At 39.8% G+C, this 72,089-nt stretch overlaps 2 protein-coding genes across 4 annotated transcripts in view; both read left to right on the plus strand.

Annotated features, from left to right (window-relative positions):
- LOC120791915 (solute carrier family 25 member 36-A-like) overlaps positions 1-12,362 on the plus strand; it is a 14,910-nt gene extending 2,548 nt beyond the window's left edge. The window contains exons 2-7 of the mRNA XM_040130768.1: positions 1,337-1,501; positions 3,373-3,450; positions 5,664-5,764; positions 7,849-7,915; positions 8,518-8,807; positions 8,899-12,362. Coding sequence (XP_039986702.1) covers positions 1,337-1,501; positions 3,373-3,450; positions 5,664-5,764; positions 7,849-7,915; positions 8,518-8,807; positions 8,899-9,092 — 895 coding nt within the window. The 3' untranslated portion in view covers positions 9,093-12,362. The remainder of the gene's footprint in view (positions 1-1,336; positions 1,502-3,372; positions 3,451-5,663; positions 5,765-7,848; positions 7,916-8,517; positions 8,808-8,898) is intronic.
- A 6,240-nt stretch (positions 12,363-18,602) lies between these two features.
- On the plus strand, positions 18,603-58,763 carry LOC120791484 (SPRY domain-containing SOCS box protein 4-like). Of its 3 annotated transcripts, XM_040129867.1 has the most exons (4): positions 18,603-18,914; positions 32,920-33,013; positions 46,045-46,931; positions 57,629-58,763. In XM_040129867.1, exons 3-4 carry the CDS (start codon positions 46,223-46,225, stop codon positions 57,754-57,756), a joined length of 837 nt encoding a protein of 278 aa, XP_039985801.1. In that variant the 5' UTR covers positions 18,603-18,914; positions 32,920-33,013; positions 46,045-46,222; the 3' UTR covers positions 57,757-58,763. The 3 variants fall into 3 exon arrangements, with proteins under 3 accessions (XP_039985801.1, XP_039985800.1, XP_039985802.1); XM_040129866.1 differs by lacking the exon at positions 32,920-33,013; XM_040129868.1 differs by lacking the exons at positions 18,603-18,914; positions 32,920-33,013 and adding an exon at positions 38,917-39,100.
- The last annotated feature ends 13,326 nt before the right edge of the window (positions 58,764-72,089 follow it).

Genomic DNA, 72,089 nt, shown 5'->3' on the forward strand with positions numbered 1-72,089 from the left:
AGGTCAGGACTCACTGGTGGCCAGTTTAAAACAGTCCATCTTTTCCTTCTTCAATCATTCTTTTGTGCTGTTCAAAGTGTGCTTTGGGTCGTTGTCCTGCTGAAAGACCCAAGACCTTCACCTCAAACCTAGTTTTCTGACACGGAGTAACACATTTCGCTGTAAAATGCCTTGTTTATCTTCTGATTTCATCATTCCTTTGATACATCAAATGCCTCTAGTACCAGAGGCAGCGAAGCAGCACCACAGCATGATAGAGCCTCCACCATGTTTTACTGTAAGTAGTTTGTTCATATCCTTATGGACTTCATTTTGTCGCCTATAAACAAACTGATGCACTGCATTCCCAGAGAGCTCTACTTTGGTTTCATCTGTCCATAGAACTTTATCCCAGAAAGACTGTGGCTTCTCTATGAAGGTTTTTGCAAATATTTCTCTTGTCTTTTCGTGCCTTTCTTTTTAATAGTGGTGTCCTCCTTGGCCTTCACCCATGGAGTCCTACTTGGTTTAGTGTGCAGTGTATGGTACAGGCTGAAACCGCCACTCCAGATTGGCTCTAGGTCAGCCTGAGGCTCTTCAGATGTCTTGTGTGGGGGTTTTCCACAATCCGCAACAACCTTTGCAGACTTCTGTCATTGAGATTCTTCTTAGCACCACATCCTCGAAGCATCTTAACAGTCTTATGACTGGGAAACTTCTTGATAACAGTACAAACTGTTTAAACAGGGATTTCAAGATCTCTGGAGATTGTCTTGTAGCCTTTGAAATTGTTATGATTTTTGATAATAGCATTTCAGATGCTCTCAGACAGCTCTTCACCATTGTGAAAAACAAACTGGAAGAACTAATTTAAATTCATCAAAAGAGTGCCAATAATTGTCTAGATCGTACATTTCAATCTGTCTTTTATTTCAATATATAACGCTTTTTTTTTTTTTAATTCAGTGACTTTTGACATTTTATTAAATATTCTGATTATACAAAGCTGGTTAATTTGACTCTATTTCCGGAGATATTTTACATTATATACTTGAAATTCTATACATCTGTGAGTTTGGAATGTGGATTGGCACTGTATTCTCCAAGAAACACAAAGCATTCCTGACTCTCACTGTTCACACACTATGTTATTTCTTGTCTATATGCCAGGGAGCTTTAGAATTGAAGTAACTACACTATTGGCTAATTTATTTATACAAGAAAATAACACTTTGCACACCTGTGAGCATACAGACTGTTGTCGCCATCAAAGAACACGTAATATCAGTCTGTCGGCTGATAGCGGAGATTGTTTGCTATCTCACCGACACCTTTTCTATCCCTGTCTTTCTGCCAGTTGTGGGGGCACGGTAGGAGCCATATTGACTTGTCCACTGGAAGTAGTGAAGACCCGTCTGCAGTCATCCTCCATCACCCTCTATGTATCTGAGGTTCAGCTCAGTACCGTCAGTGGGGCCAGTGTGGCCCGCATGTCCCCGCCAGGCCCCCTGCACTGTCTCAAGTGGGTACTCAACATTTATCACTGTCAAACTCATACAACTACCATGTCTTACATACAGTATGTGTTTTATATATATAATACAAAGTTTTGCTAAAACATAAACCTCAGGAAACCTTACTAGCTTATAGTTGTTATTATATGAACTTTAACCAAAATGATTGGAGCCGTTTATGTCATGTATGTAGCTAATGGTTCCTTCTCCCTGCTCTCCCAGAGAAGTTTCGCTGCAGAGTTATGGTTCCTTCTTCAACAGGCACCATGTTGTTACTGTTGTTATTTGGTATGGCTGATGTCCCCCAGGCAAGGCAAACAACTCCCTGAAACCCTACTTCAAAACCTCCCCCTTTGGGAAAACTAAACACAAGAGCAAACATCAGTTGCTTTAGCCAAACAGGAAATTTTATAACAAATCCAACTGTTATTACTTTTTATTCTTGTGAGATTTTCATAAATGTTTGAGTTCTCATGACAGGCTTTTCCGACATTAGGAGGCTTCTCTGAGTCTGTTGGAAAAGTGTGTTTGATGGACCTGTGCCACCCCTAAAATTTACTGAACTAAGTTGCTTTTAAATAAGGGGCCAGTCACAATTGTAGTTTTAATTTTTTTGTGGCAGTATAATCCTAGCTAAATAATTTTAGCACTGTATTAGCAATATAAAACTGTAGTTTAATATAGTTCTGTCAACAGATGCAATGCAATTTCAGATCTGTTCATTTAGTGGCTTCATCACTAGATTATACAGCTTGCAAGAAACAGTGAGGGTAGACATGTCTTGTGTTTTTCTCAAGCCAAAAATTAAGCATGGAGTTACGTTGAAACTAGTATAGGTCTATTGAAGTACCTTGAAACCAGTCACACAACATTGTTGACATGTTGTAGGATACGGTGGACAGGGTGCAGTTAGTGAGCTGCGTGAAAATTTCAAAATGTTCACCTGGCCAGCCTCTGCACACTGAAGCCATATGAGCCAAATGTGAAACACCACAATTTAGACTGAGGAGATTGGAGCACATCTGTCTTTTGTGAGCGCTACACAAACTCTAATAAATGAACAAATGCATCTATGTTACATTGTTCTGCCTTTAGGTTAAATGTTACTGATTTTTTTTTTTTTTGTAAAGCAGCTAATGTGTTTTTGAAGCAAAAACATGCAGCTTAACATATGCTGCAACTTGTTAAACTGGATTTTTTCCCCCTGTATTTATGTGTGTGTTGTATGTGTCCCTGAGACCCTGTAGTGTTCATTACCCCCGACAATACAAAAGTGTTAAACGGGGAAAAGAACTGACAACTGACTACTGACAATTTTTCTATTCTTAGATCCCTAGTATTTTGGGGCTTTGAATGTAGGCTAAAGTTCCTGCTGAGGGTGGAAGGAGAGGAAAGGCCAGACAGTCTTTAAAATCTGAAAGGGTTATCCTGTTGGGAGAATAAATGTGTTCAGTAGATTTAACGACAAGTTAGACCCTAAATTCTAATATTATTCATTTAGATATTTAGACTTTTGCTTGATGGTGGTGCTAGAGGAACAAACAGGGGCCACCAAAAACATAATTCCTACTATTACGACATGAAATATCAATGCCAAACCACGAGATAATTGGGGTAGTAGTTTTAAAAGTACACTTATGCGTAATTGTTGAAAGAACTGACCAACTGACATCACCATCTTTGTGGGTCAAAGGAAAACAATACATTGAAATGTTACTACATAAACTTTGAATTTTAAGTGTACTTTAGAACATCCTAAATTGGAAAACACCGGTAGAGAGTGTTCATCTGCCAGTAATAACTAATATCCTAGAGCATGCAAATGATGGTGGTGGTGGTAGAATCTTAATATATATTTGTCTGTGTGTTTCGTGTTCAGATTGATATTGGAGAAAGAAGGACCTCGTTCACTCTTCAGGGGCTTGGGACCAAACTTGGTGGGCGTGGCCCCTTCCAGGTAAACTGACTCTTCTCAACTTCATCTTCATCATATTCTTAATAGTGTGTACCTCTTTGGAGTATGATGTGAAAGGCTGTGAAGCTATTAGTGCTGTCATTCAGTGAAGACATTCTTAGTCAAGTAATAGTCATTGGATTTCTTTGAATAATTGATTCTTTGATTGAATTGAAAATCTGACAGATTCTTATTCCTCTACAGATTAATACAGTAAGTAAATGGATTAATCAGTATGTTGATTGACGGGAAATTAATTGGCAACTACTTTCGTAATTAATTGTTTGTTTAAGTAATTTTCAAGCAAAAATGCCAAACATTCTATAGTACCAGCTGCACAGGTGTGAGGATTTTGTGTTTTTATTTATTTAATGCAGTAGTAAACTGAAACATCTTTGGGTGTTTGAGCCTTTGTCAGACAACACAAGTGATTGGAAGATGTCATGTAGGGCTTTGGGATATTGAGAATGTGTTTATCATTTTATAGATAGATAGTTTTTATTGTCCCAGAGGGAATATTTATTCTCACTGCCTGTACATATCCCAGACAGAAACATACAGATATGCATAATATATGAAATAAGCTGAATGATTAATCGACTAATCGATCAAATATTCAACAGATTATTGATTATGAAAATAACTCTGTTGTAGCCTTTCTACTGTTCTCCCTATATTGTAAAGCATATGTCTGAATATTGTTTTGATACTAGAGATGTTACTATTATTTTGTATGATGACTAATGGCTCATTCCCCATTAAATACACAAAAAACAAGACTAAAAGTCTTAGCCATGCTAAGCTATACCTCATCAGCCTCAGCTGTACTTTGTTGCAGCTGTGTTTCAAGCTGAATGCTACCATTATGTTAACATGCCTACAATTACCGTGTTACCATGTATGTTAACTTTTGAAAATCAACATGCTGACATTTGACATGTGACATTTAGCAGGAAAGCAGACACAGGTTATGCACTGACAGCAGTTTTTCATGGGACACCTCTGCCCCTCACTACCATTTAGTGACCGAACCAACCAACCAGTGGCTGCTGTGAATGGGCCTTTTTCACAGCAGATATTTTAACATGTCGTAGCAAGAAAAGCACAGGTGTAAACAATAGCATTACGAATGGCTGCACTCCATTTGGGTGAACTATTTCCAGTGTCCTGCTATTGTGCATATTCTCTGATTGACATGGCTTAAGGCATGGTCACGTCACGTTTCTGTTCAATGACATTTATCCGCACTTGGATAAAAAAGGACGTGATTTCACATTTCTGATGTAAGTTCTAAAAACACATTTATGGGCACGAATGCTGTTTTACGGGGAGGAATGGCTGTGAAGAACATTGGTATTATGTAACCACTACAGTGATCCTTGAGGTTACTTGGTGACAAAAAAGCATTAGGGATCTGCAAACATATAGGTCCTATTCATCTTCATTGCTTTTTCAGCAGTTTTTGTGTTGCTTACTGCCAGTGATGTACTCCTTTGGAAAAATGGCAACGGCAGCAGCATTTTAAGAACAGTATTGAGTCTGTGTCTGAGAAATGCTTTAATTACCGTCAGTGGTAATGATAGGAGCAAACTGGTGGCTAATGTCAGTGAGCAGTGATTAATGCTGCAGAAAGCAGGTGCCAGTGCTACGCATTTGCAGAGTGTTTGGTTAGCATCTTAGATGAATGAATGCCGGTGCAGATCAGTGGAGATGAAGACAACAAAGGCCTCCTGAGCTCTGACGCAGATGTAAAGATGACTGCACAGACAAACACTTTTATAATGTGATTGATGAGCTTTGAGCACCATTAACAGTTTAACTGAGCACATTTCACTAATGATTGTAGAAATTAACCTTACAGCAGTGTATACAGTGTTGTTAGTGCTTAAGGGGAAAAGCAAAAGCAGCTTGTATTTAGGTACAAGTATGAACATGATCATTCTGACCTTCTTAATTAGTTAAATCAAATAAAGATATACTTGTATACTGAGTAGCCACTTTGTCTAAGTAAGCTGATGTGCTGAGACAGCTCATTAAGCTGAACCTGACACGGGGACGGTTTACTTGTTAATATATCGTAATTAATAATGCTGCTGGAGGTACATAGTAGACTGAGACTAATTAGCTTCACTAAAACACAACTTACAGTATATAACTTGTTTGGCTTTGTACAGGTGCAACATGCACTGACCTTTCTTTTCTTTTACTTCCAACAGAGCAATCTACTTTGCTGCTTACTCCACTGCCAAAGAGAAACTGAACGGTGTGTTGGAACCTGACTCCACACAGGTACACATGGTGTCTGCTGGAATGGCAGGTAACTATATATCTGAGGTGACAGATTGATATGCAACACCATGCAGTGCTTTTGAACATACTATAACCTACTGAACATTCCGGCACGTGTATCAAAAATGCTGAGTAAATGGACCGGTCTCGTTCGGTGCTGGTAAGCTTGATAGTGGTGTTACATATAGAAACAGCATTTGTAATGTAGGTGCTGAATTGCTGCTTTCAGTCTTTATAATTACTTGCTGTAGAGAGCATGGAGTGGTAGAACTAGTTTGTGCTATGTTGGATTCAAAGGATTTGCCTTTTGAAATACTACAAAGTTTCACAGTCTAAGTACACCAGCCCTAATGCGCCCAAAGACCCTGTGTATGCACAAACAAGTTTATCCTGTTTCCATCACCTTTTCCCAAGACGTACTGCTACCAGAGCAATCTTAAAAATGTTTAATTTAAAATGTAGCATGTTAAGAGGCCAGATTTAAATATTCTCATTCAGTATTCTCTGATGCTTTGTATGTCAAGGGTAGTTCATCTGCTCAGTTGGGAATGCTGAACAATTACAATGTTGGCCAGACAGGCAGCTTCATCTAGTGTGTCTGTGTGTGTCTGTGTGTGTCTGTGTGTGTCTGTGTGTGTCTGTGTGTGTCTGTGTGTGTCTGTGTGTGTCCGTGTGTGTCCGTGTGTGTCCGTGTGTGTCTGTGTGTGTGTGAGGGAGAGAGAGAGAGTGTGAGAGAGAGACCTCAGTCAAGGTCAGCATTTGTCACCATGTCTCTGTCCAGTGGCAACCTGACTGGGCTGAACTGGGTGATGGGATGTCATCAGCCCACTGATTAATCTAGTCTGATACCTACAGCAGAGGTTAGAGCTGGCCTCTGCCAAGGTTAACAACGGCTGTACACTTGGTATTAAGATGACCCCAAGATAGAAGAGGGTATAGATACAGTATTGGTTTTAGAGCCTTACCTAAATGTTGAAAGGCCAGTTTTGTTCTCACAGCCCCCAAATTACCAAATATGTTTGGTCTTTGCCCAAAATGTTTGTCCAGTATCTGATTTTTTATTTATTTATTTTTTTTTTAAATCTCAAATGTCAATATAGATAGCCTAGTAAAAGTACCAATACATTAATTAAAAATACCCTGTTTAAACAAAAGTACAGATGTATTAACAGAAATATGTGCCTTTGTGCCCTGTGACTAACAAATATATTATTAAATACAGCTTTATCGGACTGTTAATAGAGAGCTGAAGTCATGACATCACAACTGGTTTTAATTATTTTATATATAGTGGGCTAGTTTAGCCCAATGGTTCCCAACCTAGGGATCGGGCTGCTCTAAATGCTCACATGATAAATCTGAGGGGTCATGAGATGACGTTGATCATCACTTTTAGCTCAATAGCAGTTAATTATAAATGTATTAATTATTGTTTTTTAGCTGCAGTCTTCTAACATGTCTCTTCTGCTGTCTTGGTTGCGGGATGATCATTTTACATGAATATGGTGGGTTAATTCTTGGGGGATAATTGGGGGGATTTGGGTTTAAGTTCATTGGTTGCATGCCGGTCATTTTGCTACACACAAGCCTGTGTCTGTTTTAGGCTTTTACTCTACTGTAGCTCTCCTTTCGCAAGGGCATGAGACCCCCACACCACCAGGGGTCTCTAGCTGCATCTGTGAGGAGTTACTTGGGTCTGCGTGAGTACTCACCACAGATCTGTGCTTTTTTTTTTTAGTATTTCTGGTTGTTCTCTTTCTCTCTACGCATTTCTATCCTGTTCTCCCTCATCATCTAGGTCATTGGATAAAAGGCGTTTTTTTAACAGCTGTTTGCATGAGACATACAATTTTTATGACATTCAGTTGCTCCCCTACTAGCACACATAGCGTAGTCTATAGAGGGGCTAGCTTTCTCTCTCTTAAGCTGCCCTTGTGGCTTTATATTTTATTCAGAGAACATGTTTACACTGTTTTAATTCAACCAACATGAATGCAGCTTTGTATGTAGAGTGTTAGTTTAAGGGAAGTTTTCTGTGCCACAGACAGCTTGTCACATTTTTAGATTTTGAGCAAAATGTAATCCTGTTGTGTTTTTTTTTTTCCTCCACAGGTTTTACAGCCATCACAGCAACCAATCCAATATGGCTCATAAAGACACGTCTACAGCTGGATGCAAGGTAAACATGACACGAGGCTGTGAGCCTTATAAGTTTCACATTTCAGTTTCCAAATGGAGGCACTACCAGTCAATGTTCTATTATAAGCCCTGTGATGTTTTTCTGTCATGGAATTTTTTATTACCACACCACGACTTCCACAGATATCTATTTTGTGACTTTAAGGGGACACTCAGTAATTTTTATTCCAGAATTACTCTTCCTTTTTAAAGCAAGCCGTACAACAACTGCTGCCTTGCTGTTTTGGTGTGGAATTCTTGGAGACACTTTCACATCTGTATACTGCTTGTGAGCCAAGTGACGTTCCGTGCACTGCAACCATAAAGTTTCTTGCTAACCAGTAACCTTTTTATACACGTTCTGCAGCTTTATAAAGACCCTGTTTGTAGGACTTGAAATTGTGTGGCTTTTCAGACTCCTAGTGGTAGTGTAATCAAGGAGTCTACCTTGACTTCACTTTCTTAATCTGTAAACAAATATCAGAATTGTCGTTATTGTGTAATATTTAGCTACACCGGTCCATGTGAAAATGTAGAAATGGACAAAGTTGGTCCTTGTAATTGTGGCTTTTCAAGACTCGTCGTTGTCCTGTTTGTTGTCAGGAATCGAGGTGAGCGCAGGATGAGTGCTTTTGAGTGTGTGCGGCGGGTGTATCAGACAGACGGCCTCCGAGGCTTCTACAGGGGAATGTCGGCATCCTATGCTGGCATCTCAGAGACTGTGATCCACTTTGTGATCTATGAAAACATCAAACGGCGCCTGTCGGAGGCCAAGGCACCGCAGAACATGGATGAGGAAGAGGAGGCGTCCAAAGATGCTTCTGACTTTGTAGGGATGATGCTTGCTGCCGCCACCTCCAAGACCTGTGCCACAAGTATTGCTTATCCTCATGGTGAGAGTCAGATTAGCGATAAGCTAATATAGGCTGCTTCACTGGTCGTTATTGCTTTAACCTTTTCTCTCTTCCTTTTTTGCCTTTGCAGAAGTGATCCGCACCAGGCTACGCGAGGAGGGCACCAAGTATCGCTCTTTCTTCCAGACTCTAATGACAGTGCCCAAAGAGGAGGGCTATCGCGCCCTATACCGCGGCCTCACCACCCACCTGGTACGACAGATCCCCAACACCGCCATCATGATGTGCACCTACGAGCTGGTGGTCTATCTGCTGAACGGTTAAAGTCTTCCCCCCCTTTTAGACAGTACATGTAACCCTGCCCCTGTTCGGAGATGAAGAGAAGAAAATGAGAGCAACTGCACACCAGTTAGCACAACAGCCTGCTCACCAGAAGAGGACGGAGTTGGCACGATGACCTTTGTCTCAGTGACGCAAGCGGTTGTTAAAAATAAGTTGGGAGTTATGTTTTATAACCAAAGGGTCTGGCACAATGAGGAGGATAGTAAAGATCCTTGCATTGGTTTGGGGATCTGGGTTTAGCCTTGGCAAAGAAACAGTTTCCCTATTTTTATTTTTATTCCATCCTTTTCTCCCTTTGGTTTTATACATTGCTTATGCAAGCTCAGATTCATAGTGCTGAAGAAAGAACCAGAGTTACAGTATATTCTGCCTCTAACAATACTAATAATGAAAGAGAAATACAGTAATTCCCATGCATACTACATAGTGGAAACAAGACCCTCTTCAGCAGTAGGCCTTGTTCTCATGTTGATGATGAGTTTTTAAAATATTTTATTAACGTCATACAGTATTCCCCTAGAGGCCCAGAATACAGAGATGCCCAGACTCAGTAAGCTGAAGTATCTGACAAAGGTTCAGAAGTTAGTGGGAACAAGGAGAAATCAGTGCTTTGGCTTTTTGAGGAAGGATAAACAGGAAAAAAGGTTGAAGAGGGAGGGAGGGGAATGGGTGACGTACCTTGTGTGGAGATATGACATAGACTATGATGCACAATGGCTGTAAGAGGAGGTGGAGCTCTGGTTGAGTTGTTACAACAAAGGATGTAGAAATGTAGTTGTACACTGGTATTTTGTGATTTCCGGTGCCCTTAGCGAACCTTTTACATATCGTGAGCATAGACACACTCACCTAAGGGTTTTTACTAGCCTACTACTGGTTGTGATATCCTCATAAAGCAGAAACTTACATGCATTTACTGCTCGTTACACTACGCATTTACGTGACGGATATCCGCTTGTCTATTACAAGTGAAGTCTGCATAATGACATCGACCTATGAACCTGTACATGTTTGTGTTAACTATGTGTGGAAGACGAGTGGTCACAAAGGTTCGATAGAGGGTAAAAAGTCACCAAACTAAACCAGAATATAATCCACTATTCTAACTACTGGAATGTAAATAAACAGGAGGAATAACTTTACTAAAAGCAAGGAAATAAAACACTGACCCATATTGTGAATTAAAAATAAATGGTTAAAAAAATTTTAACAAATTGTAATATTGATAGTTATATAAAATACTTACTTTAGTGATTGTGTAGCATTTGTTACCCAGTTATGGCAAAATGCAGACATTTAGTGCATTTTCTTCAGAGGAGAGGGAATTTTCCTCTTTGTTGCTACCGTCTTCTCAAACAAGGTTGTTGTTCTTATAGCACTTTTCAGTGCTATAAGAACGAGTTTCTATGAGATGAGAATCCCCATCTCATTTTGGGTTTTTTTTTTTTGTTTTTTTTTTGGAGAATTCGGGCTAGTTTTACAGGCGAGGACAATCCTCTTGAGTTTACTCTGGAAAACCTTGAGCAGTTTAAACCAGTGTGTGGAGGAAGTGGCCAGGAATATGCTCTTCATAAGCGCACATTAGTTAAATGTAGACCATTATTTGAAAAAAGGAGGAAAAAAAGGTCATTGTTTTCTTGATGCTTTCCCATTTTTCAGGTGCCATTTAAGAAAAAAATTCCCTGCAATTTATTTCAACTGGTTGAAAAAATGAAACAGCTTTTTTTTTTTTTTGCCCATTTAATGTAATTTTTGATGTCCTTCTCGTGAAATGGAAAAGTGCTTGCTCTCTGCTTTAGATACGTTTTTTTTTTTCTTAATTTAAAAAAAAAAAATCTTTTTTTTTTTAGCAGTTTCATGTCACGTTTCAAACTGTACAAGTGACAAAAACAGTGTTTTGCTGTGACCTCATTTATTCTAGCAACCGTAGAAGTAACTTTCCTTCAGTAAACAAATGACACAAGAACCTAGCCTGTTGATAACTGTGTGCAATTTCACGCAAACTTAAAAGGATCTGGCTTCGCCCACAGTGCTGTGGTTATCTTCCAGTGTATTTCAACTCATGCTGATAACTTATCCAAACACTTCACTGCTTCATAGGTCAGAGTGCTGGTGTGCAGCAGTAAACAGCAAGGGCATTTTTGGCATAATATGCAGCTAGACTATGCTCACGTTCTCAGTGCCATTGGACTTGAGACTGCAGAAGCAGCTTCAGTGTGTGTCTCCATATGCTTTTCTCAACTGCTATTACTGACATGATCCTCAATGTGAACAGTGAACAGTTTTACAGCACATGTGAAGGATGCATTAGATTAGCCTCATTGTACGAATCTTATTACAGATGTATCAATGTTTGCAGACAGTGCCATCAACGCACACTATTGATGTAGTGAGATGTGACTCCACGACTGACTCCGTTGCTGCAAGTAGTGATTGGAAGTTTGTGTATCAACGTGCAGGCGACACTCCTATGGGTTTACAACGGGACGGATAGTGTGAGTCGATTGTACTTAATGTGATTTAAAGAGTCAGTTTACCCAAACAACAATAACAAAAAAACACCTGTCTCACCTTTCTCTCACCTTTAGTGGCATTTAGCTTTGGTTTTGTTTTTCCATGTTATGAGATATCTGCGCTTCAACTTGTTGCAGAGTGAATGGAATAGTGTTTCTGGTGCTCATACAGTTGAGTTTTCCAGTGCAAAATTCCATTCAACTCTTTTGCATTGAGGTGGTGGCTGATATTTCAAGACCTGGAGTAAAAAATGCCGGAGGTAAGTGGGAAAATCAGATTTTTTTTTTTCCTTATTTGGGTGAACTGGCTCTTTTAACTGTAAATTTCTATGCATCTCTTTCACTTGTGTCAGTGTATGTTAATTGTCAGATGATGCATTCTTCCCTGCATTCTGTGGTTATTCATTTGCACCCACACGTTTGCATTGTGTGCCTGTGTGTGTGTGTGTGTGTGTGTGTGTGTGCGTTGTGCGTGTGTTGGCTTAAGTGAAAATTGTATGTCAGTTCTGTGGTGTCTTGTGTGTAAGAGACCATAAGCGTATGTATGCACTCAGAAGAATAGCTGCAAACAGTGTTGTTTTTATCTCTTTAAATAAATTGTTGCCTTTTCCTGACGCCCTTTGTTTTTTTTCCATGTTGTCATTGATGAGCCGACTGCGAGCGTGGCTCAGTCTATGCATTCTCTCATATCTGTTTTTGTAAAACAAAAAGTCAATAAAATGGAAAGAGTGCAAGTATATTTCAGTGTCAAAACTCTTTGTTTGCTTTTGCACGGTCCTTGAGTGAAAATCATGATTCTCAAAACGGTGAAATTCTAAAAGGCGTAGTTTTATTTTCTCACTATATGCCTTTCTTGTTGCTTTCACACCGACTTCAAATGTACAGTATGAGTGCAAATATCTTCAACTGACCCAGTGGTGCATTGAGCTAGTCACTACCTTTGTCTGTTGTTTGGTGCTGTTCAAGTAGTTTACAACTGGTTTATCACAGTTTTTTTTTGTTTTGTTTTTTTTGCTGAAAACAGCTGCAGGCTGCTGCCAAAAACAATGCTGAGAATGAATCCGTAAAGCTGAAAGTGACTAAAGCCCCGTAGAGCTGACAGGAACTATATAGTTGGTGATAATTCTCTGCGGGTTCATCGCCACGATCCGGTGGCCCCTTTCACACACAAGTAGTCGTGTAATTCGCTGTTGAGATAAAAAAAAAAACATTGAAAGGCGCTTTGTAAAATTCAATTAGTAACATGTCGATCCTCAGATTTTAGTGCAACCTACCACATGTCACATTTAGTTTACCGGTACAACTGCACAGCTCATATAGGGGAGAGGATGTAAAAAGTATAGTCCTTGTGATATGCTTAGTTGGAGGAGGTAGACAAACCTTACATGCTGGCTGCGAGAACATCACGGAAGAGAAAGGAAGGAGAGGGTTGCAGCATGCCAGTTTTAAAAGTATTCAAAGCTTTACTTTTTCCATCTCTGAATGGTTCCTAATTTACATGAATTTGTTGTTTTGAGACTCTTTTTAAACCATACTTTGATTTTTTGTATTTTCTGTTTTACATTACTCTTACATATAAGGTATTTACTGTGAATAAGGGGCAAACCAGAAAGGGGAGTCAGCTAGAGAGGATATTTGACTATATAAGTGGGTCACTGTATTTGAGTCTCAATGAAAAATGACATAAAGCAACACGCCTGTGTCAGTATTACACGAATATTTGACTGCCTCGGTCTCAGCAATGATAAAGTTGTACATAACTTTTGAGGCAGTGATGCTCCCGTTACTGACGTTATTTCCTTCTGACACAGCAGCTTATGTTGAGCGAGTCAGGGCCTTTTGCGGGACAACTGAGGTGCTGTGCTACGCAGTATAGACTGATGTGGTATTGTTCTGAGAACTGTAACCGTGTCTCAGAGGATGTGCTTGAGCAACTGTGAAAATTACAAAACTGAGCAACACATTGGATGTTCAGCAGCTTAGGTGTGATTAGATTTCCAGCCACCAGGTGGTAGTGTTGACCTGCTTAGCTCCTGGCAAAGACTCCTTCTTGCACACCATCAAACACAATGGAGCAGAAAGTGAAAGATGACAGCCTGCTGCTGCCTCATTCTTAAATCCTCAATCCAAAAGATGGGATTAAAAATGGAAAAAAAAAGACCCCTGCCACTAAAGGTTTGACGGTATTCTCCAACACAGACACAGCTGTGCCATGAAATGAGGCAGCCAGCTGCATGTAAACTTTGCCGACTAAAGCAGAACGTAAACTGATGCCAGGTGAATGTTGGCACAGCCTCAGCTGAAAGAAATGCTTTCCCACTTCACAGCTCATTTCCTGACCTGAACAACACCATCACATCATCACATTAGCGCCAGCAGGACCGGCCTGACTCAGACAACATGCATTTATTTAGTTTCAGACTAAAAGGAAGGAGGAATGTGTTCCCAGAACACACTCTGCAATCTGCCAGCAACACCAGTGTTCTTAAAATAAAGCGAAAGGCCTCAAGGTGTTGTGCCTCAATTGTAAATTGAGCTTTTGCGACACACTCTGAAAAAACCTGACTGAGTCAGTGGAGTGTTACTGTTTTACTGTCTCTTACGGGCTTTTGGCTGTGTGTTGTGATATTTCCCGTTGTCTGGCTTAATCCTAATAAAGGGGAATCTGGACAGTCTTCTGTATCTAGGTAGTTTTTGTCATTCTTTACATCAAACTCTCATCTTCTTGCTTTTGCCTTTTTTCTGAAGCCTATTGCTTTGGCACACGCTTTCTAATTTCCACTTCCACTGAGTTGATTCCTCATGTCTGAGGTCCAGAGGGAGGCAGCAGGTATCGGTCCTTAAAGGGGCATTCCAACGATTTAGCATTGCACTTTCATTAAGTTGGTGGACTCACAAGAGAAAGAGTTTGAAAAAGAACGGTCAAAATCGAACAAGCACAGGCCGAGATACCCTGACTTTTAGTCCCTAGTATGGGTCAAGCTCCAGAAACAGTGGATCCTACATAATGCAGTTTGGTAGCATCTTCCATCAGAACCTCCTTGCCTGGAAAATCTGCCCGTCTCTTAAAGTTCACACCCCAGTTCATAACACAGGCTTTTTGTTATAAATTTGAAGTCTCAAGCCAAATTAGAGATAACCCCTCATGGCATCATCAGGGTTATTTTCTTATACTTATATAAGAAGTATATATATTATATAAGACACATTTAAATAACAAATACATTTTCCACATATTAATCCTGTGTCCCCAAGTAACTTGTTACCCCTACTCCAGTATACCAAATATAGGTATGTTAAAATAACCTTTTAGTTAGTATCTCGTTTCTCTTCCTGTCCAACAACATATTTTTTTATGATTTCATGGATCAGAGGTGTGTGTTTGGGTCTCAGTCCGCAGAAAACTTTTTACATGTTTACAAGTTTACGTTTCCTAAAGAGAGTGGTTGTGCTCTGAATTATACATTTCTCTCTTGCGCTATAGCACGTGCGAGGGAGCTGCGGCTGGTAGCCAACAGTTCTCTACCGCTCCGCATCCGTTGAGCCACCTTTGAGCATTATTTGATTCCCCACCCACATATTCACTTTTCCTTGGAAATTCGTCACATTACAGAGGCTAAAGACGGTCTAACTAGTGTTTCCCTGTGACTTTAAAGCGTGACTTTTTAAGGTTAGCTTAAAACAGTCTCCACTGCTGTCACAAGTGACAGTCAAGGGATCATTTTAAATACCCAAACCTATTACATCAGCCGTGCAAGTGTAGAAGAAGTCGGTTACACAACTAAATCTAGCTAAAGTTCGCCAACATTACGCCACCGTCAGCTAGTGGTCCAACCAGCTGGTGGCTAGTGGCTGTAGCAGTGACACCCCGTGAGGACTGAGTTGAGCGAAGGCGTTTTATTCCTTGAGTATTAAACATTTCATTTCTAATAGGAAGAATGTGTTGTTCCTCCTTGCGAAAGTTACAAAGTCTCACCTTTAAGAGCTCCCTTCAAAGCCACGGAGGACACTATACAACAGTACAGTCTGAGTACTACCCTCTGCGACAAGTAAACCTACTTTCGTGTGTAGAATCAGTGGATTGCCCTTTCAAGCTCAGTTCATGTTTAACACCAATGCTTTTTATGTAGAATTAGAAAATGACTCTTTGTCCATATGTATTATTCATATCTGACGATGGGATCTTTTAATTATAGTTCTATCTAGGCTACAATTAGAACCAACTTAACCAAAGAACCCCTTGACAGCTCATCCATTTTCTGTATGAAATCTCAGTCCCTCCACACCCTTGGAGACTCTGTATGTCCACATTGTCCTGTGCACTATACCTCATCTTAACCCTGACCAGGAAGTGGAGGTTCTCAGTGATGCCTAGAGACAGTGTCCTCCAGGTGAGTCATCAGCTGACTCGAGCATGTCTGTCTGTCTGCTGCAGCTGTAGCCCAGGACAAAATCCTCGGGAGCTCAGATCCGTGAGCAGCTAGGATCCAGACTTAGAAAACTATTATCACTCTTCTTGCTTCAGATGTCTGCCCACACTGTCAAAGTGGAAAAAACCAAACTTCCAGTCTGGCTCCCTAGCTCTTGCTCTGTTTCTTCTCCAAGCACTTAACTTTGTTTAACCCAACTGTTCTGTGATGATCTCTATGGGGTAAAAAAGGCTGGTCTAGAGCAAGTAACAGGAGACATCAGAAAGGCATATTAAAGGAATAGTTTGAGATACATGCGCTTGTTCATTTTCTTCTTCAGTGTTAGATGAGAAGATCAATACAATTCTCATATTTGTAAGTTAAATATGAGGCTGGAGCAAACCGATGGTTGGCTTAGCTTAACACAGAGAGAGGAAACAGGCGGGCTCTTTCCAAAGGTAACAAAATCTACCTACCAGCACCCCTAAAGCTCACGGATTAACATATTCTGTCTTGTTTGTGTAATCTGCAAGCTATGCTAGCTATTTCCCCCAGCTCTCAGTCTTTATGCTAAGCTATGCTAACCATCTCCTGGCTATCAGCTTCTTATTTAATGGACAGACATGAAAATGGTATCAATCTTCTCATCCAAATTATCAACAAGAAGTGTTTTTTAACCCCCAAAATGTCAAACTAGTCCTTTAATATAAGTAGAGAAAAGGTAGATGGTGTATACATAATGAAGCACTGATTTTCAAAGATCGGACACAGAAGGAGGAGAAAGAGGAAAGTGTAAAGAAGTTTGGCGACTTGAGAGTAGAATTCAGTGCATCCACGAAACACATGAGCGTGCTTGACTTAAGCAGTTGTTTGACCTCACGACCCACTGTAGTTGGCTGTGAGAGGCGCACTGCTTGGATGGTCTCACACGCATGCACAGACACCGAATCACCACCATATGGGAGGCAAAGTGAAGGGAAGTTCAGCCAAGTCTGGACAAAGTACTACTCCGCTGTATTTTCTAACAAGCAGAAATGCTCATGGCAATGCGGTGACATTGTTTGTATGTCAGAACACCATCCAGTTATGGCCGACTCCACAACCGGTCCAGGGAGGGAAAGAAGCACAGCATGAAGCTGTGACACAGGAGGACAGGATAGAGAGAGAGACAGCCAGGGAAATGGAAGGAGAAAGAGAAGGGGAAAAAGAAGGGTAGATGCGGGGGAGACGACATAACGAAAACATCTGATGCAAAGTGTCTGTTGGACGACCTGGTGAGAATATCCATGGCAGCGTTCTCTGAAGTCAGCAGACAGGCAAACACACACACAAACGCTTACTCACACTCTCAAAGCCTCATTCAAAGATAATAACTTGCTCTTACACAACATCAAATCCTCTGCAAGCACGCACGCAGTCAAAACTGTCTCATCTCACCAAGGTCAACTTTCTGACATTAAGAGTAACAGTCATTTTACTGTCTGTGGTAGTAGGAGAGATAGACAGAAATGGCTCAACATTTTGGCACAAAACGCTCATCTGTGTTCCTGCTGAGGATTAGATGAGAGGAGCGATACCACTCGCAAGAAGCTACACCCGGGTAGTTCTGTCCGTAGAGCTAGCCTAGACAGAGCCCAGAGCCAGGCCTGGCAGGCCAGCTGTTTCGCCCTGTTTCTAGTCGTTATGCAAAGTTGAACTAACTGTCTCCTGGCCGCAGTCTCATATTTAACAGAAAGACGTGAGAGTGCTATTGACATTCTCATCAAACTGTTGGCAGGAAAGTGAATTAACGTATTTCCCAAAATGTCACACTAGTTTCAGTGTCAGTGCAGAGGAGCAAAGAAAATCTCGTGTTCTATACTGACAGGCAAGTGATCTCTGCTGTGTTAGAACCATCAACGTCGGTTCTCCGGTTCTCTTTGGAATTGATTTGAGGCCAGCTGCTCAGGGAGCCAATGGTCTAGTTTTCACAATGAGCCTCATTTCATCCAAGCCTTTACTACTGACTGAGCCTCTTTGCTCATGTTTAAATCTGCTGTTGATACTGTTATAGGTGAGATACAGGTAGTTATATAATATATACAACAAGGTATGTTTCGTTAAATACTGTTATATAGGTTCAAAAATATAAAGTTTGTCTGAGTACAAATGGGAAGTAATGCACTTGTTATCCAGATTTTATAGGCCTATGCTTCAGGTGCAAATAAATTAAATACAAAACAGCAGACAGATGTTGATTGTGCTCAGGATAAAACTATGTAAGGCAAGGCCTCCACCCTGAGTCAAGTTTTTTAAAGCTGGAATTTAACGGGAAGTTTAGTGATAATGTTTACAAAATAAAAGCATGGAATTAACGAGGTTTTGTAAAAATAACTTCCAGCAACATGAAATACACAAAACATCTATACAATCGTTAAATAGTTTTTGATGCAACGGTTAGATACAAAAGGCTAAAGAAAAAAAAACAAACATTTTTTTTTGTTAAAAGTGTCTGGTCGTGGACGTCGTGATCGGAAAGCGTGTCGTTTTTTCCGACTGGCTTGACACCGGTCACCTTTCCTTGATCCCGGCGCTCCAGCCAATCAGCGGCTGTCGGGGACACATGAACGGTGATAATATCCACAGAACAGGCTGCGAGCAGGAGGAACAAAGAAAGCCGCCCGTCCTTTCACTTCGTCAACGCAGGCAAATGTCGACCTCGTCATAGAAGTTTTCGCTTTTGTCGTAACAGTTCTCGCTACCCTGCCCAAGAGCCACACGTAAGTCCGACCGGTCGGTTTTGCCGAGGAAAGAGGAAACTTGGCGCCGTGAGAGGTTTTACTTGAAATCGCCTTTCTCGAAACTGTCTTGCCTTGGATACGCTGGCTGGAAGGGAACGTAAGGTAAGTTGGATTTTTTCTCTTTCGTGAAACTGCAATATTGTTTTGAACACAACTGTAAATCATCGCGTCTGTGTTCTGTTGTCGCTTTACTTTGCAAGAAGCAGAAAACTCTTGTCTCAAACTTTCCCCTCTTTTCTGAGGCAACGATAGCGCCGATGCGTTCCCTTGGACAACTGAGCCTTTTCAAAACTGTTAAATATTGTGTCATTTTAGTGCTTCGTTCCCTGTGACTAACAGACCCACCTAGAAGAACTAAAACGTAAGATACTTTCTGAATATTTGATATAGTTGGTATTTCAGCAAAAAACTATTAAAGGATGTCGGGTTATTTTACTTTCTTAAAACAATTTGTTGAATTGTTTAGACACGCACTAAACTAACAGCAAGGACTGCTGCTGTAGCAATAGGTATTAATCGTTTTTTTTAAAAAGTGTTTTTGTGTATATATGTATATAATATATGTATATGTGTGTGTATACATATATACCATTTTTAACTGACTTTAAATTGGTTGTCGGAAAGTCCTTCGTGTTCCCTTGAAGAGCGCACTAGTAAACACACTAAATGTATCAAGTTGTGTTTTAATGGTACAACCTGTATAGATGACGTCAATACTAAACTGCCAGAATTTGAATGGAGGTTGCTGCTCGCTTTTTTTTCTCCATTCAAGAGAGAACCGTTCACGTGAGGCAACGTCTACTGGTGCAAACCAGGTGGCTCATTTTTCATTCTGTGTATGAAAGAAGGGACTTGCTTGGTTTTGTTTTCAGTATTTGAAGTTGCTTATATTTTGCGCAGATTTGAACTTAGCAGAAGCAATATCTATTTTTTTTCCAAGCCTTTTTTGACTATGCCAAGGCTGACATTTTTTCAGGTGAGCAAACAAGACGCCCTAATGCCTTAGAAGTACTAGAACGTGCACTATTTGACTTCATTCAGTACCCTTTTGATTTGAAGTTTGCCTGCTATTGAAAGGCTAAATGCTTTGCCTCTAACCACACCATCTGCTTTCCCCTCCTGGGCATTGGCAGGCTACTGTCCAGATCAAGTGTTATGAGAGATTTGTGTAGGTTGACCACAGCAGATGGCTAGATGGAGAACATAACTGGTTGACCATAGTAGCAAGGCTAAGAGTTGTGATGTTTGCGCTTGTTTTCAATTGGTTAGTGTAATAACTGCAATATTTTAACATGTAAGCAGTTTCTCTAGGATGACTTCATCAGAGTCAGTATTACAAATGGTTTGAATGTAAATTAGCTTCCTCCCTGTTACTGTTTGGGTGGGCGGCATCAACGTGCCCAGGTTCACACTATTCAGAAGTCAGCAGTATAGTTCAGGTTTGATTCAGCCAGGAAGCAAATAAAAGGGCATTTGTTATTGGTGCTTTGACTTGAGCTGACCTTTTGCACAGTTTACAGTTGATTGCAACCAAATCATTGATATGTTTTTGTGCATGCGTCATGCTTATGTGTATTGTAACACACTGACAAAGGTGGGGCATAACATACAAATAAAATGGTCAAATTATATTTTGGTTTCCTGCTGTGAATCAAACTGACCGCAGTTGGGTCATATTCTTGTTTTTGTGCCTCTTAAGGAAATGGGGGGGGAAAAAAAATACAAAAACTCATTCTCATTTCTCCTTCCTCAATGGAAAACTGTATTTCATCCCAGCTACATATAAAAAAACAAAAATTATCTGTAGAGAATGTTGAGCATTTTGTTGTTTCTTTTTTGGGTGTAAGATTTATAAAGCATAATTTTTGGCTGGACCTCAACAGCAGGGCCCCCCCTATAAATGTGAATGTCCATGACTAAGTGGTGAAGTTAAACGATTGGCTGGCCGGCTGAATCTTTTTTTTTTTTCCCAAAAGCTACAGCCAATGGGGAAATTGGCTGTTGCTCTTTTAAAAATGAATTGTCGTAAACAGTCTTGTCATAAGAGGGGGCGTTGACAGGTAGTGCTGCCAATTTTTGTAGCTTTTTTGGTAGATTTACCAACTTCTCAGACCCCTTTAGCGTCTGTTCTTCACAAAAGCATCAAGCGAAAAATATAGAAACTTTTTGGACAAACCTTATCTACCTTCCGTAGAAAAGTCACTAATATTTCCCCGCAAGCGGGAGGTCAGGCTTTTATTCCGCAGGCAAACCCCTCCATGCGTCTCATTCAATTGACTGCATGGCAGCTGCATAGACATGAGTGAGCTTCTAACTTTCTCGCCGATTGATTAAATTTAACAAGTAAATATAGCCAAAATCACAACACAGCCATTGTCTTTAACTTATGTGTCTGGTGATTTTTGTCAGACAATGTCACACTTATGGAATCAGGATTTTAGCAGAGCAGAGCAACAGCTTGGAAATGGCTTGGAAGTGACTGCTGGTTAACCTGTGGTCGTAATGGGCCATGTTTCAGTCACTATTTCATACTTGTTCCATTGTCTGACAACAGAAAAACATGTACAAGGCAACAGCTTTATTGGTAATTCTGTTGTATTAAAATACTGTATTTGTGAGCACAGAGAGAAGGAGAGACGCAAATAGATAAAGGGTGGTTCAGTCACATACTGCGTTTTGACCTAGTGTTTCTTTTCTCCTGCTGAAATCAAATGGTTAACACCCAGACCTATGGCACTTATGACCTACAGTATATGTACTACAGACTGACCAGTGTTGGATATTTGAAGCAGATCCTAATATCAGAATTTGATAGTTTAATAAAATACAGTAAAGATATATTGGCTCATTCTCATTAACAACACATAATAAACGTTTTTAGCTTTTAAATAACTGTGACCAAGATACGTACTGAGCAGCACATTTTGCAGTGTAAAGCTAAACTTGTTAATGCTCTCTGGTGGGAAAACAATGTAACAGCAACACTGTTACTAAATTACCTCAAACACATCCTTTATATTTCTGTACTGCAGTTCTTTGTCACTCATCGGCTGACACACATTATACACCAATAAGATATATCTGTGATAAGCCAATATTGGCCGATAATACTGTCTGACTGATTTATCTGTCCAGCTCTTATATCTATGAACCCAACAGTTAAGGTTCTTGCATATATTTGTATGCAAGTATTCAGGGCTACCATGGACAATTTGATTGAGAAGACATTTTTTTTAATCCAGGGCTTACATAAGAAATTTTTCTGCTTTACGATATGTAGCACAGGTGGACAAGAACAGTCTACATTTCTGAAATGTGCTTGTTTTATCATAGAACAATATATCGGCCAAGTGGATATATCATCTGTTACTAGTTTTTTGCAGATATATCGATGTCTGTGTATGTTGGTGAATAAGTAACAAGAAATTGCCATCCAGGAAACAAGACTAGGTTTGAAGTAATTTAGAAATGGTGTCACATTACATCTGTCCACCAGAGAGCACTGACAAGTGTATTTTTCAAATGCAAAATGACCCACTCAATATGTATCTTGTTCACAATTCTGTAAAAACCAAATCTAAGGCATAAATAGCAAAAATGTTTGTTTACGTGTTTCTGTTTTTAAATTTAAAGTTTACACTACCTATTAACTACTAAATGAGGTCATAAACCCAATGAGGTTCAGGCATGCTTCTTACTACTTTTGCTCTCGATGTGAATGTTAGATCCATTATTATAATCCCTCGTGTTAAGTTTTTACCACCAAGAAGCTGCACTTTTTTAATCACAGAATCTGACTTGGCCTATATAAATTTACCCCCTAATCAAGGCAGCACATCTTTTCCTCTTGTTTTCCAAAGTTGTGTTGTTTGCAGGTTGAAAGATTCAGATGAAGAGATTTAACCTTTTTCCTGTTTTGGCATTTCAGTGTGGACAATCTGTAGTGCTTGTTATTTATTTTTAATTTATTTTTTTCAATGAGCTGCTGAGAACAGTGGCTTTGTTACGATTTTGGTACTGGTTTTGTGACACTGTTCTTCTTGCCGCTGAAGCTATTGAAAATTTACATTAAGGCTGCAACATACAAAAATGTATTAATCATTATTTTTTAAATTTGGCAAATCCTTTTATTATTCTTTTTTTAATATTGTTCTTTTTATTATTATTTTTGGTTATTTGCTTGATGAAATGCCCATAAAGATTTCCTAAAGTCAAAGGTGATGCTATCAAATTGCTTGTTTTGTCCACTTAAGTCTGAAACACAAAGATGTTCAAGTTATTACAGAAGACAAAGAAAAGAGGAAATCCTTACAATTTAGAAGCCAGTTTTTTTATTTTTGCTTGAAAAATACCCAAAAAACCACTTTAAATGCTGACGCAAGTATTATAATAGTTGGAAATTAATTGTCTGTTGTTCAACTAAGTAATTAATTGAATAATCATTTCAGCTCCACCCCCCCATATCTCGTAAGACTTCACTTAAAAGGTCTTTCCACTTGGCTGTGCATATTTATGGTCTGTCTATAAAGTAAATGCAACTGATGAAAGTTGAGGCAAGTCTGACAAAGGAGGGCTTGAGAAAGACAAGCCTTGCCTGACATGTCCTAAAATGGCCACCTTTAACCAAAGACTTCAAACATAACAGAAAAGGGTTACAGAAAGCAGTGTCCAAACTCACAACTACAAAAGAATTTCAGTCGGCCAGCTGCATCATGTCAACCAAGATAGAAATATTTAATGTTGTCTGTCAGAGGATCTACATACTATAGTTATCTCTTGGAGGGATACTTCTGTGGTCAAAGCATGTCTGATAATTGTCCACATTGTCCATACTGTGTCCAGTCACTCTTACACACATGCTTACACACATGTACACACCCACAGTGGTACAGACACGTAGTCAGAGCTGAGGCTGTTTCAGCAGAGGGGCACTGATGCTGACTCAGTAGAATGTCAATGTTGTGAAATCCCATTAAAAGCAATCTGGTGCTGAGCAGGGCCACGCCTGGGTTTTATGGGAGCAGGTCATTTTGAAAGGCCAGCAGTGCTTGCACTGACACTGATATTTTGTTAAATAGTTGACACTGCTGTGTTTGCACAGTGTAATGGAGTCTGATCACTTGAGTGGCCTTCACTAAACTGAATTGCTCTTTAAATCTGTGTCACTCATTTTTAGTTGTTCTTGAAGATTATTTAAATGATTTTGGATGTGTGTTAGTGGTTGAGAGTAATTGTTTTTAGAGCTTCAGCTTGCCTTTTGTATCTGCAGTAAATACTGCAGTTTTACCCTATAACTTATGACACTATTGTATGTGGAGAAGCGATGCAAAAAAAAAAAAATCCATCAATTGTTTGCGTTGCCTTGTCTTGATAATGTTGATTTTTTTTTTTTTTTTTTTTTTTTTTTTTAAACAGCAAGAACTGCATGCAAAGTAGGACCATGTCCCATCAAGTTCACTTGTGAGCACCAGCCGGGTAGCACATGGGTCATTTTGTGGGCTTTTTCTGCAGGAAGGGATCTTGGGTAAGGCAGTGCTAAGGTCTAACTGCCCACCCTTTCAGCAGTATGTCTCTGATAGCAGCACACTAACACTGGCTTCAGACTGTCATTATTGATAAGATGGGACATGAAACCTTTTTCTAGCAAAAAGGTTTGTATAACATACATACCCATTTTGAGCAAATCCTACTCATCGTTTTCCTCCTTTTGGCATGGTGTACATGATTATAACAGAAGAGGTTACTGCTCATGTTAGCCAGTTCTGCCTGTCACTGCTGGGTGATTGATGGGTGCTGAAGATTGGATTCGCACCCAGCTCCATAGGAAGATGACAGATGTTCCTCATGGTAGAGAGAAGTTAGTGAGAAAGAGGGAGCAAGAGGGATGCACCACACAAGTTACTGGGGCTGTTTATCTTTCACATCTGAGAAGGATGTGGCGTAGAACACTCCTCCCGGAAGAAGTGTGCTTCTATACTGGTACACTGAACTGCATTATGTGCCACATTTAGCAACAAACTCCTCTCAATGAAAGGAGCCATTTATAGTACTGACAATGAAAGCAGTGTGATGTCATAGATTTTGGTGAGAAGTCAGAATATCCATCTCATTTGGATGTGCTATAATTTTGCTCTTGACAGCAGTTATGTTCACCATGTATTCACCAAATGCACTATGTACTGTAGTATAGCATTAGAAGATAGTAGAGTTTCCAAACTTAACAGTAGTGATACAGAACTTCCATTAAAATGCGTTTCTAATGTAGCCCACTTGCATGTCTTTATAGCAACATAATGTCAGCAATGTGCAGATGCCAACATTTACATTACATGGATCCTCCCGGCCTTGCAGTTGCTGCAAAAAGGACCCTGAGAGAGGAGATGGATGGTATGCAGATTGAGTGAGACCTAAATGGCATATAAGGAGACATAGAGACTGAGAAGATGGGTAGAATAGCTGAGTGATCAATAGCTGGTGGAAGAGGTGAGTTGCCAGTGGAGGGGAGCTGAGGATGGGGAGCTGTAGTGATTGTCCTAATAAAGTCTCAAGCTGTCAGGCAGTTGGTAAATTAAGGTGTAGAAAGCCTCTTGCAGCTGAAGCCATTATCCCAAGCTCTTTCAAGCACAGATAGGATACATGGTTATAGTTCCAACAATGAAAAGAGTGTGATGTCATTGATTTTGGTGAGAAGTCAGAAAGTCAATCTCATTTGGACTTACTATAGTTTAATGTGTAAGCCTGAAGTCATCCTTCATCTGCTTTTTCAGTTCTTGAAATAGATGTTTTAATGGAACTCCATGGTTTAGAAATTTTCTGAATTTAATATAAATGTGCTGTTATGTAGTATGATGGAACAATGCCATCGTTCCATTCTTTACAGAGAACTCTGGTAGGTGTTGTCGACCTGATCTTCTGTACGTAGATTACCTTAAAGTCTGACCTGTCAACTTCAGCAGTATTCAGCTGTAAAAGAAAAGGTTAAATCTGACCTGGAAACAGGAAGTTTCCTCTTAAATGTTTAAAACCAAACATCCTCCTCCTATCTCCCACCTCTCCCTTGTTCTACCAGCTGCCTTTTCCTCTTCCCACTGTATACCTTCTCCCCCTCGTCCTCATCTGTTTTCCTGCAATAACAATATGCCATGCAAAACAGTGTGCCCAAACCACCGGGTCAGTGTGAGGGCAGAGTCCACATACACACAACTGTGAATCATCTTACCTCTGGTGACCTCTTTTGCAGTGGTGTGTATATGGTGGTGGAAAACTGAAGTCATACATGGCTGCTTGCTGTCAGTGTTGTGAAACAGAAACGGGGAGATAACCGGAGTATGAAATGTGTCAATATACTGAAGCACAGGCTTATGAGAAGGAGGAGTGGTTAATTCATTCCTGAATAAAATACATTCATAATATAGTAAAGCATTACTTTCTACTTGGACTTTTTTTGCTGTGTGCATGTTTTAAACTTATGATAATGGTAAATTTAATTAAAAGAAACCTGAATGTAAAAATTATGCACTGGGTTAGTAGGAACTAAAACTAAGCACATTCTACAGTTTGTTTTGGGCGTGTTTTTAAAATCAGAAACACAGAGTGATTCATGGCAGCATCATGCCATCATCTTCTACACGTCTTCTGATGTGACTTAAAGACAGTGACGCTCATACACATACACCTACCTCTAGTTCAACCATCCCATGAGCCCAGCCATTGTTTAGCCACACTACAGTGACATTAATAATTGAGCTGTCTTATTTACTCATGGATGTGATCTACTTGAATCCTATTGCTCCACAGATGTTTAACAGCTCTGTTTCCTGCTCCCCCTGCAAGATGTCAGGATCTTTGTTCACAGCAGTGGGTTCCTTCTAAAGAAACCTCATAATCTTCCCTGTTTCTCTATTTTTGAATTAATAGTTTGAGGTTATGAAGGTCTATTCAAGGTGTGCATTCAAAGTAAAAGATACCACAAAAGTAATAACTGTCTGTTTTAGTTTAACGTGATGGCTAGTAAATTTATTGCACTATTAAACGTAGTTGTTGAGAAGTTTGCTGTGCCAAGGTACACTAGCTAACCACTGCCAATTGCCATAGGTTCTCCTGAGGTTAGGATGAACTAATGTCTTTCTGGCAGAGTCTTTCAGGGGTGTTGGTAAAGGAAGAGGTTAGATCAAAGCAACACAAAAAAATGGAACAGACACTTATCACACCACTCCCCCCCCCATCTTGCCCGAAATTTTGTTTAGCATTTTTAAGTAGATCTCAGTCAAGTTCTTGAGCACAGCAACCCATTAATTATCTGAGTTAATTCCTGCCATGTTTGACTGTAGCTAATGACTTATTTTCTCAGGGGTAGATGAGGCCACAAGCTCTGCTGTGGCACATTGAGCTAATTTAGCCATTAAAGTGACATGGCACTTATGATCAGCTAACATGCCTCCCAGTTAAGCTCCATGTCATCAGAACCATCCTGTGGCCTACATGCAGAGCATATCAAGTCATTTTTGAGAATATCCACTTACAAAGTTAAAATGTGCTGCTAATTGGCTGATTTAGTGGAAGAAATATGTCAAGGAATGGGGCAGTTTCTTTCCTTGCTCTAAAGAGATGGCAAAACCAGGACTCCAGAATGCGAATATTTAGTTGCAATTTTGGCTATTTTTATAAAACAGGTGAAAGAAATGTATAACCAGGTGTAAAGGTGCTTCTTGCAAATTTGTACATAATTGTGTACTTCATACCAGGAAAGAGAGGGAGCACGAGGCTCTCATAACCATAACAAAGGTGCTTACAGGTATGTTTACCTGTGTATCATCCAGCCATGTCTGTTCTTCCTTTCACAGAGCAAGTGAGTGAGCTAGTGATTGGTTCTTCAAATGAAATGTTGATCCCAAAGTTCTGAAAAGGAGAAAAAAAAATCATACAATAAGAGTAAATCTTTGCAATTTGCAACCCAGAATCACCAGCTGTTGTTTATAAAAAGAATGGCTTATATGAATGCACTGATTGCCCATTAAAATGTGACCAGCACTAACAGTTCTAAAACACATTATAGTTAGATCAGTAGTAGCACAGAAAAAGGGACAGATCAAGAACAAATTTGTGTTACCAATTGTGTTTAGCTGAATTTTGGACATTTTTTGACTGTTTTCATGCAAAACTTTGTTGTTTTTTTTATGCTATGCAGCCTTATTTACAATCTGTCACTTGAAGTATTTATTATACAAATTAATGACTGCTGTGATGGCCACTATTTCAGCCTAGGCCCATATACAACTGACAGGCAGTAGAAGGGATTGGTCACTTGAGAATGTGTTTTAGGACTGAAACGGGTTGGAAGCAGAGAAGGTAGATGAGGCAGAAACGATTGAGCTGCAGTCCCCCATGGGCCTCTTACTGATAAATGGTCACCCCCTCTTCCCTCCAACCATCATTAACAATGTCAAATCATTAAAAGCTGCGGTTGTTCATAATCCTCCGCTCCCTCACTGATGGTACATCTTCTGTCAGCTCAGATGGCCTCTTTTTTTCAGCTTGTTGAGAATGTTAAATTGCACGTCCAAGTGTTTGTGAGCTAAATTGGAATTGTACCTCATTTGCTGTGAGCTGATTGTAGTTTTTTTTTTTTTTAAATCTTTTTTTTTTTAATCAGTGGGTTATAAAATGGCAAGGACAAAGTAGAGCTGTATTGGCAGTACAACAGATGCTCATAAACAACTGTGCACTAGTTCAAAGATGTCTGTGCAATTGTTTAAGGGCCTTTGAATGAGGGCAGTGTGTTCCTGAAAAAGAGCATTAGGGTTGGATAATGACCCAATAGAACTACTCTGTACAATGTGTTGTCCACATTGGATTGCAAAACTGTTTATAACTGTTCAAAATGGCCAAACTGGAAGACAGGATGTAAATAGACCAATAGGCCTACACGAAAAATAATTATCTTAAATAAATGTTTAAGTAAATAGCAAATAGTAAATAGTAGTCAGTTTCTCATGTATTAATAGATTAGCAAACGAAAACACACATTGAATCCTCCAGTGCCGAGAGCACTAACAAAAACCACCTCTGCTCTCAGCGGCCAACAGGTTAACAAAATGGAAACTTGTAGTTGCATTTTTGAGACTTCAAAATAAAAATATACAGGCCAGGCTTACCTTAACCAGTAAACAAGCGGACAGCTTGTCTACTGGTTTTCATTCAAAAATAGCAACATGTCAGCATGCTGCGGGGTTAATCTGGTGATCTGTCTCTTAACTGTGAGACCCACGGCAGAGAGTACTTGCTCAGATGGTACCGATGTTCCAGGAATGAGAGAGTGCCTCGCTACAGTGGCCAGCCTCGGGAAATGCATCTGATAAGCTTTCCACCAGTCAAGAGGATTAGTATCCAATAAGGGGGGATTTTCTTACATTGGTGTCCACCTCTACCTCTGGGTCATTAGCTTGTTGAGGGCTGCTGTAGTTGTTTCCCAGGAGCAACATCATGGCATTGCCCTGGTGGCATCGTATGACTCCAGCCTGGGTAGCAGAAACTGCTGTCTCATCTACCCAGTAGCACCAGCGCCAGGCTCATCTTCATCATCAGTGGCCACATCCACAGTAGCACAAATTTCCATAAATTTTGCTTTTGCAGCTTCTCTCTCCCTTGATGTGTATTTAAAAAACAAAAAACAAAAAAACGGATATGTTTATGGTGATCGTCCAAGACTAGAGGTGATCAGCACTGGTTTAGCCACCAACTCCTCCATTCCAACCTGTGGTGAACAATATAGCATAATTAATGCCCCTCTTAATTGATAACACGCTATTATGTTAATGATAGTAATAGGCTGATAGTACCAATAGACGCTAGGGATAATGATATGCTAGGGCTAATGATAATAATTGAATAGCTCCTAGGCTATTTTAAAAATTCACTTAAGCATATATGAATGAAATAGCCTACCCCCATGCAGTCACCCGAGGACTTCCGAACCTTAGCCTTGAACTGTCACTCTTCCGTCGTCATCCTCATCTTTCATCAGGTGTGTGTTTAGCTTACGGTAATGGGGTAAATGTTGGAAATCAACATTTCCTTTTTAGATGTTATGGTGGTCACATATATTTTAAATTCTCCAACACAGGTACAATCTCCTCCATTATCTGCCAATACTTGTTTAGGATCTCGAGGGTTCTGGCTTCTTGCAACTTTTACTTTAACAGCTGGAACTACCCTAGTCCTCCGAACATGTCATGCAACGAGTTCCCCCGAGTTTTGCATGACTGGATGAGCTGGCGTTTCGGATGTTTCATTTGTTCTCGTTTGGCCGCCATTGCCTTGAATGGAGGGGTGTTGTCATTGAAGTGCCTGACCAGACGCCCCACTGCAACAATAAATAAAACACATTAAATCCATCATTTACCGTCAGCTGCAGTGTATGTGCAGAACAGGCAACTGAGTCCCAGTTGACCTGTCCTGGAGAGTTGGCAGCCATGATGTGTGCATTGTCGTGGACACACGTACACTTTCCCAGTACGTTTCCAAGTTGCCACCCTATCAATTAGTTTAGCTGTGAGGTTTCCAGCTGTGTGTCTGCCTGAAATACTTGATGTTAGTAGGACGACCAATTTGACTTGCCAGTCCTCATCAATATAGTGGCATGTAATTGACACATGGTGTTGTGTGTGTGCCGTCCCTTGCCACAGACAATGTGGATAGGCAAAATCTTTCTCCACCAATGGTCATATTCTCTGACTCATCTCCTCAGACCGGAGTGTGTGTTTCCAATTTTCCACAATGTTGGTCGGTAAATGGTTAATTATGCACATCCCTTGTTTAATGTAAAGAGAGCCTCACAGATAAAGTGAAGACTGCTTCCTTTGTGGTTATGTTTCTAAGCTAATTTTTTTTTGGTCATTCAGATCACCTTGACTTTTGTTTCCACAACAGCTTGCCGCCTGTTACTGGATCTATGTGTGGGCAGAGTGGAAGGAAACATGTGGTGGGGTGCACTGGAGAGAGGGCTACAGTGTGCGTACATGCATGTGTGTGCATGCGTGCATGGGTTTACTTGTTTTTCTCAAGGGCTGATAATTTGGAAGAGATGCACCCTGCTGCTACCACATCTAATTCAGTGGATCATTTATGAAGCAATTATACTTGCAGCTTAGTTCAAAGAGATCCTGTTTGAGCTGTATTTTGTAACCACGGTAATATTGTCACTGGTGCTCGGGGGATTCTAAGCAAATGTATAAAAAGTTTGCTTTTTCTCCAGAGAGTAGCTTTGTTTTTGCTCATTAATCTACTGTTCATTTAGTTTTCATTAGTAGATGAATTAATCCACTGTAATTTCTTTTTTACTTGGTGAAGTTTCCTAATGAACTTGATACTTTAGGGGACTTGGATGTCATAAGAGGTGCTGGTGCTTTGGTGTTCTGTGGTTCATTTAATCATTTAATCAGCATGAGATTCCACAAGGCCCCATTGATAGCTGATTCATTTTAAAATTTTGGTTCAATCCAAACCAACCCGGCACTGCTTTCATTCCCAAACATTCCCCCGTTGCTCATTTGAACGCATAATTATCATGTCTTTTAGTAAATGGTGTATTGCCAAAGTGTGTGTCTGTGCATGCACGTGTGTGTAAAAAGGAGTGAAGGGAGGGACTTGAGACTGGCAGTTAATATTAATCAAAGATGATGTCTCACTGACTACATTTACATGCACAGGACAACAGGCTACTGGGAGAACTCCGTCTAAATTAACAAATTTTTTCTTTTAATTACTTAATCTGACAATGTTTTTTCTCATTTACATGTTTTAGAAATTGGGTTGCTGTCAAAGGCTAAGAATAATGATTTCTTAAGTACATACTTTCCCATTCACTTGAATTTTGAAGTGGTCTAAGACTTTTAGACCCGACTGTATAGACACACTGATTGCTGCTATCTCTTCAATTGGCCCAAGTGTTGCAACCCTTGATAATTCAGCAGAATGAATTTCTTCTACTCCTGAAGCTACACTTTTTATGGAGGAGCAGCCAGAGTTTTGAGAGATCTACTTCGCTAGAATTCCATCTGTTGAGTGTAAGTAGTGCTTCACCACATAGAGTTATGTTGGCACTGAAGCTGCAGCAGTGCTATCTTTCGTCCTTCATAAAGCACTCTGAGCAGCATTAGGAGTGAGTAATTGATTAACATTAACATCCCTACTTGAAGCCCACATTCATAACACAATAGCTGCTTTCACATGTGCTGCAACCCTGAACTTTTCTAGACATTACCTGGAGGAGCTGCATGTGAGAACGCAAATGTCCGGACATTAAGTAGACTTCGCCCTATTAGCTACTTAGTACAAAGTCCATGTAATGACCAATTTGGGCTACTGTGTTTAATAGGGAAAGTAGCGAGTGAGCGTGTTGATGATTTCTGTCCTGTGTGTGTGTGTGTGTGTGTGTGTGTGTGTGTGTGTGTGTGTGTGTGTGTGTGTGAGAGAGAGAGAGAGAGTCGGACGGTTGCAACCCCTACATCACTCATGGATCCCAACGAAGTGTTGCATCAATTTTTCCCTGGTGTAATCACCAACTTAAGCTGCCAATGACAGGCAAGGGACACCAACCCACCCATTTTTTTTAATGTTTGAATAAGAGTCATCTTAAAATTTGATGAACATAACACAAGATTGCAAAGGCTCATGAATATTCAAAAGAGCAGAGGTCTTTCACTCTTTCTTCTTGTTCCTTTTTATCTTCCTTTCTTATCTCGCTTTGTCACTGTCCTCTTATTTTGAGTCACTGTATCTTGGCCTAAATTTGAATTGTACCCAAACAAACACAGGTTTTCTCAGGAGTACATCCACCAGCGCTGTAGTAGCACTTAGCATGTATAATGAAAAACATTGTCAGAGGATTGCCTATGATGGCGGCGTTGAATGATCAGGATTGGAGCTCTAAAGATGCCTTGACAACTATCGTTTAGAATATTAGTTGCACCTATTTCTTGGGTGCTCTAAATAGAGCAGTATATAGAGACCCAAAAGGCAAAAATGTATCTTACCTGGTTTGATAATACAGCTTTTCTCACCTCTTTTAGCATCACCCCGATCAAACCTATGCTGCTTTTCTCAACAGGAAATAACAAGAGCGTTGATGTTGTGACCTTTGCCCTGTTGACTTGGCAGAGATGCACTTTTCTCAGGACGCCTGAACTCAGATGGATTAAGAGGTTAGCTACCAATGCCACCCTCAACTGTGCTCATCCACCTTCATTACATACTTCAACAATGTTCTTCCACCTATATGTAAACGCCAGAGCTGATCAAAGCTATGCATTGTGATAAACGATATTGGTGGTGATGGAAGGATGACTTTCTGTTCATTCCACAAAGACTGAGTACATAGTGACCCCAGCAAGAGAAGGTGATGAAGTATCCCACTGGTGATGAGAAGTAGCTTATTGTTAGCGATGTGGTGGCAGATATACTGATTTCAATGATCTACCTAACATTCTAACCCAGCAATGGAAACCTGATCAGGCTGGTTTTGGATTACCTTAAGGCGCAGGGAAACTGATCCAAGGTGGCTGCTAAATATTTCAACAGGTTCTAAAAAAACAGCTGATATTTTGGATAAAGTTTCAACCTTTTAGAAGCCTACAAAAGTAACCTAAGTGCCACACTTCAGAATTGCATTACAACATGACCCAGGTGCAGGCTTACCCATGTCTTTCTATTTGTGAGAGAATTAGAGCTGCAGAATCAAGTATTTCCCAAAAGTAAGTACAGGTAAGGTAAAGCATCTAAATATACAGAAAACATCACATAACTGAAAAAAAAACACCATAGTTAGGTATGATTTTGTTCACATATGCCCAGACAGCATGATGATAAAGGCGTTTTGTGTTACAGGCAAATGAATCAAGATAGCATTGTAAAACAAACCTCAAAGCACCACACAACAAATCCATGTGGCTAAGGTTGCTATGGCACTATTTGAACCATGCAGAAGTAACAGAGGAGTTCCACAGCTGCAAAATGTTCATTGGAGCGGGATGAGTTATCAACAACGTGAACTGGAAAAAATAGAAGAGCAGCCTTGCAACATTCAACCTGACATATGTACACATGGAAAGTTTATGTTGGAAACTGACAGAATAACAATATGCTTGGATGTGTGAGACTGACATGTGTCACATGCACCAAATTAATTCAGCGCAACAACCCCATGTATGACAAAAGGAGGTCTGTATTGGCCTGATTTTATAAGACAGGTTTTTCCCGCATGGAAATTATCTTTAAAAAAGTTGGGGTGGTGTTGTATTTGAGGATTAGACAGGTACATGTTCACAAAATTACATGTTCTCTAAGAATTGAGTAGCTGCTCCTGTAAAATGGCTCTTGTTTGGGGATTGTTAGGGTCTGGAGCCCATTGGACAATAGTCAGGGTACACACACTTTTTATATAAGAGTGTTGCACTATATTGTCAGATTTTTGTAATATATTTTCTTTGCCATAAATGCCTAGTGTAGTCCAACAGTCTTAGTCTTTTCCATCAAATGGAAAAGTGGTCTCAGATTTTTGGAGCTCACTGTAAATAAATTTAAGATATATTTCATTATAATGGAGTGCAGCACAGCACAACAACAATATACAATGTCAGATTTAGAATAAACACACATCTAAAGTAGCAGTGTCAACATAAACTGAACAGTATATATAAGGTAGTAATTTTATTCTGTTGTACTACATTAATGCCGTACAGGTGTTTCTATTTTTTTTTGTGTGCTGCATTGCTTTGTCTGCAGCAAAAATATGTAGGTCCTGGAGGTCCAGCCAACACTACAATGCAGCAACAACAGGTCTTGTCTCTTTAAGCTCACTCTGTGAATGTGACAGCAATACAACTGGATTTGCCTATCTGCAAACTGTCACTTGAGATAAGGTGAACTCACTGATCCCTGCTACCCTGTCAGGCTCCTTAATTTCCACATTAATTGACTGGAGTACACACGATGGATCCCGCAGCTATCGTGAGATAACCAGCATAGCACCAGACTTTATCCAGTATAGTCGGATGTCCACTGTCAAACACCGACTGGGCTTATCCCTGGCTTTATTCAGCTCAGCCTGTAATATGGTTGAAGTCTATTTTGTAATCACATCAGTGTGTGAAGGGACTGTTGGTGTGGTCAGGGTGTGTTTGTTCTTTTCTCATCTGCAGAGGTGTGTGTGTGTGTGTGTGTGTGTGTGTGTGCGCGCGAGTTACATACCTTGGAAGTGAGGAGATTTTAGGAAAGGGAGGACATTTTGGCCTGTCCTTACAGCTTTAAAGGGCTGTTTGAGGGTTAAGACTTGGTTTTCGGGTTCAGGTTAGAATTAGGTTAGGGTAAGGGGCCAGGCAATGAATTATGTCAGTGAGTGTCCTCACAAAGACAGAAGCGCTAATTACATCAGTGTGTGAAGGGACTTGTGTGGTCAGAGTGTAATTGGTGTATATGCAAGCTTATGAAATCACGATAAAGATGCAAGTCAATGCTGACAGCTACAGTATGTTCAAAACAGTAGACTTTTATGGCTTGACCTAGCTAATGCAGACAGACGGGTTTTCCCTGTATGCCTTGGTGGCAATGACCAGAATATTTATAATTTAAATAGTGAGTAAATCCTGGTGTGTGAAAGAGATTTTTAAATTTAACTGATTATTTTCTTTATCAATTAATCTGCCAGTTATATGCTTGATTAATGGTTTGGTCCATAAAACAATGAAACGCAGCCAATTTAAGACTAGGAAAAGCAACTAATTCTCACATTTGAGAACCAAGAAAAATTGGATTTGGATTGGATTTCTGTTTTCAGAAAAATTACTTCAATTATCAAAGTAGTAGATAAATTTTTTTTCATTGGCTAATTGTTGCGGCACTAATGTCTTTTTTTAAACTAAAGGTGAATGGTGGACATTGTTGTTCACTGTTTAAATCTCTGAAAAGAACAGTGGCAGTCATATTCACATCAGTAATCTTTTTTTGTCACATCCATAATCATATTATCAAAGAGAGCCATCTATACGCTCAACCTGCCTAGTCCTACGGTTAACGAGAGGCTGCAGCATGCCCCAGCATGCACTGTGATTAAGGCAGGGAAACTCTGGACAAGTCACCAAAGGAACATAAGGCTGCAAACACTTATCAGCAATTTAGAGTTTCCTGTTCAATGAAGCTGCTTGTCATTGGACTGTGGGAGGAAACGTTAGTAGTCTGAGAAAATCCATTGAAACACAATGAGAACATGCAAGCTGTACACAGAAAGGCCTCAATGTGCGGTGTGGATGAAAGACTTTGAATGTGGATATCAACCTCTAACTTTTGTCTATTTAGCTTTTTTTTGTGTGTGTGTAATCCAAATCTCAAAAACTAAGTTTGTGTCTAGACTGCCATTTATCTGTTTGCTTCTCTCCTTCTCTCTCTGTTCTTATATACGGTATTTTAATACAACCAAATTCCTAGTAAAGCTGTTGCCTTGTACAAGTTTTTCTGTTTCTGTTGTCAGACAATGGAACACGTATGAAATAGTGACTGAAACGTGGCCCATTAAGACGACATGTTAGCCAGCAGTCACTTCCAAGCCATTTCCAAGCTGTTTCTCTGCTGTGCTAAAATTCTGATATTATAACTGTGACGTCGTCTGACAAAGATCACCATACACATAAGTTAAAGACAACGGCTGTGCTGTGATTTTGGCTACATTTACTTGTAAAATGATCACTCAGAGTATGGGATCACTCTCTTCTACAGAAAATTGCTAAGGTTAGTCCAAAAAGTTCCTAGATTTGTTACTAGGTGCTTTTGTGATGAAAAGTCACTAAAGGGGTGCGAGAAGTCAGTGGTGGTGGGGTCTCAGAGAGGTATATTTGGCTCCTCCTTCCGACGTGTAGTTGCCACAGATTCTTCTCCTGGGTAAATGGAGACCTGGAGACAGCAAACTGCTACTCATCCTCAGCTGATGGGTGTGTCTTTTGTGTGAGGAGCAGGAAGTCATTTGGACAAATAGGTCTGTTGTTGACTAGCCCACTACCTTGGTTGACTATAGACTCTATAGACTTTTTTTTTAATCACAATTTAGTTTACTTTTTATGTTGTTTTAATTTCCATCGAGGTTTTACATTCCCTACTACAATGTTTTATTCCATAGTTCTTAAATTTACACTCCGTCCTACCTTTTTGTTTCTTTCCATTCATTAATTGACTCATCTTCATCACCTTATTGCTGTCTTCTTGCCAATTTTTCCAACTTTTGTGTCCTCACAATCAACTAGTCCTATTTGCAGTCTTAGGTCTTGGGGTTTTCACAATGATTTGTATCCCTAAATGTATGTGCAGTCGACCTAACTACAAACACATGGATATGTATTGAGTGCAGTTTGGGCCCATTCTTTCTGATCCCTACTTGAGGTCACTGAGCTTCTAGCTGCACTCATATCAATACACCAGGCCATGTCAAAACAAGGTAGCCCTGGGGCAAGCAGCAGCTGCCTTCAGCATGGATGGCTGTTGTTGAATCTATTATGAATGTGTTGAGTGTGCATTATTTTGTACAGTGAAGTGCGTTAATGTGCATGGAATTCAGCATACAACACTTCTAAGGCTGAAGTGTGCAAGCATGCAGAGAGGAATGCTGCTATGTGTTTGCTGAGGAGGGGGTAACAAGTGAGAGGAGGCCTTTCTTGTCTCCCAGGGGAGAAAGATGAGAGGGAAAGAAGCATGGATACATAAGTAGAGAGCGGGGGATGGTGTCAGAGCCAAGGAGAGAGGAAGAGAAAGAAGGCTTTGGTGAAGTACCTTGTTATAACTGAGCTTATAGTAGAAATGTATCTCATTCTCCAAAAGCCACATACTTCTGCTGGGCCTAATTTATAAGCTTGAAATCTTACCAAAACACATTTTTAAAGGCACAGAACATAATCGAACTAGAACCAGAGAACCAACGCTATTCAACCATCCGAATGTCTGAACTACACAAATCCTAATTTACAAAGTAAATGTAAATAGCTGGACTCAGTATCATACAATGTTATACATCCTCTAATTGCATATTTGCAAATAGACATGAAAAGATTCATACTGGATAACACAAACTGGGGCAAAGGTATATTAGCTCAAGAAAAATTAAATTTCATTTTAAGGGTAGATTATCAGTTATCAAAGTTTCTATTACTCCTAAAACAGTCCAAGAAGCAGAGAAAGGTCAGTGTTTAGAGGAAAATGGGTAGAACATTTAGAAATCGGTCTGTCTGCACTTTCATACAGAGTCTGCTTGTTGTCACAGTAAACATCCGTACAGTCAATACGGGAGACATCCATGAGCTGTAAATGACTGTAAAGATCAAAATGAAAGGGAAACTCACTCCACATTTTATTTTAACACAGTTTGCTCCTGGGATCAACTGCTGTCTTGGAGTGAAAGAGAACTGAGAGTCTGTTTTACTCGAGCCATTTCACGGCTTTATTAGGTTGATTTTTATATTGTGAAATATTGTGGTCTGATCCATCATTAAACAAATTCTTCTCCCAGATCTAATGGTTGTAAAGTGTACATCATCTAGACTAGAACTGACTGTTCAACTGTCACCTTGGTATATAGATGTGTGTACTGGTGTGAAAAAGTTAAAACCCTTAATCCTTAATACCTTAGTCAGCAAAATCACATGCTAGATTTTGGACTGGGTGCCTCAACTATTGTTTGAATATAATACAAGAAAGACTTCTGAAGACTGTCTCAATGTCCACTCTCCAACCCAGCAGAGAAGACTGGAAATTAGCTATAAATTTGCAAATGAGGTAGACCTGTGTATGTGTGTGTGTCCACATTTCTTTCCACCGCTTTCTAGAAGCACACAGTCAGTGCATCCGTGAAAGAGTGGGTGGTTTTGTACTGCTTTGGAAAGACTTTGAACGAGTTCCGCACTAAGCCCTTCCCTTCACCCTCCCTCTCTCTTTCCCTCTTTTCCCTCCTCCCTCCAGCAGCTGTTTTCCAGTCTTAGCTGGGAACTGGGGCCAGGCTTTTTTTTTTTTTTTCCCACCAATCCTCGTGTCACAAGCAGGAACTCGCCGAATTACCAGCATACACATACGGGGACACACTCTTGTTGTTTGTTTCTGCCTTGTCCCCCACTCGTCTGGCTGTTGACTGTGTACTAACCTCATTTTGGACTGCAGACTGAGGAGCAAGTATTCCTACTTTGGTACTTGGCTGCTGTGATTGTGTGTTCACATTGCTGTCTGAGAGCTGCCTCACTGTTCGGAGAAATGCTTTCATGGTAAGATGTCTCCCTTCTGACAGGACAAGTTCGTCTCTTGACCTTTTTGTTTTTGCCTTCTTGAAGGGTCTGACATTTTCTCGGGTTTTCCGTCTCTCTATTGGGAAGACTGTTGCTGTCCTATCCCATACTGACAGTTTCTAAAAGTCTTTTTGGCTGTGTGCCGCCGCAGTCTCGGGGTGTTCGCATATCCCAGAAAAGTCATGAAATGAAACATCAACACCGTAACATGTCTCTTATGAAATACAATATGTGTTCAATTCTTTGAGTGTTTTTAAAAAGTTTGGGCTTTTGACAGAGTGTAAGTGTAGTGATATTTATTTTAATTGAGATGTCCCTATTTTTCACATGTTATAAACAAAAGAGGCTTCTTCTGTTTGATGTCCTCTTGTTAGTTCTTAACTACAGTCGGGTCCAAAAGTCTGAGACCACTTTCCCAGTCAAGTGACTTTTTCAATCGCCGTTCCAGCTGGCCAGCCTGTCCTCCTCAGCACGGCTATAGCCATCATTAAACCTTCGGTATAGTGTTTCACACACGTGCAAGTCTGAGAAGTGGGAGAGTCACACTTGATTAAAGACTTTTTTTTTTTTTTTTGTATTGTGTTACACTGGTGGTACATGAAGCCAGTGCAGTTCTGACTCATAGTCACACTTTGGATAACATGGAAGCCTGAGCTGAGAAGCTCCAAGTCGGTGGTAGGCAAACAGTGGCCCGAAAAAGAAAGCTGAAGTATTTGCTGTTATAGTTTGCATCAAAACGTTTACATAATTTCTCTCAAATCTACTGTAGGTAACAATGTATATACAAGGCTTGTGTAAATCCATATAAATGTGACCTTGTGACATCTAATAATAGTCAAAAATTTGGATCTCAAGCACAATTACGTGGCAGTCTAACAGAAAAAGTCTCCTAATAATTTCTAAGGCAACAACAGCACTTTCCTTCAACCATAAATGAAGCAGGCTTCCGTCATCCACTGTCATTTTTGAGTAATGTTTTGCCCAAATAGTATTAGATAAGTTCAAGCTCTGTTAGCCCTCACTTAGTAATGGAAAAGTAACATCTGCAGTGAAATACAATCCAAAAACAAACTTAAATAATCTGCTTCATTTCCTGTCATATTCTGATTGCTTGGGTTGTAGCAGCAGTCATATTGTGGGGTTTTGGTCCTGAACACTGTCAGAATTTTGGCGCAGGCAGTCTTCAGTTGTCAAAGCTCTAAATCAGCCCTCAGTGGACCTGTCTCTCAGTACGATCTAAGATCACTGTTGTGGATTGGATTTTTTTTAAATAAAAAAGTGGGGCAGATAAACCGAAGTCAAACATGGGGAAGATGATGCAGAGATTGTTCTTGTTTTGTAGCAGCTTCATTTGGTCCTGGATAATCCCTTCCACTAAATTCAGATCTCTTAATCTGAAGAACTGTCGGGTAACACTGCACTTCTCATCACTTTGTTCTTGCACTTTTTCAGCCGATCAGGGTTACCCCATGACCCATGACGTATTTTCCAATGAGTGTTTCTCTCCTCCATAATCAGTTATCTCAGCTCTCCTCTCCTTGATGTTCCTCCTTTGCTTCTCTTTGCCTCTCACCTTTTCACTAACACTCCTGATCAGCTCTGACCTTCCTCTGACAGCTTTTCTTCCTTCCCTTCACTATCCTTTTAATTTGAAGCCAGCTTCTTTCACATCCCCTTATCCTCAACACCAGGTGCTGTACAGTAAAAGGGTGAGGCTGTTTCCTTTTCACTATATAGTACATGTATATTGTAGGTACTACATATGATATACTCTACATGTCAAACACCTGGATGAAGACATCAGTAAGAGTTGGTGACAGCCTGTTCTGGAGGGCAAAAAATTTCTAGATGTTCATATCCATGTGTAACTGAATGCATTAAATTTGAGAGTTTGTTGTATAGTGCATTCATTCACTTTAGACTGTCATTGCATGGCTCTACTAATTGTGAGTGTGAAGACAGCATTCTTTTTTTGCCACATCATGACCTCGTCCTGATCCCCCCAGATGTCTTTTGCTGTCTCTCAGTGCTCATTTAAAACTAATGACCCCTGGTTATATATTCACCATCATAAATGGTGTTGCATGACACCAGTAAGACTTAACAAATGTGCTGAGTTTTTCAGGAAGTACTTAAATGACTGTAGGGTTTCCACAGCCATTTATAGCAGAGATTGCTTTTCTTAGCTGAGCTGCGGCCTGCCTCTACTTACATAAGAAATTAATATGCTTGCTTAATATACTTGGTTAATCAGGCCATACATTTACTGACATCAAATTGATTGATTAGGACTGAAACTAATGGTTATTTTCACAATTGATGGATATGTGGATTATTTTCCCAATTACTTGTCTGGGCTCAAGGAAATTGTGTGTTTTTTCACCATCTTCTGACATTTTACAGTGCAGTGTGACATCTTTTAGATTGTTACTTTTGCTCATCCAACAGTCCAGTTCCCCAAAAATATCCAGTTTACTTTAAGATAAAAGAGCAGCAAATTATCTAATTTGTTTGTAAAATTTAGTTTAACAATTTATCAAATTGAATCACTCTATCAAAATAGATACATTTTCTGTCAGATAACTAAATCAACTAATCGTTTCAGCTCTGGTATTGATCACAAAACATGTACACTGTCTGGATACCATGTGTTTGTTCTTTTCTCATCTGCAGAGGTGTGTGTGTGTGTGTGTGTGTGTGTGTGTGTGTGTGTGTGTGTGTGTGTGTGTGTGTGTGTGTGTGTGCGCGAGTTTCATACCTTGGAAGTGAGGAGATTTTAGGAAAGGGAGGACATTTTGGCCTGTCCTTACAGCTTTAAAGGGCTGTTTGAGGGTTAAGACTTGGTTTTTTGGGTTCAGGTTAGAATTAGGTTAGGGTAAGGGGCCAGGCAATGAATTATGTCAGTGAGTGTCCTCACAAAGACAGAAGCACTAATTACATCAGTGTGTGAAGGGACTTGTGTGGTCAGAGTGTAATTGGTGTATATGCAAGCTTATGAAATCACGATAAAGATGCAAGTCAATGCTGACAGCTACAGTATGTTCAAAACAGTAGACTTTCATGGCTTGATCTAGCTAATGCAGACAGACGGGTTTTCCCTGTATGCCTTGGTGGCAATGACCAGAATATTTATAATTTAAATAGTGAGTAAATCCTGGTGTGTGAAAGAGATTTTTAAATTTAACTGATTACTTTCTTTATCAATTAATCTGCCAGTTATATGCTTGATTAATGGTTTGGTCCATAAAACAATGAAACGCAGCCAATTTAAGACTAGGAAAAGCAACTAATTCTCACATTTGAGAACCAAGAAAAATTGGATTTGGATTGGATTTCTGTTTTCAGAAAAATTACTTCAATTATCAAAGTAGTTGATAACTTTTTTTTCATTGGCTAATTGTTGCGGCACTAATGTCTTTTTTTAAACTAAAGGTGAATGGTGGACATTGTTGTTCACTGTTTAAATCTCTGAAAAGAACAGTGGCAGTCATATTCACATCAGTAATCTTTTTTTGTCACATCCATAATCATATTATCAAAGAGAGCCATCTATACGCTCAACCTGCCTAGTCCTACGGTTAACGAGAGGCTGCAGCATGCCCCAGCATGCACTGTGATTAAGGCAGGGAAACTCTGGACAAGTCACCAAAGGAACATAAGGCTGCAAACACTTATCAGCAATTTAGAGTTTCCTGTTCAATGAAGCTGCTTGTCATTGGACTGTGGGAGGAAACGTTAGTAATCTGAGAGAATCCATTGAAACACAATGAGAACATGCAAGCTGTACACAGAGAGGCCTCAATGTGCGGTGTGGATGAAAGTTCAAACTCAAACAAAGCCATATCAGTGTTGAGGTGTTAAATTTTAAACCTCTCTCTTTGAATGTGAATATCAAGCTCTAACTTTTGTATCGGGTTGCAGTTTAAAAATTGTTTGGTTTACTGACTGAACACACAACCATGAAAATATTTCTGTCTTTCTCCAACACCTGGGAGACATCACCGTGGAGGCACGTTTACCTTTTACGTCTGTGGTGTTTGGATTTTGTGTGTGTGTGTGTGTGTGTGTGTGTGTGTGTGTGTGTGTGTGTGTGTGTGTGTGTGTGTGTGTGTGTGTGTGTGTGTGTGTGTGTGTGTGTAACAAATCATTGCAAAGTTGATACTCAACAGCTGGAAGTGAATTTTTTTTATGTCATCAGCTATGTATGGATGGCATCATATATTCCCAAAGGGTTTCTTTTTGAGAGGCTGACAGGACCACTTCTCTTGCTCCCCATATCTAGATTTTGATGGTTTTTAGTCACATCAATTATGTTAATTTGTTACTGTTTTATTGACTGTGCAGGACAGCCTGAAAATACTCACATTTTTGTTGGCTAATTCCTTGGTCACTTCCACTAGATTACTGCTAGAATAGAATACGCAGGCAGAAAATAAAGTGAGGAACATTCGAATCTGTCTGTGAAACTATGGCTCCAGCAGACCTGGTCCCCACCACCATCACCACCATGACAAGTCTATTACAAGCACTTAAAAACTCACACCTAATAAAGTAATAATAGACTTGGACTCAAACTCTGACAGACCTCAGAGACTAATAATGATTCGGATACACAACACCAGATTGAGCGACTACAAATTAGACGTGTGCGTGAGAGAGATCCAGGCTTTGCTGCTGTAGTTGAATTGCATACATCCGTGGTATGTCACTGTATTTATTGGAGATTAATCGGTCACTCTGAATCTGCACGACTATCTAAAACATAATTAATTTTCCTCTTTTTATCTCAATTTTTCTCTCTCCACCCCTCTGGATCCCAATGAACCATCTCTCTCTAGCTTTACTCCTAATTTCTTGGCCCAGAGTTTTCCCACTGACTCTTAATGCTAATTGCCGGCAAAATCTGTTTTGTGCGTTACCACTAAGGGCTTGAACACGTATAACATGCTACACAGACACACAAATCCATGCCAGCTGAATGGTCAATAGCTACTATGATAATTATTTCTTTGTCGTTGACTACATTATGCTGTGTGATAAATAGTCTATTCATTTTTCTCAAAATGGCTCCATACATCATCTCTGGTGGTATAAATTAAATCAATAATCAAATGTAGAGCTTGTCACTCTTCATGGGTTGTGGTCATGCAATAGTGTTCTGCAAATGACTTTGTCAGCAGATGTGTATGTTGAATTGTGTGTTGTTGTCAAAGCTGTTGCCCATTTATCACGTTGTCATCCATTACATTTTTTTTCTCGCATCTCTTTCACTTCCACAAATCAAAATGTATTTACGTTGTGAAGATAAAACAGTAACACGCAGCTCGTTATTTAAATGCAGAAAACATTTCATGTTGTGCAGACTTTGTAAAGATGGTTTGCAGACGGTTTTCTAATTGAAGTTTTTCCATTTGTTGCCTCTTACTTTAACATTTTTAATAAGTTGCATTACGAAGAGTAAAACGTTCAAATCTTGTTTCAATCCCGTCATCTGATTCAATCTATCCTACACACGCAGCATCTGTGTGTTTGTGTCTGAGCCTCCCCTGGATCTGTACCAGTTATTTCTCCCTCTCTGTACTTTCCCTGGAAGTATCCTGTGGAGTTACTTTCTAAGAAAAATATAGGGGAGTGAGAGAAACATTTGAGGGAATGCTTATAGGAAGGACTGGTTTCAGTACAGCAGATTAGGAACAGCTTGTCTTGACTTGATCATACAGGGAAACTCCTTTCCGTCGCTTTGTCTGCTTACTGTGGAAGCTCAGCATGTACATGTTACATTTTCTTCTAAAGATTAATAGAAGATTAATTTCATCACATTTGTTTGCTTGGTGAAGAAGGGTTTGGCGAAGAAGAGGGTGTACAGTGTGTATGACTATATTCAGAGGAAGTCAGCAGCATATTTCAGCAAATGCTCCCTGTGTCAGTATTTGTCTGTGCCAGCTTCACACGTCTAGATTGCTGCAATCTGTTTTAGTTAATAGTTTTTCAAATTACTGTCAAGGTATCAAGTGACAAGCAGATACATTTGGACATGCAAAAACTCAAATATGTATTTTCCACACTTTAAATTGGCAACTAAAGACAGGAAATAGTTTTCTACAGGAGCGCTGAAAGTGCAGAGAAGTTCATCGCTCATTTCTCCTTCCTTGACATTTCCCCTCCTCTTTGCAGCTCTGGCTGGGAGCCAGCACTGTTGATGCGATATTTCTGCTTCTGTGTCTGCCAGTCTCTGTGCTTTGATGTACATAGACAAAAAACATGTTTTATGTGTATCAGTCTTAAAGTGGCATTTTAAAAGTTTTAACTAGCCGCTCCAAATCCATGTATATTAAGTAAATTTGGTATTATCCAAAAAGAAAAAAAACTTATTTGAACAGACATAGTATGAGTGTTTCTTTTGTAATACAAGAAAAAGCAACAGCTCCTTACATTTGAGAAGTTGGAACCATTTCATGCTTGGAATTTATGTTTGGAGGAAAAAAAAGTTGCAGTTTATTTTTTTATTTTATTTTTTTTTATGTAAATCAACTAATTGATTAATCGACTAATCATTGCAGCTCTAAAGCGAAGTGTGAAATATAAGGATTTTTATTTGAGTGTATAATGTTTATAAGTTTTCTGGCTATCATGGTTAAATTAACTTTGTAAACATTGAATTTATAGTTAAATTTGTACAAAATTATTTTATAGATGCACTTTTTGCATTGAAAATGCTTAGTGGTCTGTATCAATTTCAAACTTGCATCAGTTTGCCTTTACACTGGGGTACTTTACAACATTGATACGTGATACCGGAATCAGGGAAAACAGTTGCTGTGTCTTGTCTGCTTAGTAAGCGCTGATTATACAAGGGCCAAGATGTTAAACAATTTTATTCTGTACATTAGATACATAATGCTTTCTTTTCATGTGTGTTTCAGGAGTGTGTGTCCCCCTGGCTGAAGAGAGCGTGTGTACAACAGTATCTTTCCACCCAGGACCCACTGTGTTGCTACTGCTCCCATGAGGTAACGTCAGGACCTACCACCCCCTCATTACCACCCTTTTTCTATCCATTTCCCTCCCCTCTGTCCCTTCCTCCCTTGGACTTACCCAGCCATGGGCCAGAAGATCTCAGGCAGTATAAAGTCAGTGGACGTACGCGGGGAGGCCTCATATCAGCCAGTGCGCCGTGAGCTGCGTGGCCCAGATTTCTGTCGGCCCCCCAGGCTGGACTTACTGCTGGACATGCCAGCGGCCAGTCCTGAGACTCAACTTCGACACGCCTGGAACCCTGATGACCGGTCCCTCAATGTCTTTGTTAAGGAGGACGACAAGCTGACGTTCCACCGACACCCGGTAGCACAGAGCACAGACTGTATCCGAGGCAAGGTTGGCTACACCAGGGGCCTCCATGTATGGAAGATTCACTGGCCGGCCAGACAGAGAGGCACCCACGCTGTCGTAGGCGTGGCCACTGCTGAAGCACCTTTACACTCAGTGGGCTACATGGCCCTAGTGGGCTCAGACTCTGAGTCCTGGGGCTGGGACCTGGGTCGGAACAGACTCTACCATGATGGAAAGAACCGACCCGTTTCCACGTCGGCACCCACATACCCATGTTTCCTGGAGCCTGATGAGTCTTTTGTCCTTCCAGACTCTCTGACAGTAATACTAGATATGGATGAAGGAACACTGAGCTTCATGGTAGACGGACAGTATCTGGGAGTGGCTTTCAGAGGGCTAAAGGGCAAGAGACTGTATCCCATCGTTAGTGCTGTGTGGGGGCACTGTGAGGTTTCTATTCGCTACGTCAACGGACTAGATCGTAAGTGGCAAATATCTGACACACACAAAAAGCCAGTCAATGACAGTATAATATTGAAGTTGACCAGTTATTTTATTTTATTTTAGTTTTTCACTGTTTTTCCCACTTTTCTGCTGATTATGTATGACATGTAAAATTTTAAGGAAAATATGTGAAAGGGAACTTCTGTTCACTCATTCTCACTCATTAGCCTAAACTGCTACTGATTCCTCCTGCTGTTTGTTTGCCACCATAGAGTTGACTATTGGAGCTGTATGATTTATAAAGTGAAAGTGTGTTTTTTTTTGTCTTGATAGTACAATAAATGGTAAAATTTCATTGTTGTGCTTAGAAAATGTTGCCTACATACATGTTTGATGTCATAATGCATTTATCTCTGTGACCCTTCTAGCCTAACCCCTGTTTCAGTTTATCATTCACCCTTATCAGAACACTAGACATGCGACTTTTTAGGATCTTGCACAGCTCTGAGTGTTCATACCTAATTCAGCTTGACTTGTTCTTAACATGTGCATTCAGGTCTGAGTTATGTTTATAACTCTAGTAACTTGAATTACATAAGGTAAGTAAATAACCAAATACCCTTCTATTCACCCAATCACTTTAAAAATAAGACCTAGTGCCTGTTTTAGTGCTAGTGTTTGCATTTGCGTCACAGCAGCAATGTGGAGAGGTGGATGGGATAGGTCATCTTTCACATTGTAGAGGTGTTATGTGTTAGACTTATAGTCAGACCTGCTTATCAAGTCTGCAAAGGCCCAGGGAGAGCTTTGTGCATCAACTAACAACTTAATACAGTGAGAAAACACAAGGTAGGACCAGAAGGGAGGTAGAGAGATACAAGTCCCGATTCTAGAAAAGACTTGTGCATTCAGTCATCAATCATGGGCAATGGCCAGTCATGGTGTGTCTTGTTGCACGACAGAGTGCAGTTGTCTTGAAAATAGACAGAGACTGAGGACTCTGGAACAGGCAGCTGAGTCATTTTGATGGCCTTCACAAAACTCCTTAACCTCTGGAGAAGTCATGCAGTTCTTAATGTGGCTGAAATTGTATCTTATTTGTTTTAAATCTATGAAATATGGAAGATTTTTTTTACAGTTTCAGTAGGTATGGTGAATTAATGGTGTGACTAATTTCCAAATACTCGCACCTAGTCTTAGCTCTTCAGAGATGTACAGGATTTAAAGTTTAAGGGAAGACTGAGAAGATGTTCCTTACAGATTGATCCCTTTTTCCTCAGAGAGCAAGGAGGATTGATATGCAGTGCCCCTTTCTATCTGCACTGATCTCTAAAAAAAAAAAAAAGCCCACGATGAAAGGGACTGGTGCTTTGTTTACCCATAGGAAGCAGCTTAAACACACTCTTTGTGTACGGTTTCTAGTCTGCTTCCCTCTATCGCTTTTTAGCACTCTCAAGTCTTCAGGTATTCATACTAAAACTTTAAGACACACGGAGAGCAAAACAAGAAAACAGTGTACAATTTTCTGATGTAATTTGGAATATCTGCTTCACCACTCTCCTGTAGTCACCAGAAAGATCAGTGTCTGTCAATTTGCCCCTCTATTTGTTTCCTTCTGCCATGTCGCAGTTTTCTGCTATAATGTCATCATTCAGACTAGTAGTCATTTCAGTTAACAACCACACCTCAGATTTTGTAATAGTCTTTAGTCCTCCCTCCCACACTACCTTGCATGTTGCACAAAGACGTAAAGCAGGCTGAAGGCGTTGCTGACAGTGAGGCATGGAGGCCGTGTGTGTTGGTGTGTGTTTTGGTGTGCTGGTGGATGGCAGCCAGTGGAGGAGGAATTCTGGAGGGTGTCCCATTCTGCCTCTGGGCTCAGCGTCAGGCCTTGCATTGTGTTTATGACCTGCAGCCTGCTTTAGAAAAAGACTGACACTCAAGGGCCTTCCAGCCTCATTAGAAACCATTAAAGGGCCACATTTTACCCAGCAAGGCTGCTTATACCACCTTGCATACACTTTAATTATTGGTAACCCACACTTTTGCATAACAGGGTTAAGACCATGAATTGACCTTAACCAAACATCATAAATATGTAGTCTAATTATGTAAGTTTATTATAGACAACCAGAAGAAATTTTTAAATTTCCAAATCAGTCTAATTTATGCTGCCAAGTACATTGTTTTGCATGTGATCTGGTTCACATGAGCTGAGACTCAACCTAAAACCTAAAGGATGTGATGTTTCTTTGGGCTCTTTTCTCCTCAGACCTTTGGATAATGGGCCTTGAGTGACAAAATCAACTTGTAATAAGATCAGCTAAAATGTATGACAGACACAGCCCATTATCCACTTAGTGTGTGTGTGTGTGTGTGTGTGTGTGTGTGTGTGTGTGTGTGTGTGTGTGTGTGTGTGTGTGTGTGTGTGTGTGTGTGTGTGTGTGTGTCATATATAAGTTTTATGTTTTGTTTTTTTTTTTGCCCCCCCCCCTAGACTAATGAAGCTTGGAGATGGCTAAACAGTTTGTTACTGGAAAGAGCTAATGTGCTAACTTATGAGTCTGAAATCACATCAATAACTTTATTTAGTTTGTTTCTTTTCCTTCAGCCTTATTATAGACGTCAAAGATGATAGACTACTGATACATTAAACATGATTCATATTGCCATTATTCACTCATACACATGTGCCTAGTAAAGACAATGTATATGATATCAGTTGAGTTTCGAAGCCAACAATGTTCAACGAGGTTGTGTCCTGACACGACGCACATGAATGATTACTGTATGATATGAGATTTATGGCACTTCTCGATGTGATATAAAGAAGATTTGAAGCATAAATATGTATGCTTGGAGATGACTGTGCTCCCATATTCCCACATCTTGCATTCGTGTATCCTCGGAGAGGATTCACTTTTTTTTTTTTTTTTCTTCCCCCACTTTCTGGGTTCTTGGTCTTTCGCTTGTCTTATAGTCTATTAACATTCTCCGTCTCCCTCTTACTTCAACTCTTTTTTATTCTCCATCTCTTACTTCCTGGCAAACAAGAGAGGATAAGTATCCTTTACTATTCTACTTTTCTCTCCTCTATGTATTGTCCCTTAATACCCTGCATTAATTCAGTTTTCTCATCCTTCCTGCATTTCACTGAACACACAAATCCTATGGCACTCAGCCCCAGAGACACTTGAAAGCCACCCCTAACCAGACACGATTTTTGTCAGTTTTCATACCTCTGACTTGCTAATGTCTTCATGTACAAGACAGTAGGGTTGCTGGATCTTGCTGTCCTCCTCCTCCTATTGTTGGAAGGCATCCTTTACCCTTTTTACACCAAAAGTATTATTTATATGCAGGTTTTATTTAAATGCGGTTAAACTTGCTAATAAAGGGGATTGACTCCTTTCCCATTGCCAGTTGACAACTTTGCCTATGGCAGTTTTGTGTTGTTCCCATAGAGTATAAAAAACAATAAATGTTCCTGGCTGTTTGTACACCAATGTCCAGAACTTGGACGCGTGTCATATCGTGCGAGAAAAAGGGTGAAAATTGGCCCCTGGACATCCTGCCGGGTGTCACGTGTCATGTTTCCATCACTGCCGATCAGAGCTGGAGCTGATTTTAAAAACCTGTGACCACTGCAGAGCCATTTGTACCCTTTCCCAATGAAGACAAAAGCCAAATATTAGTGTATGTTAGTGGGGTTTTTTTGTCCAGTGTGACAGAGGCTTTTTTCTGTCTACCACAACTAGCTTCATCAGTGGCCTGGCCAGCCCGGTGGAAAACTCATTTACACCTGAACGAGAGAGACCAGACAGGAGGAAGCGTTTCACACACACTGACATGACTGCCCTCCCCTTTTGCAAATGATCCCTATTTGACTCCTGCTTTTATTGTGTTTTTATCTCCTCCCCCCTGTTTTCTTTTCTACTGTCTTTCTCCTTTCCCCCCTCTTCCTTTTCAACACTAATCCTTTCTGTCAGTGTTTACACTCCCAGTTGTGGTGACAGTTGCTGTGGAAACAGTTAGGATGACTTCTTGGTGGGTAGGTGGGTGGTTAATTGCTGACCAGGCAGCATGCTCACTATTTTCTTGGCCATGCTTGCCCTATGCAAATGGGATGTCTTCCTTTGCCTCTCTGCAGATCAGAGCTTTTAGCATTATTCACAGCACAGATACAAGCTGTAACCTGAGGGCTGAACTGATGCACTTCTTTACCAAAGGCTATTTTGGATTAAACATCAGCCAGTTAGTGTTATTTTGCTTGTTAAAAAGAGCACAATGCAGTTGTTGAACACATGCATTCTCTATTAGTGACTGAAACTTTAATTGGGCTTCAGGCTAACACATTATTACGCTAAAATTATCCGGTTAATTTTCATCCAGCTAGTTTGGTTCTTCAAACGCATGCAGAGGGTTGTTTTGTTAATCAGTGTGTTCTTATTTTGAAAGAGAGGCAATGTGAGTGGATAGTCAAAACCATGATTAACTCTCATATCCTTGGCTGACTGCTGATCATGTGATTGCACTTACTGTATGTGAGGTAGGTTGTAGTGTTGACTGCAGGGGACACCTCCTACGATGCAGTGGGGCAATAGACTCAAGGATATAAGTCCCATCTTGTATTTCAGTGTTTTTACTATTCTTACTGTGTTTTACATTGTGTTGTTATACAATTAGTTATTCTGCGTGAATGTGGTTAGACCATGAGAGATGTGTGCACAATTAGTGAGAATCTCCCTAATGCATACACCTGTCATTGAGGCATTGACTGTAAGTGTAATGCAACTAGTAAATCTCATGTTTGGTCTCTGCCTGATGTTTTCTTAATTGTAAAATCTTGTGAAATCAAGTGCACTTAAATAAATTTAGTGTTCGAATGTAAATCCCTTTTCATAATGTCATAGTTAGATGCCATGTTTTCTGTCTGCCGTGGTTTTTAGCTGTCAAACTTTTAGTTGAGTTTAGGGTTTCTTTAATAATGTTCATGTTCTTTTTTTAAAATCCATATAAACGTTAATTGTTTAACGTTTAATGTCCGTCTAAGAAAAGGAGTCAGTTGTATGTTATCAATTCATGTATGAACTTCACCCTAGTCACGATCAAGGCTAATTGTGGATAAGCCTGCCCTTTTGCAAGTTTAATTTTATGCCATCTTAGTAGTTGAGTATTATTTGGTTTGGGAAGTATAAAGGTCTAGGGAAAAACAAAATTTTAAGTATAATTTGTTTTATGTAAGCATAGTCAAATTGAAAGTTAATGTAGCTTAGTGAATTTAATACTACAGTTTATAATGAAAGATAAATGCTATGGCTAGTTCAGTCGGAAAAATATTCTTATTCTTTAAAAACATGTTGAACGTCAGTCTAGAAATCTCTTGATAAGTATGTCATCCTTGTCGTGTGTGTGTGTGGGCGGGAGGAGGGGGGGTGGGCAGGCACATTATTGTTGAGTAGTATGTCTACTTGTGTGCTGTTTATCAACGGGAGAGAAACACGAAGAGCAGAGACCAAATTGAAGGCAGTCCTTGCTTCTGTCTGGAGCTCACTAGCTTGGCGGTACGAGGTAATAGGAAATCAGTAATAGGAAGTCAGATATTGTCGGTGGAAAGAATTCAGATCAGCTTCTGACTAGTTCAGTGAGCAATTGCCTTCCGCTCTGAGTGGACGATTCAATTTGGACACCTGCGTCTTCCTATTAGGTATAGGGCAACGATTTTCTTTATTTCACCCTCCCTCCGGCTCACCCCACAGTTGTGCTCCAACTTTCTTTTTTGTCTCATACATCATTGATCTCATTCTGTCTATCCTGAGATAGATTTCCCTCTCCTCCCTTTTTTCCCCTTTGACCTGTCAGTGAAAATCAAGGGCGGCATACGTAGACACATACACTTGTCATCTTAAATTTAGCTCAGACAGCCTCAGCAATTTTATGCTAATCTATTAGGTAAGCATGGTTTGGGGTCTGTAACCTTGTGCATTACTGGGGCACATCTCTTGTAATGAAATTGATGAGAAGTAAGGGGGAGGAGTTTAAAGAAGAGTAAATTGGGACATGTGCCAAAAAGATGGACCTGTGTTACCCCTTATTCTAAGGAGGACATAACTGGGTCTTGATGTCTCTCAAGATCAGTTGATTTCTATGCAGTGCATACATACCCTCACAAAACATTGGGCTGTGGGCGCGAACGTGGAGGAAACTGGAGGGAGCTCACTGGTTGCCTATAAGCCATCTCACCTCAGTGAGGGCAGACTTACTGACGCGCCACCATCCCACTCCCCCCCTCCTCCACTTTGTTCACGATTAAGTGTCAGGTAGGCATATTGGCCGGCCAGCCAGGTTCTCAGTTGTCCTTAACCACACTCTCCAACACTCCATCTCCCCTTTGGTGTGCTATGTCTGTCAGAAACAAGTCTCTGGCCGTTAAAAAATAAGACATGAGTGTTTGAGAGGAAAGGGAGAGTGTAGAGAGAGAGAGAGAGAGAGAGAGTTACATGACGGATTGGAGGGAGACAGAAAGATGAAGATTATGAGCGAAGAGCTCCACTATTCACCTAACTGAAATGCTTCCAGCATATGAGCATGGATTAATTATTAAATCTGCCTGTTCATTGTAAGTCATTCAGGGTTTTCATGTGTGGAAGATGTCATGCAGCTTGATTTAAATAGGCACACATACAGACTTTGATTTCAGTGTTTATCATTATATAGACTTTTTTTTTTTTTTTTTTTTTTAACTCTCATTGCAAACATTATTTATAACTGTGATATGAGCCAGTGCATCCAAAGGTGTTACCTTTGAATTAATATAAGTTTTTATTGTATTTAAAATAGTTTTCACAAATGACAATTGGCATTGTGTTCCATTACTACCTACAGCAGACATATCAACGGGATATCACTATTGGTAACAGGAAAGTTTTTGTATTTGGGGTGATTTTCAGCATAAGATAGAATAGCCATATGTAAGGTCTTCATTAAATGCTTACCCACATTTTGATCTTGTTTGAGCAGAACTAGTGTGAAATTTTTTTTTTTAACCACAACTTGGACCACATTAGTCTGTATTACCGGTTGAGGGATAATGTGTACCTCCTGTTGGTACTCATCACCACTGTCTGACAGGACCACTTGTCACCCTGGGCAACCCTTACCATGGAGACCAGCTTGTGCCATCAGGCTGATTTCCATGAAGTTTGTAGCATCATCACAGCGTCACCTCTCCCAGGAGAGCACTGACAGAGAGTAATGTGTATTTTGCATTTGGTTACTGCAAGCAGTCATGTTTCACTACAATGAAAGTGTTGCACTTGCACTTTTTTTCTGGTACTGATGATAGAGGCAGGAACATTGACTTGAATGGTACAACACGGGAAGACAAGTATTATATAGATTCCAGTTGAATTAAACGTACAGTAAACATACTTATTCCACAGGAAGCTAACACGATTGATTATTCCTAGTCAAAGTCAAGTTGTTTTTTTGACTGTAATTTGGAGCTATGTTCAGCTGTCTTCTTGTTTTGGACATACCCTGTAAAAGTGTGTGGTGGTTTTGTTTTTTTTATTTATTTTTTTTCTCTTTACAACACAAGCAGCACTTCTAGACACATACAGTGTATGTAACGTCTACATCTGTGACTAATACACTCCCAGTGCAGTGACAGGAACTGGTTACTATGGAAACTACCTATATGCGGGGGCTGTGCTGATGAGTAAGTGATAGGAGGGTAGACTGATTGATAGGTGCTGTCAGGCCCAAACAGTAAGTACATCCATCTCTGGGGGTTCCTTTGTGCCATACAGGCTCCATGTGCACAAAGTTTGTGATCTCTAGGGTTCTCTGCTTATGAGAACAGAGTTCAGATGGTCACAAGGTGCAGGATGACTGGAGACAAGATTGTACTACCAGTTGTATTAGTCTTAGTTTCTAATCTTATAAACTGATGTGCTAAAGAATGAAACTGGCTTTGCAGACAGAGGGTAATAAGGTGTTGGATATATGTGATGTGATTGTCCTGCCAAGTGTTTCTCCAGCTGCCTTGAAGAATTATCAGCTATACAGTCTCGTTGCACACGTCACTGCACATGGTCTGTATTCAGTCCCAGTTCATTCAACACGTCTTTCTGATTTGGGCACTTACCATGTTGATGTGGCTACAAATGAATCCGTGGTCTGCCACATGTCCCCATGGTGCTCTTACAAAGGCTTTTCATTAAGCACATGGAGAGTCAAATAAATCCAGATAGCAGTACTCTATTCTCTACACCCTGTCAGCTGTTTTTCACCGGTGGATTTCTTTATTTCCCCTCACTGCTGTTTCAAAGGTCACTTTTCAGACCACAGCAGAGGAATTCTGTGAGAAAAGATCATTAATTGCAAATTACATCACAAAGAAAAACATGAGGATTTTCTAAATAGATCTATCACTTGAAACTTCATCATCATTGCTCCTAAAAGAGGCATTTAGTGAAGATTTCTGTGCTAATCTGCTTTTAATTTGCATCTTGATGTAAGCTAATTCGATATTTGTCTGATTCTTTTTCAGTCCTCACTTCAGACAAGCTCCTGTTTCTTTTTTAGCCATGTTTGTATGTTCAACATTCAGTGGCCATGTAGCCACAGTGGCAGCAGTTCATGCCCAGAGGGAACGCCTGAGGTCTCTTAACAGGCTCGGTCTACTTTGGCTCCACACACTTTAGAATAGACGTCACGTATTTAATCCATATTTGTGTGGTAGGGGGTCTCGGTTTGTGGCAATGTGGTGCACATTTAATAGACTGCGGAGAGAAGTGGCTCAATCAGTCACAGAGGAGGCTTGTTTGGCTTGGTGTGCGTGTCTGTGTATATAAATGTAAGGGGTGTGTGTGTGTGTGTTTGTGTGTGTGTGTGTGCTTATAAACAACCCCTTCATCTGCAGTAGCAAATTAGTAGTATTTTTATTGTGAATAATATGAACCGAATCAACATTAAAAAATCCTGTAGTATTACAATGAGATTAAAAAGACTCGATAGCACATGGGACACACCATTGTTGAGGAGGAACTGACTGCAAACTGAACGCAAATGCATAATCTCACTCATAGCCTCGATGCTATAATTTATTTATTCAATCGTTTCAGGCCTTAGCCCAGAAGAAAACTTGGTTAAAATGTTGGTTCTATCAATAAATTACAGCATCAAGTTTACAAATGTGTGCGATAGGCGCTCTTATGAATATCTTTGCAAACAGTCATGGTGACCATGTGGTCAGGCTAGTTCATGGAAACTACAACAAATTTTTCTTTTCGATCTTTAGCCTGACAATCAGTGTGTGTGTTATGTTTGTTTGAGTGTGTAAATGCCCCTGCTTATGTCCTTCACATAGTTTGCAAGTGGACTCTGAGCAGCAGGAATTCGGCTGCACCAGATGGTGCTTCCAGGTGGAGCAGCTGGACATCTGTAAAGGGGCAGCAGTTATGAGTCTGTCTGTCTGACTTACATAGACAACACTTGCCTCCAAAATTGGTGGGAGGGAAGTCATTACGTTCCACTGGCACACATTGACAGTAGTGATGACATGTCTTGTGTAGTGTGAATACTTTAATATTGTTAGCTGCTTCTGTTTCTCTTTCCACTTGCTAGTAACATACAAATGGAAGCCTGCAAGTGATAGAAGTGAATTAAATCTACAGCTGAAGAAGGGAAATTGGACACTATGACAATGCACTATTTTAACCATCTTTGGTTTATGAGTTCACTGACATTTAGCCACAGTCACTAAATGCAGTAACGGTCCACATATACTATAAACTACAGGAATCTCTTTCATGTTTCTTTTATCATTCTACAACTGTCCTGTAAAAGTATCATTAGGCTGTCAGAAGAATCATGGATGGGGGGGACAAGTGTCCTTACTGTCAGTTTTCAAGGATGTAAATGCAAATGAGGCAACCTGCTTTGCAGTTTGTTTTATTGAGTAAAGGAGAAATTAATACAGTGTGTATACTAGTGACTGATTCAGGTGTACTGGGGAAATTGTATACTCTGTTCTATCAACTTATTGAGATGGCCTACAGCATATGAACTGATCTATAAATCTGCTTCAGTAACCCCTTTAATTCTAATTAAAAAAATACTTCCCTGCTTTTTGTATTGTGCTACATGCAGCTTTTCAGTGTCCGCTTAGGAATATTGTAATTATTATCTATTGTGGGATACAAATATCCATAAAACTGTGCCACTGACACTGTGCACTAAGCATTTTTTTCCACGCTGCTCAAAAAACAGACCCTACAGCCTCTGGCCGTATTAAAAAGTGAAGTGAATTACTCGTCATAGCACTGCTTGCATCAATTTTGATCCTCTTTTTTTAAACTAATGTAATAGGGGTGCAATTCTTAATCAGTGGAATATTGGTTTAAAAGGGTTTCAACTTGAGATGGCTTTTCTAAATGACAGAATATACAGTAAGTCAGTCAAAGTTAGTGAAAATGAGAGGATTACTTGGCCTTTCTTCAACCTGCTCCATGTTATTTTCACAATTAGAAAACACTACTGTCCTCAGAAATGGGTAGGAAAGAATACCTTTTGAGGAGGTGAACATGTGCTTAAGTACCACGACACTTTAACTCTGGTGTAAAAATCAGCTTTAAGTTAAAAAAAAAAAAAAAACTAACTCAGATCCAAAGAGTCTGTTGACACACTGGTTGGACGCTAACCTTGTCTCCTCTTTCTCGTTCCTCACAGCGGAGCCCCTGCCCCTCATGGACCTGTGCAGACGAGTAGCTCGACTGGCTCTGGGCCGAGAGCGCATCCATCACATCGACACACTCCCACTGCCACAGACTCTCAAAAACTACCTCCAGTACCAGTGACCGTACACACACATTCGCACATACACAGAGATGGGAGGAAACTGAAGCCCATTTCTTATTATTGTAACCAGCCTCCAAACTGAACTTAATCATAACCATCAGACATCTGCTGAGGATGTGGACCATGGTTTGTTTACACCAGTTGGGGATTTTCCATTTTGGATGTTTTCTATCCCATGGTTTTCAGTTTTTGTTTTTCTATTGCTGACTGCTGTTTTTCTCCTGGATAGTTGGCTAAAATGAAGAGTGTGATATTAGAACAGAATATTGCAATTCAGTTTCCTGCTAATCATATATATATATATATATATATATATATATACATACACACACACACACACACTATCAGTCAGAAAGGCCTTTAATGCTGTGGGTTTGGGCAATAGTTAACCAGCACACTCTGTGGAAGCTTCCTAGGAAACATGTATGTATGTATGTATATTTATATTCCCAGCAACACAGCAGGTTCTGTGGAGACACAACAATCCCTTCAAGCCACAGGAGAGAGGGAGAGAGCAAGCATATGAGAGAGGAAGAAAGTCCACACGCAGTTCTATATTTGTTTGTGTATACACTGTGTAGCGCACATGGATTACATATATACTGTGTGTGTGTGTGTGTGTGTGTGTGTGTGTGTGTGTGTGTGTGTGTGTGTGTGTGTGTGTGTGTGTGTGTGTGTGTGTGTGGCTAGTGTATAGAAACATAGAACACACTGTCTGTGGTAAGATGTCAACTCACTGAAAAGTAGGCAGTTCCCACCTACAGGCTACAAAACACAATTCTAGTCTGTTTTGGCCATTTTGAATCCTTCTTCTCTGTCCTGCTAGCTTCTTTCTCTCTTCATCTTTCTATGTCTCTCCATCACTCACTCCAGTTTGATTCGAGCCTCCATGCTTGCTGAACTCGAAGGACCACGCCTGCTGTTGTTGGCTGTCTAGCTCCTGTTACGCTGATAGTGATTGATCTGAAGGTGAAGCTTTTATGTCCCTGCTCTGAGACAGCAAACACGCACATGAACACCCCCCCCAAAGTTTTAAATGCTGGGTTTTTTTTTTTTTTTTTTTTTTTTTTTTTCTGCCATCTTACCCTCATGTGGGTTTTTATCCTAGATTTACTTTTGAGATTTTTTTTTTTTTTTTAAATGTTCCTTTTTTTTCCTGCGTTAGATGGTTGAAGAATGTGCTGCCATGAGAATCTTTTAAATGTGAATAAGAATAAACTCAGCTAAACTCGCACTGCCTCTCTATGTGTGCTCTTATCATCAGTTACACGACTGTCCAATCATAGTTTAGCAACTCAAACCTCAGCAGACTGCCAAGCTTTGGATTTCTCTACATGTTGAAGCAATTTACATCAGACTTTATCAAGAGCCATACTTGGTATATAAAGAGTCTGGAGGGTGGTTAAATCTTTCCAAAACCAAATACAGAAGAGTATAAGATTAAGGAATGAATTAAACACTTAGTTTATCTAACATAAGCTGCCAACATTAGCATGGCCAGCTAACTAGTTTACTAGCAACAGTAGAAAAGTACCATTATTTAAAAAGGCCTGTCATTAGCTGACTACATTGTTATATTGTTGTTGTTTAATTCATTGCACAACTCCTGTGGTGTTGTATTGCCATTTAGTGCCCCCAAAGCATAATAATGACTTCTTAACTGAATTTTTTAATCTTTTTTTAATTTATTTTTTATTGCTGTTGTGGTTTTAAAAATATATTTTTATAAATATATTTTATATATAATATATTTTTATATTTATATTATATAAAGTAATTATATTATGTGGTTTCAATTTCCATGTATATGACAATACAAATGTCTCCAACTGTGATTTTTATTTATTTATTTTTATGCTATTGAAGCTTTAATTTTATTCAACATGTGAAGGTGCCTATTCATACCCTGGGGCATACAGTTGAATCGGTCTTCACAATGGCAATTTCATGAGGCTCCTTAAAAGTAACACATTTATTATACCTTCCCAGGTAATGATTTGGTAATCTGTTTTAATAATGCTTGCCAGGCTGCTTTGAATATTTCTGTACCTCATAAGTATAGATCCACAGATCCTTTGCCTGGATCAATGATATCTACTGTACAAAAAGACAATGTAGGCAGGCTGACAACAGGTGGAAAAACACCCAGAGTTAATGGTTTCCCTAAATCTGAAGATTAAATTTTATTATTATTTTTTTTTTTTATTCCATTTTGGTCATTGTTGTTGTTGTTGAGCAACAAGACATTTCCACAATCAGAGCTTCAGATACTCCATCTAGCTCCTTCACTGAGCCATGTTGTTTTTCCCCTGCTGGCCTGGACAGTTTCACTCCTATGCTGTTAAACAAACTACATGATACTTTATCCCACTTATCTCTTTCCCACTCTTGATATTTTGCTGTCTAAATTCTTCAAGGAAGTACTAATCACCATTGGCCCTCCTTTACTCACCATTATCAAAAATTCCCTTTCCTACAGCTGTGTCCCAGGTCATTTTAAGGTCAGCTCTATTCAGTCACGTCTGGGGGGGGAAAAGAAAAAAAAAAAAACAGATCTCAACCTGCCATATTCCAGGGCTATAGACCAATCTCAAAGTTGCTCTTTATTTCTCAGATCTTACAAAAAGGTCTCTGTAGGAAACCTGTGGATTTCTTAGAGGACCAGTTTTTTCGGTCTGGCTTCCATCGAACACAGAAACACCACTCCATAGAGACAAGAATGTTATCTTACTGTAGTCAAATCATGGTGCAAACTGCATTTTGGTTCTTGATATACGCGCTACGTTGGATACGATAGATCATAAGATTTTACTAGATCTGAAGAAGTTGGTTGGGTTAGATCCTCATGGGGTCTATTCTATTCGATTTCTGTACGTGCTTCCCTTAGGGTATATTATTCGTCAGATTGGCTGTGTCTCTTATCATTGCTATGCTGATAATGTCCAGTTATATGTATTTGTGATAATTTGCTGTAGTTAAATCATAAGAGAACTGAAGTTCTATTCTTCTCAACAAATCAGTCTTTTGACAGCTTTCAACAGCACTCGGTTTCCTTGGCTTCAAACTCAACGTTGGCTTCCAGAAACCCGAGTCATTTGTGATTCCCTGTTAAACTTTCAGAAACATCTTTAGTCAGTTACTTTGTCCTGCTATGTTCTTATAAGAAACATTGCCAAAGTCCATGTCTACAATTAGTCCAAAGACTCCACATCGCTCCAAACCACTGAAAACTTTTACAATGAACATTTTAATTACATTTTTATTCTTAATATCGTACAATAATACTATAATAAGTAGCTATACACTGCGATACACAAATAATGTTCTTCATTACCATGGATAATTAGCTGTTGAGGATGCTAACTTTTTACTTGTAGCTTGTTGCTTTAGCCTCAGTTTTTTGTTTTTTTAACAAGTTTTTAGTTTTAAAATAAATTGGCTGAAAACATTAAAAAGTCAGTTGGAAATGGAGTTTTACCCTTAGCACAAGTAACGCCAGCTAGCTACAACTGATGAAATGGATAGCGACAGTCACAGTTTCAGCCCATAAAATCAAAGTTGTTGGCTAGAAATTAGAAGTTTGCTTTTGTTAACTTCTGTGTGCACTTGAAAATCCACTGTTTAAAAATCCTCTGCAAATTATGAGGGGAAAATCTGCCTCTGATTATCATTATAAACTGTATGTACTATGCGAGAATGGAAAGCCGACAGACGTAGCAACAGTAAGTAAGTGGGGTGTAGCTTAGCGAACAGCCAATTGTTCTGTTATTTAACTGATTCAAACATTACGTATGAATGTTACTTCATCAGCACTGATAACGTCATTACCACAAATTAAAAATTACAAGTGTCATTGCTACAAAGGTCTACTTTGATAGAAAATCCTTTGCTGCTGTCAAAGTCCCAGATGTTAGTTTTGGCGTGGTGTCAAGATGCGCTGATTGTAAACTGGATTCCCCATCCCAGGGCAGGCTTTGAACACAGAGCAAAGCCTGCTGTGTGATCAAAGTTCAGCTCAGTGAGGCTCTCCCTGGTACTGCCAACAGAAAACCCATTAATGTTGTGCAGCAGAGAGCAGCCTGTGTTGATAATATCATAATCGCACTGAGAGGCATTGCTCCCACTGCTTTTAGCTGCGTCTGAGAGGGGGGATGACCTGCCCTAATGCTAGAGAATTGATGGACACAGACATTTAATGCTTTGATTATGATGATAAAAATTTGTCTTGAACAAGACTGACTTTAACAATGATAACTGGCTGAGCGCCATGCCACAGTACACATGTTCATTAACACTTTGACATCAAAATAAATGCAAATGAAGATAAAATAGTGTAATGCAAGTTACTCCAGAGAGATGAGATCTGCAATAAGCTCCAGTCTGCAATTGATCCCCAGCTGTAGCTTGTGTCTGCCTTACAGCATACAGAGCTGTTCAATAATGCAGGGACCAGCCCTTTAAAGGATTATCGAACGAGCCTGAAAGTTAAAGCTGATGACTTGTTTGATCTGGTTAAAAGTGACTCGGCTTTGCTAGATCCATATTTAGCTGCCTCTTTGACAGTGAGGCTTCAGTTCAATTCATCTCGCTGTCTTTTCCTCTGCCTCCAACACATTTTGCCAACTTACTCTCCTGTCTCCCTTTTACACTGCTCTGCTCAGACTATTTAAATCCTCCCATTGCTGTTTTCTATGCTCGAAAGCACATTTTCCGTCACAGAGCTTTAACTTCTGCCTCACCTGCTTTTACAGAAGGTAACTAAAATGTGTTTGATTCTTGAGAACCATTTGTGATAAAGTAATGGCTACTGTATGCCTTCTTCCCTTTCCTCTTGCAAGCTGCCTCCTTTTCCCCCCTCAATGCATACACTTTATACATATGCACATATGGAGAGTGGCAGAATGAGCTGAGGAAAAGATGGATGGTTGGAGCCCGGTTGTCTACTACAGAGACGGGCAGAGATCCATTATTCATGGAATAAAAATCCTGCGCCTGCTTTGCTAGGTAAGTCATGCGAAAACTAACATTTCATATTTCTCCCCACTCTTGGTTCTCTCCTCTAGATCACTCGTAGAGATATCTTCAGAGGACAAAATTCCTCCAAGTGAAGGATGTTTCTTTGACCTACTTTAGGATTTTTCACAGTCATAGATGATAAGGATGTGACTGTTGCATTCATGTTCATTTATGTTCGGCACCAACATCAAAGAGGCATTATCTCCCCAAGCTTTGTTGACCTTTGGGTTGAAGTTTATGAATCCTCTTAAAGTTAAGAATTATATTTAACTCTTAACTAAAGAGTTACATATAAGTTGTCTGGTATCAGACAGACATTGTGATTGGCATCCAGTCTCCCCAGCCCCACAAATCTGCCCTGGGGAAACAGAACTGATGAACATGTACTGATGTACCAAAGTTCAATGGAGATGTTTTATTTTTTTAGTATACAGAAACTTATGCCACAACAATCACCCATTAACCAAAAGCAACTTTTTTTTTTTTTTTTGATTCACTGATGAATTGCAAAACTGTTTATACCTGTTTATACCACAGTCGAAGGCGTGGCAAAAATCATACAGGGAGAAGATATGATATCTGCTCAGATGGGGACAATGATGCACACTCTGGGACCGTCTCTCCTCGAAGGTATTCAGGGTGTTGCAGGCTCTTGTACACTGACAATCCAACAAGCACTTCATTTAATGCATACTTACCCCTTACTGTTTTACTCAGTAGTATTCCTTCTGGGTTTGTTTTGAGGCCATCTGTGACTGTTCAGCACTCAAAGTCGGGGCCGATGAAGAAATGCTGCGCTGTCTTTGACTTCACATGGTTTGTTTTGGCTTTAATAGATAAGACCTTTCTCAGGTAATTTGTATTTTCTGTTACCTTACACCTGCCGGAAAAATTCTTTCCACCTTAAAGTCACTAAGAAGATTGCTGACCATGATTATCAACATTTTGCCTTTTTTTTTTTTTTTTTGCGTTTTAGCCTTTATAAAAGGTAGTATTAAAATAAAGGCTAAAACACAAAAAAATTCTACTAGTGACAGTAGAAATATAAACAAGAAACATGGGGGGAGAGAGGGTGAATGACATGCAATAAGGACCCCCTCACCCCCTTATTTTTTTATTAATTTATCAAGTAACTGAGTAATTTTTTCAGCAATCGATGTAATCCTAAATACAGTGTGTGCAGTAACAGCTGAGCATCAGTGACAGCACTCTCCCAACCCACCTATCATCACTCTGTAAATGCTACCTGAAACGTCTGTTCTCCTGGCTGGAACACAGTGCTGATTACTGGAGGAAAAAGTCAAGAGAAAATGAACAAAAGATACTAGAAGAAGTAGGAAGGTAGGAGGGTGAGCCAGGTTGAGGGAGGATGGGTACTGTAGGGCAGCAGAGAGTGACAATGGGAAACAAAAGGGGATGGACATAGAAGAAGGTGACGGTGGACCCAATGAAGAAAGAAGGGCTTTTTTCAGCTCTGCTACGTTCTTTTTTCAACATCTGAGTGAAGATAACATGATGCCAATTTTTTTAAAGAGGCAGAAGCCTCGACTTCAGCACTTTTTGTGTTTTATACACAGCAGCTGAATGAGCATATAACTGGTCAGCACATTGAATTCTAATTTCAGCAGCACTAGTATTGATAGTTACCTGAGTTCCTTTAGAGTCTATGTGAAGATGAGCATGAGTGATACTCTTATCTCACTGTCTCACAAACACACACACAGCTAACTCAATGTGAGGCCCGATAATAACAGTCTGGTGTCTTTTCTTACCCATCCTTCATCTTTTTTCTGTCTGTCTCCACTGTTCCATCATTGTCTCCCTGTGTACATCTTCAACTTTATTATTTATGTGTACATTTTCTGTTCAACAAAAGCACAGAATTGGCAAGAGGAGTGTCATTTTTTCCACTTCTTGTTCTTTCTCTCTTTTTTTTCTTTTCACTGAAATGTGTGTAAGTGAGAAGTAAAACAAGCTGGTACGAATTTCCCATCCAGTGTTCTTGTTAATATTTTCCCATGATTCCAGTTGGACCTCCTGCCTGCTATCTCAACCTTTTTAAAATGTCACCCACTGCCTATTAGGCAAAAACAAACCACCTTACTGCAAGGGTACATCTAAAATTAGTGATAACATATCCACGGGCGCACACACATACCTAGGTTAATTACTGGCCACAGCCCGAAGGCAGTACAACTGTCTCATCTGTGTGTCAGATTTGTGTATTTAAATATTTGGGTTTTGTGTGTGTCTAGTCGTCGGCGCTTTCATCAAACCACTGGCTTGGTGGATGACATCATAATCACATCAGCCACTGTTGTCACTGACTCTTGGCCAAAAGTTATTATTATTTTTTTTAATTATCCATATCTAGCAATGCACTGTGTCTGACGTCAGTGGGCAGTGTACAATGTCATCTGTGCCCAGTGGCCTGTTCTATTTCCTTAGCATTGTCCCCATTACACCTTATGTAAATATACAAGCCGCCAATAGCAGCTTTCGGGTTCATGACATTTTAATGCTGTTATCCTGGTTTTGATGGCTCTATTGGAATAAAAAGAACAATATGTCTCTCTGTATTTCAACATAAGCATTCCCAGATGTTTGCTTTTTAACAGATAAGCCTCTTATTCCCTGGATCCTAATGGACGGGGGTGGTGGCTAGTCACATTTTGTTCACATGCGGTTATGCAAGTTGACATGCTGGTTGGTTTGCCACGCATGTTTAACACAAAGGAAGCTCCCTAGAAGAGACAGTTTTGAAATCTGTTTTTTATTTTTTTATTTTTTCATTTAAAAATCAGATTAAACATAAAATCACTATTAGTTGAGAAATCTCCTGCACCCCTATCTGCATATCAAATTATTCCACATGTGGCCTTGACTCAAGATTGAGAAACTGAGCTAGATGGACTCAGCATTTGCCAGATTATTGCTGCCACCTTTCGGTCATCTGCAGTTACTACAACACTAGGGCTTTATTTAAGCAAAGTGTGTGAGCCAGAAGGGGAGTTTTTAAAGGGGTATTCCAGTATCAGTATTACCACAATTTGGTTTTTACAAAATAAGGTCAGAGTTAGAGCTGCAACTGATTACTTTGTTTGTCAATCTGTAAATTACTTACATGATTAAGTGATTTAAGGGTTTAGTCTATGAAATTTCAGGAAATGTTCAAATAAAATGTCCATTACATGTTCCCAGGGCCCAAGGTGATGTCATTAAACATCTTGTTTTGTCCTTTGAACAGTCCAAAACCCAAAAGTGTTCAACTGACAGTAATACGAATAGAGAGAAGCAGCTTGTCCTCCCATTGGAGAAGTTTAACCCATAGAATTTTTGGTTTTCTTTGCTTGATTAATGATTTAAACAATTCATAGATTAGAAAAATTGTTGTTGATGAATTTTCTATTGATTGACTAATTGATTTACTGACTAACAGTGTCAACTCTAATCGAAACTGAAACAGAAGAAGCAGTGATATCCTGACTTTTGGTCTCTTGTATGGGGCAAGTTCCATGAACACTGGACCCAACATTTTCCATGATGCAATTAAATGCTTCTTTTCATGAGACTGTCCTTACATAGAAAATGCCCGCTTCTCTCAAATTGAATGCCTCTGGCTTTCTGTTTGAATATATTTCGTTCCCAAACCCTGGCAGAGATAACTCGGATGACATCACTACAACATCAACAGGGTTATATTCTCCGACTTGACAAAGTGCCACAAGAGCAGAAAAGGCTTTGTACAACATTTTTACAGCATGAGAAAAAACTCACCTTAAAAAGAAAAATTGAAATTGCTGGAGTTCCCCTTGAATTTCATAAGCCTTGTAAATGGAACCAGTTGTAAACATTCACAAAAACTGAGCCTCTTCATTCTTTGATTAGTTTCATTCGCTGTATCAGCATAACTCATTTTCTAGGCACTACTCTTATGGTGGCCTCATATTTAGAGCAAAGTAGATTAGTTCGTCCTTGACACTGAAGTGGTGTGGTGATGCTTGCCACTGGTATGTGAGGGGATGTAACTATTTACAGTATAAACCAGACATGTAATCCCATGTCAGTAAGAGGGTTTGTTTATGAGGTGATTATGAAAGGGACTGAGCTTGCTTGAAAGCTGTAAATATACATGAAAATGACAAGATCGTCTTAACTAAAGGTTCACTTATATGCTTGTTCTGGAGCTTTTGACCATATCGCACACTTAATCAGTAGACTGAGTTTGCTCAGTTGCCATGGAAATTTAGATGAAACTTCTCATGATCCTGGGAACATTTTGGGCTTCTTATTGGTGTTGGCTTATAAATTGTTCTTAACAGTTAATTCTTAAAGTGGTTATAATCAATATTATGATATTAATAATTTATCAAATGACTATGTATAATGTGAAAGCTGTCACTTGTAGTGATGAACCCACAGAAAATGATCACCCAACTCGCCAGTTCCCCTCAGCTCAGCAGAGCATTTTATGGTCTTCCAGTTTATTGTTTTGGTTTTCTGGATGGCAACTTAACTGTTGCTGTTCACGGTCACCACTCTCATATCTTTAGTTTTGGCCGCAGCAGGCAGCTTTTTCACCAAAAAACCTCTGATCAGCTTACTGTAATTTACTTGCTCAGCACCATATGTCAGATAGAAAGAGTTAGCAGCTAGCTGGTGAACATAGTAGAACATCTAGCAGCTAAAATATTTCCCTCAGGAGTTGGTGCAGACCAAAGCAGAGCTAAGTGAAGAGTGAACATTGGACTTACATTCATCACAGTGCTGTATGAATGGAAATTTCACTATGTATCTGCTGGATGTGTAAATAGGCAACTGTTGGCTAACAAGTTTACCATGCCAACATAAAAGGTGATAATACATCAGTCTTGTTGGCAGCTTGTTGCAAAAATTAAATAAATAATTATTATAGCTTTAACCAGGGAAATGAAAACTGACGAAACCATATTAACTCAAGGTTACATGCTTTCTCTGGAGCTTTCAACTTTTCTTCTTGGACCCTGAGTTGAGATTGTTTTGTCAGCTGCTGTTTCCAAGCTCAAAGATGAACTGTCAAGCCCTGAATTTTTCAGTGTCACTTCAGCTGGCAAATTAGTGTAAATTCATTCTGCTTCTGTAGAAGAGATTGTATTTTTTTGTTGAAGTTACTATGATGACCTAACAATGGTTTCAAAAGACACTAGTAGTGAGAATCTTAAGGACAGTCTACAGTAGGGTAATGTACAGTATAGTAAACCTATAAAGCCTTTCATTTCTTTGGCTTTGTCCACTGATAACTGAGACAATGAGTTTATGTTGTGGTGGTGGTGATGTTAACCTGCAAACTGCCCATCATTAGCCAGGTTTACACTTTTAACCTCCATCATCACAGGCCCTGCTGTCAGATTAGATTTTCCAGCCCTCCCTTCACCCTCTACCACATGATATTGAAATGCAACTATAACATTAATACTGTGGAGGTTTGTCTGTGCCAAGCCAGTGCGAGTGTACCACAAGTAGTAAATGCTGGTCGAGGGTGGAAAAGTTTTCTTATCCCACATATTTCATAAGCGAGGCAGAATTACATACCCTATAGGTTAGTTGGAATAGCAGTAAATAGTGACATTTTTGAGGTTTATACAAGGCTGTTGGGTATTTATTTGGAAAAGTATTTTCTCTTCTTACTTAGGAAGTGTTGGTTTACGGGCTAAATATGTTGGTGTTTTTTTTTCAAAGTGGTTTTTCCATTCCTTCTTGTTTTCCTTGTCAGCTGACAGGACTTGACTGAGATAATGACCTTTTTTACCACTCGTTGAATGTTGTGCCCAATAGTATCCATCTGCAGAACGCAGGACCACAAGACACGCCCAATACAAGTAACGCCTACTAGAAGATGCACCCATTTGATGAATACCGTGGGTTGATTCTAATGCCAATTTCAAACGTGTTAACCGAATCGCTATTTAGTAGGCATTATCTGACATGCCTACAGAAGGGTTAGGGTCAGGGTTGGGGCTCTTAGGGTTTAGGGTTCAAGTTACGCCCGTACACTGCTGCTTCCATTATCAGAACTATCAGAGGGTGCTGCCTCCTGAAGATCTCTGTACCAGCAGAGGATTTCTGCCAATCAGCCAGTGTTTCAGCCCATTTTTCATGTCCAGGTGGGCCTGTGCTTGGAGATCGCATGCAGTCCACTTAGGGAGCTCAGCAGGGCAGAGATCCAGCAGAGTCCCTTGCTCTTGCAAGGATGGAGGTGGAAGTGTACGGAGCGTTATTTGTGCCTTAATCCTGAGCAGTGGACATTCTTTGGACATGAAAAGACTTTTTTGCAAAAGCCTGAACAATTAAATTTTGCATGTTTGCCAATATCCACAACACCAACCTTTTTCACTCAGTCTGACCGATTTTCCTTCTTAAATTCCCTGCTCTGTGTGCCCAAGTTTGCCTTAATGCTCGCTCAACCTGACAGTTACAATGTAAAACAACTGAAGCCTGTCAGAGCACAAGGGTAGATCATTTATGGCTGCCACCCCCCCAATACATTTGCTAGTAGGATTGGGTTTCCAGGGAAGTTGGGAAGTACCAAGAGAATGGTAAGTAAGCAAACCAGAGCCACACGCAAGTAGTTTAAACAGTTTGGGTTAAAGACCTCAATCATGAAACCTTTCTGAAATTCAATTCGTAAGTGAATCTGTACTTAAATAGAGTTATCATTATTAGTTACACAGACAAGGCCCCCCCCCCCAACTGATCAGGTTAGCCATCTATACAGTGGGAGGAGCTATTTCGAGTGCACAACTCTCAAAAAGTCTCATTCATTTTTCCCATAAACGATGTTACGTGACACCCAATTGGAGCACTGTTGAATCTAACTAAGACTCCCAATGTGCCTTTTGGCAGGAAACATCCAATCGTAACTTAAAATTCTTTTACGTCTGCATTAATTGAGCTACAGATTATGTCACTTAGAAAACTTCAACACAATTTGCAGCTTGAATCAATAACTTTTGGATTTTGTACTAATTCAGCTGTTACAGCGCTGTGTTTTGCTCCCAAATTCGAACGACAAAGCATTCTGAATTCACTGCCACTCTGATTCATGCCCCTGTCTGGCTCCTTCTTCATAGAAACAGAAGTTGATGCTCATGGGTATTGTAGTATATAGACTCCCTGCCACCTAAGACAAACTTAAATGATCATTACATTTGTGAGAGTCCTAAGTTTCTATGTTCAGTAACATGGAGGATATCACTTAAAATTTTAAATGGGAATATAGAAACAGCAGCTCTTCCAACTTTGCAGCTTTATTACCGTTACCATTCTCCCAGTGCTTCCCTACTTCTCTCATAACAGGTAATCCTACATATAAATTTAGTGAGTACAGAAATGATTTTTGATTGCTCAAATTAACATTGTTCTTTGCAAGCGAATGCAATGTATATGTGATATCTACTTACAAACAATATTTTTCTGTGCTCAAAATACCCTATCACACTCAGAATTAGGGCTCAATCTAATGCTGCACAAGTGACAAGTCAGCAACATTGTTAAAAACCCTGAAGCCCTCAGTGGACTGACCTTATTCAGTTCAGTTCATCCATATTGCTGCTTGTCTGCAGTTTGAACACAGGCTGAAGCTGAGTCTCATCTCTTCACCATGCGAGCTGCCATTTGTGTGGAATGTATAAAAACACACTCACGATTCTGTGAAATGCATCCAAACCATTATTTTAAAAAAAAATCTTTATTTTCAGGTTAAATGTTAATAATCAGCTCTAAACCAATGAAACAGTCCTCTGTCAAGGTCAGGCTTTGCTGTGGAAACGAATTTCAGTCAGTTCTCACAGAAAAAGCCATGCTACGTTGGTTTTGGACTCTCTAGTGTACACAGGCTTGGTGGTTGAACTTTTCAAATCCACACTAGCCACCACCGTGTGACCATCTGCTATTACTTTAAAATATCACCACTGCTTTTATTTTCTTGTTGGAAATTAGCTCCGCTCCAAGCTCTGCTTCACTGCCTTTTGTTTTCACTTCCCTGCTCACATCTCATGCTAACCCTTTTCTGTGAAGTTTGGCTTTCCCAGAGAGCAGATCTGCCCATGTGTCTGCAAATTGTTAGCTCCCCAAATTCCGTCTGTTGTTTTTGTTATGCTGTCATCACTGTTCCTTTTAGTTTTTCAAGATTGCAGCTAAAGTTTTAATATTGACGCATTCTCACTGCCTTGGACTAGAAGTAAACATAACAAACTAGAATGGCACTCAGTAGGGCGCAGACCTCTACCAAGACCAATGTCAATAACATACACCAGACTTGAGAGAAAAAAAAAATCAAATTCATGGTCCAGATCTGTTGAGTTCTTCCCTGGCCCATGCAACATTCTTCCACCAAGTTCGGTGCAAATGGTTTCAATGCTTTTTGCGTAATCCTTGCTGACAAATAAACACCAACAAAACAAACAAACAGACACGGGTGAAAACACAAACTCCTCGCCGGAGGTAATATGTACATAGGAATAAGTGTAGTCTATTTCATTTTGAGGCAAGTTAATTATTTATATACTTCAATGAGGACAAAGATGATAATTACAGCTATACATTGTTATACTGCAGTCTGAACACTGGTGTAGTTTAACGGGGATAAGGGTTTTTGCAGAATTCATTTGTGTTTGCGAGTCGAGAATGAAGATGACATTGCCTGGGGCTTCCTCGCTCTGCTCTGTACCCTGGAAACGAAAGATTTCATGACAGTTTTAATTATTTTATATTGGGTCGGTGTGTTCCTGCCACTTCATCCAAGCAGAAGGCCTCTCGGGCCAGCATTTACACTGATTTTAGAACAGCTAGTTGGGTTTTAATTACACTATTTTTTTATTTTTTTTATTTTTTTCGAAAAAGGATGCTGATCCATAATTGGATAATTAAAATCTTTAACTAGATCAGTAATACCACAGCAGGCCGTGGCAGAATGTGGGAAAAGCGTAGGGCAGGACAGGAGGAGCTGTAAAACACTAACAGGATTTACCACTGATGGTACGTAGTTGTGCAGCATAGTCGAGATCCACTAGAGGGAGACATTCTATTGCTCATAGACTCATAATCCCAGCAGTCTTCAACATGTGGCTCCAGCAAAGAGAGAATGCATATTGTATTTTAATGTCCACAAATGTCTAGAAGTACATGTAGGTTGCTAGATAAATAAAAATGCATTTAACACTAATTTTAAAAAAATCTGTGTGAAGTAGATATTTCTGTTAAGACATGTTTGTAAAAAAAACAAACAAACAAACTTCAACTGAAATAATCTAGTTTTAGTTCTAGTAATAATTGGTTA

This window comes from Xiphias gladius, chromosome 7 (genome assembly GCF_016859285.1).
Source record: "Xiphias gladius isolate SHS-SW01 ecotype Sanya breed wild chromosome 7, ASM1685928v1, whole genome shotgun sequence".
NCBI lineage: Eukaryota > Metazoa > Chordata > Actinopteri > Istiophoriformes > Xiphiidae > Xiphias > Xiphias gladius.

Bases quoted from the DNA above. Each gene is read 5' to 3' on its own strand.
- LOC120791484 (XM_040129867.1), top strand. From the start codon at position 46,223: ATGGGCCAGAAGATCTCAGGCAGTATAAAGTCAGTGGACGTACGCGGG. The intron at 46,932-57,628 runs GTAAGTGGCAAA...CGTTCCTCACAG, and splicing joins CTACGTCAACGGACTAGATC to CGGAGCCCCTGCCCCTCATG.